This window comes from Anopheles cruzii, chromosome X (genome assembly GCF_943734635.1).
Source record: "Anopheles cruzii chromosome X, idAnoCruzAS_RS32_06, whole genome shotgun sequence".
Taxonomy (NCBI): domain Eukaryota; kingdom Metazoa; phylum Arthropoda; class Insecta; order Diptera; family Culicidae; genus Anopheles; species Anopheles cruzii.
Window position 1 is genome coordinate 4,858,884 of NC_069143.1, and position 71,634 is coordinate 4,930,517.

A 71,634-nucleotide genomic window follows, 5' to 3' on the forward strand; every position below is an offset into this window, starting at 1 on the left:
GGCTTCGCCGACATCTTTCCCGCATTGGAATGCAACAATAGTGGATTTTTTCGTGTCCTAGTTCACTGAACAAGAACACAACACAAACAGCAACAGCAAAATGCAAATTGTCTACTTATTATCTGAGCGAGAGAGAGAAATCAGAATACCAGCCATAACGTATTACGTCCAAGCAGCGTCGAATTCTTATAGTGGCCTGAATAACTGTCGCACCGATCCACCGCCGCACCGATTAATCGGTTGCAAGGGTAAGGCGCATGCTCGAACCAAGACAGTTTATGAACATAATCAATACATACCTCGAGAATCACACTCTGATATTATTCAGAAACATGCCGTCATTATTCACGAGCATACTACTCACAGACTGGCACAACATGGAAATATAACGTTCCACGTTACAGTTATAAACGCAATGTATGGTCACTATTTTCACAACTAATAACCTTGCCTATATCTAGCAATAATTATTCGAGTAATGAAATTGAAAGCTTTATTCAGTAACAATGAATCAATGACAAATTATTATTAAATATGCACCGTTTTGTTCGTTCATTTGTTGACTATGGAAACACTATTTTACCTCTTGTATAGAAACCCTAGCACTTAAGGTTAGCACTAACAGTGGCATCGTCGATAGCAGCCTAAGGAATCTATTTCGCTCACATCTCGAGTCGAGACGGCCGAAGTTGGGGTTATACAGAACATTTATAATCCCAGTGCTACCATACGCATCTGAGACATGGACTGGGTCCAAAACTGTCGAAACTTTCTTAGCCGCGTCCGAGAGGTAGACGCTCAGATTGATATTTGGCCCCGTATTTGGGGAGGGACAATGGAGAGGCCGTTACAACACCGAGCTCTACGCAATGTACGACGACCTCACTATCGTGCAGGGTGTACGCCTGGCCAAGCTCCGCTAGGCTGGTCATGAGGTGAGAATGACGGATGACGGACGACGGACCAGCCTGCAAGGTCTTCTTAGATCGTCAAGAGGGTCAGGGGGGCGGGGGGGCGTGGTAGGCCCCGTTTGAGATGGTGTGACAGCATCGACAGCGATGCTAGAGCGGCCGGGATAACGTAATATTGGACGAAAGCGTTCAATCGCGAGCGATGGAAGGATACCCTACTGCAGGCAAAGACCGCTCGGCGGTTGTGATGTCGAATAAAGAAAAGAAAACAGGAAAGTGTAGAAACTCTCGTTCCTATTACTTAAGATGGATTCGAATTGCCAATCACTAGCGACATACGTGGATTGGGCCTGGCATTGCTCTGTTCCTGAAGCATAGTTCCTCAGCATCATTCTCAACGGTGTCAACATCTAATCTTTCCTGGGCAATAGCTTCCTTGAAACAGACCAATAGCACCAGTCGGAAGTTTGGTTGCAGCCCATCGTGGACGATTTTATACTTCGCCAAATACTCAGTAAACCTGTTTGTTTTGTGGAATTGATTTGGAATTCAGTGATTGAATTTTAAAGTAAAAAAAACAATGTGCAATTTTGAAGACACCTGGCAAGTTCGATTGTGCTCGATGTGAATGATTCGAACCAAGTTATTATTCCAAGTAGACACAACTGTCTGGCAAGTTGTGTGAAGAACAACTTTTTCATAACATGTTTGCCCTGGTTACCATAAAGTTGACGCAGTCCACCTCTCCCAAGAACGAGAAGGAAGGTCTAATATCCTTTTCTAACAGACATCAACCCAAAAAAAAAGGAAACCCATAAAACTAAAACAAACCGTAAACACAGAAGCAAGTAGAAAGAGAAAGAAAGTAGAACGCGACATAGAAATAGAATACTAATATATATATATATATATAGAAATATAGTCCTACTAATATATATATATATATATATATATATATATATGTGTATAGGGCGAGAGAGAGAGAGAGAGAGAGAGAGAGAGAGAGAGAGAGAGAGAGAGAAAGAGAAATAAAGAAATAGAAACAGAGAGAGCGAGAGCTCTCACTCATAAGCGATCATCTTACTACTGGCCAAAGAGAACCTCTGGAGATACTCTACAGGACATTTGCCATCGTGAAGCAGAGAGCAATTGCCGAGTAGGAGAACGTGAAACAAAACCTCACACAGAACAAAGGAGTGAGTGAGTGAGATAGAGAAGGTGGGGTTGGCGCAAACGCCCTGGTCCATGGCGCAGGCGGCTCGACACTAACGGATGATAGACGATATTTCAGTTGGCATAGCCGGTGCGATTCGTGGGGAGACAGGGGGCAGGGGTAGGCAGAGGGCGGTCGCCAAGACGTCGAGGGGTCGGTTGATGTGGCCTACACTAAAAATCTGTTGCCATGTTCGGGGGAGAGGAAACCTTGGACTGAATTTCAAACTATTCCATTATTTTCGCTTTGCTGGTTGATTGGCTTCCTGATAGTTCTAGGTACTGGGGTTTGTTTTGAAACATGGGTTCTGCTACAGTGGGTATCTACTAGCAAACTGTCTAGGGGGTTAGTTTGAGTACCAGGACTCGTTTGAGTAACATGCCATGGGTAAAATGCCCCAGAACAGCATCGGGCGATGCAGAGTGTGTCGAACACGAACAGTGAGAGTTACGGTGGTCGATGATGTAGCGCCTGTTCATTGTGGTGCTTTCGGATCGTTCGTGAATTCTATTACAAACATATACGCACACACACGTCTTCATGATAGATCTGTCCATGGTCCGTGCTCTTCGGTGTGTGATACCGGTTGCTAGAGTGATGTTATAACATGTTTTTTTTCTCAGTAACAACCATGCAGGAATCTCAGACGACTGAAGTGAGAGTTTCGAAAGCAAAGGGTTCAGAGAGTGGAGCAAGCCCAGAAGTAGCTAGGGGTCATTACGATCGGAAGGATATGTGTAGTTTACAACAAGCCGCTAAATAGGTTGAAGCAGAAGGAGAAGTGAACGAAGCGATAGATAGTGACAGTGATAGCCATCATATACGTGCAACCAGCACAGATCGGAATCGGGAACTGCAAGTCAAAGCCATCTCAGTCCTCAGTTCCTTCCGGTCCAACCAGCAAAATGAGCTGGAGTTTGGCGGCTGGCGATCGTGTTCGTTGCCTACAAACACAGCTCTTCCCGGTGTGCGCCACGCTCGCCGCCAAAGGTTAGGCAGCCCATGAACCCTCCATCGCCCAGCAGAGCGATTTTGTACTACCTAAACGTCAATTGTTAGTGGGTTGGAATATTAAAAAAAACCCTGTGTCTAGCTACGCATCAAAACACGTACCAACGCACAGCTACAGCCACGTTGATTGAGATATTTGACCACGATGCATGAAACACGTAGTAGCCTGTACAAATTAACAATCATCGAATGTGTCATGTGAAACTTTAGTACTCGGACGCAAAGATAAAAGAGATGTGCCATGCCTTATACCTATAGTATTGGTCGTACCTGCGTTTCATGAGGTCCAGCAGGTTCTTTTTTTACTTACTAGACATTCAACGGCACAACAATGGTTCTGCACAACTGACTGAATTGTGTCCCCGGTTTGTTTGCTCTGAAAATACTTTTCTCGAGCTTACCGCTTACTTCTTCGTCGACAAGACGTGACGTGGCTAAGTAAAGGGTTCAATCATCGAACTTAACGCCATCGATGCGCGAGTGGCATCATTCCTTGACTAGCCATTGGCATCAATTTGATTGCCGGTACGGCGAGTGCTAATGCATAAACGTTCTGTGTCAGCTATATGTGTAATGTCCCTTGAGAGTCCCTTGAATGTCCTTCACGACGACACGACTTCGAATCACTGCTACTGTCGAAAACGTGATACGCTCTCAGTGTCTCGCAACAAGTCTATTACACTGTATTACGAACGTACAGTATGCTGGTTTAAGGTGTGTTTAATTTCCCTAGAACAATGCCGTCATATTGATGAAGGTACTCAACTACCACTTTCAAATCTATACACGGACCAATGCAATGCCTTCCGGGAAGGGTGGTTTTTGGTTTGCGAGCCCAACTATCGCTTGATTGGGGGATTCCTCGTTGCCAAAACATTTTCAGCAATGTAGACAAAAGACAATCAAAAGTACACAAAGGGAGCATCACGTGAGTCGCTCCCTTTGTCGCTTTGTACTCGCCGCACTTCGCCACCTGCTCTAACGGCGCTCGGTAGCTTTGGCGTCCATGTGCAATCTATAAACAAAACCAGGTACAACGGAGCATATAGAGCACTAATTGACAGAACTTTTATTCGCTGTGCTTTGTCACGACGCATTTCACGTACGACTTTTATTCGTACCCTTTGTTCACCTTTACAGCAAATTAATATAATACTAGGTCTAAGAGTTGAGAACTGAACTGTTAAAAAGATGGCTGTACCTGCCGATTGGGACTTCCCAGTTTAGCGGTTCATTCATCATTACCTTGTTTTGACATCAGGTAAATGAATCCAGGTCGCAAAAAAACGTTTTGCGGGGATTATTATTTTTCTGCTCCTTTTGAAGAAAACTGCTTCAGAATAGCACCAAATGCTTGTCGGGACTTGTGTTTGGAAGATCGCAGTGCTTAAAGTGGTTTAAAAAAATCCAAAATGGCGATTTTGACGTAAGAAAAAAAAACGTCCAAGGACTCCAAAAACCGAACTTTCTGATGGGACAGAAAGGTGCGGCGTTTTACAAGCTCCCAAAACCTGATGAAAACGTTAATTCCGGTCGCTACCGACAACAAATGATCAATTTGAACCATGCATTGATCGAAAAACAACCAAAAGCCGTTTCTGTTTTCTAAAATGGAAGCGCCTGGTACCTCGTGAAGTGAAGCTGACATGTGCCCAAAAAGCAAAACAGTTCCAGGAAACTATCAAATCACTAGGATGGAAGCTGCTATCCCTCCCCGCGTTATTCACCAGACTTGGCACTTTCCGAATATCATTCTTTTTCATCGATGGGACATGTATTGGCTGAGCAGCCCTTCGTTTTTCTACGAGGAACTCGAAATGGGATGACTAATAAGTTTACTTAAAAAGTGGAAGAACTCTTTCGTCTAGGAATCCATGATTTAGCAGAGAGATAGGAGAAATATATAGCTAGCGATGGCACATACTTTGAATAAAAAGAAAATCGCATTAAAATTTTTATAAACCTTTTTTGTGTGTTAAAAACAGTTCAGTTCTCAACTCTTAGACCTAGTATATCTCGATGAAATACTAAAAACCGGATGAGGGAAACACAAAAACACGTCACATTTTGCCGAATTTGAATCTAGAATACACTAGCATCACCTACAAAACCGAGGTACTGTATTAGCTCGAAGATGAAAAACTGACTTACTTTACACATTTATTTTATTTGCTCCTACTTCACTACTGTGAAGCCCATTTCTCCACATTAAAATTAAGTGCATGGTTTAACAACTGCAAAGCGGGATATAGCGGCTTACCTGAAAGTGCAAGAACGCTGACCAGGTCGAGGAGAAAGCGGAACCCTTAACACCTGTGTGAAAGCAATAAACGATACTATGGTGACCACCAAACTGCCGTGCGCCAAATAGTTTGTGTTTGCTAGATTAAATAGGTTTAGAATGGCAATTAATACCCTCAAAGAAGTTGCCCTCGATTCTGTATATGCTTGTACGATCGCTTTTTGACAGTAAACCCGATGAAACGACATATGTGTGCGTGCGTGTGTGCTTTTAAATATATAAGAACATATATACAGGGGCATATATATATATATATGAAAAAAAAAATTGCAGTTGCAAAAACGTTGGAATTGCAGTTTCAGTTTTTGAAAATGTTTGTTATTTGAGGATTGAAGATTGATTGCGTAAAAGGTTTGGACCGATGCATTTTCTAGCGAATACTTTCTGCGACTCTCTCTATCTCTCTCACTTTCTCCACCCCCGCTTTCTCATCCACTTTCGTAACCTCTCCCTCACAAACTCTCTGTCCCTAAATCATTCACTGTTTCTATGTTTAAAACCTGTGTTTCCATCACTCATGTATTTTTCTATAACTTCTATTTGTTACTTATTGTGCTCATTTTCTGTTGTTATCCGAAGCACTCTTTCTAACTATTTGATATTTACTTACAAATTAGTTGATAATTTCATGAACGAGGCAAGCCGGCCGGATAACAAAAAATTAACTCACAGAAAGAAAAGGAGCAGCCGAGAAAGGCAGAGAGGCAGAGAGACAGAGAGAGAAAGTGAGAAAAAAGACAGGCGGCGAAAGAATCTGAACAGGTTCGCTCTCTTTGAGTACACCAGAACCTGCGCGAGTGTCGATGACGCCACCGCAAGTAAAAATCATGCCCGCTGTTCTTCGTATGACAGGGGTCAGGGTGGGTGAGGCGGTATTTGGTTGTGCACTGCCTCAAGAGTAGAAACAACAGGCAAAACCGTGCCAAATCTAGCAAGCGCGTTTAGTCGCTCGGTGTACGCTCTTCAGTGGAAACGTCTAGGCGAGTGCCCGACACGCTGTATTCTATTCCTGCTTCCAGCACTGTAGTAGTGTACACAGCGCGTGTGCTCCAATGTGAGACGGCAGCCGCAGCTGTCTCTGCCTGACTGCTACCAAGCCAGTGCGAAGCAACAAGTTTTGTTTTTGCGTGTGTCGTGCGTCGCGCGCCCTTCAAACAGTAAGGTTCTTCCCGTGCAATACACCCTGTAGCTTCTTACAGCTGCCCAGCCATCAAGCTGTGGCCTCGTCGTTGATTTGACCACCCATCAGCAATATCCATCTACAACGAAGGGTATGAATCAAGTGAAGATAACCTCTACTATTTATCAAAAATAAATACCACGCAAAACTCGTCTGTTCGTTTGCTCACAATCAACGGAAAAGTCTGCAACAGGTATCGATGAGGATACGAACTACAAAAAACATTTTATATTCGATATACGGTGCAAATTGGTGCTGTGTGCTGTTTAGTTAGTGTGTCCGCTGTGTGTCAGGGATATAACGGGGAACAATTCTGCAACCGCATCAACAGCCGTCATTCTAGATGGCAAAGAATATTTGTGCCGTGTATTGCCAACGAAGTTAACTTGTCGTTGAACTAGATCAATGTTCTACAAGACAGCACAGGTGCTACGAAACGGTGGATACCAACAAACGCCTTCTCTGCCTACGGAAAAAATGCAGCCTGTCATTGAAAACTGGCGTCTAAGCCATTTTGTTTACAAAACAAATTCGGCGGCACCTGATGGTAGCATGTAATCAAGCCATACTACTGCCAGAGCAAAACAAAAGGATAAAAATAAACACAAAGAAAGACACGATCAAACACGTTCTCTTTGTCCTAGCGATGAAAATAGTGTCATCCATTCTTCTCACTCAACCGGAATCCTGCTCGGTACAAAACGATTCGACCACCACTGACTATTGATCAGAGGGGGCACAAAGCTCATAGCATGTGCCAATTGCTTGTGGTTGTAAATCCAATATAGGTGGTCTGTTAAAAAATTTCGCGACATTTGAATTTCCGCGGGCTACTTATATTCGATTTTCCATTTTTTGTGGCATTATGTCATGTCACTTATGGTGACACTGGCTACTCATGTCACTTATGGTGACAAGTTTGGGCGTGTTTGGGCTTATCGTCGATTTTGTCTGCTTCAAAAATTGATGGGAGAGAATCTACTGTTTTGGTGATTTGAGTTTTGGAAACAGGAAAATGTCACACGGGGCCATATCTGGGGAATATGATGGCGTTTTCATTATTAGTGTGTTGTTTTGGCCAAAAATTCGCGCAGAAACAACGATGTGTGAGCAGGGGCACGAAAGCCAATTTTGGATTCCCCACAAATCCGGGCGTTTGTGGGGGATTGCTTCGTACAAATTGCGCATAACATGCAAGTAATCGAGAATCGAATATACGTCAAGCCCGCGGACATTACAATGTCGCGATAAGTTTGGAACAGACCACGTATAGCTTAGACCAGTAGTGACCAAAGCATGTTGTACCAAGTGTAACAAACTAACCCAGAATTGCTGAATTTTTGTTCTTCTACGCTACCTTCACCAACAAAACTATACAATTACGGCTAAAGATGCTATCAAAACATGGATCATCCATGTTATGTTTAACGATTAACACACTATAATAAAGATTAGGTCGGGAACAACCAAACAAAATGCGCGTTCAAACCCCTTGTTTTGATCTGCTGGCAATACGAAAATAATTTTTTCTGCCCATTAGCAATGCATTTCCCTCATCAGACCCTTGAACTAGTATGAAATGTAACTTTAAAGTTCCAGTTGTCATATAAGCGTATCAATTTGTGCAAGGCTCCAGGCCCCTTGGGTTGCCTGAAAAGGAACGTGTATCGAGGGACTGGACACACTATTATTTATAAAAATATATATATAACCGTATTCAGGCAGAGTTCAATAACGACCGTGAAACGAATCAACCTTACCCAGCTTAATATTAATGATTTATAACTTAATATAACTCCAGCGTGTCTACAACAGACAGAATGTAAAGTTATCGTTGTACTACAATCTGAATTAGTGTTTACAAATAAATCCTCATTGTCGTTGTTGGTTTATCATAGTATACTACTACTACTACTACATAGTATACTACGAAAAAAAGAACCAATAATGTTCCCGGAAATTATACTTATTTTTTTTTTTAACCCGTATACAGCTGGTTATCTGGGTAGCTTTCTTTCCAACAGCCTGAAGACGCACCAGCTCGAGGTGAACACCGATTCGAAGACGCTACGCTCCATCGCCCGACTCAAAGAACCGAGAGAACTTTTCGCGTTGCCTAAAGAACGAGACTATGACTGCCCCCAGCAGGCCCCCCGATGGCCAATTGAATGTCAGGTAGGTGTACCTAGAATTTCCGTTCTCAAAAACGGTTTGGACGACGTAAACGGAATCGGAAAATCGATTGCCACCTTCCCATGCGCCAGCTACATGGGCATACCAGTCATTTTTTAAACAAATAAATAAAGTAAACATAGTACCACCTATCATAAAAAAAATAAAAAAATTACCACAGAAGATTTTCAATTTTGGATAAGTCCTTGTGTCTATAAATCCTAACTTAATATAAACGGGTAAATTGGGACTAACAAAAAACTGGATTGGGATTAATGCTGCAGCCTATTCATAGCTAGCTCTTGTTGCGGCACTTGTTTTTGCACTAGTATTCAAGGATCAGGCGATGACGTCAAGCAAGCATTCTTAGAGGTTATTAGAGTATGACTAACCATTGTCTTTCCTTTGCGATTTTCATGGACTTTCTGTCCTGGTCTATGCAGGTACATGAAGAGCGTATCTATCATCTTGACGATGCACCAGAAACACCGGAACCATACTACCAACCGACCGGGAAGGAGTTGCAACCGAGACCGGTAGGCGAAGAGAACGGTATCATCGTATATAACTACAATCCAACTAGCGCGGTGCACTACGTGAGTATCTTATCCGCAGAGTACAACAAGGCAATGCTCCAGCGATCGATCTGCAGTGTGAGACAGTAACGACTATGACGACAACCACAAGGGCGAACGGATCGGAGAATCAGTAGCGCGGGCTACGCAATAGCATGCAACTATAGCTACAACTAACCCAGCATACACTTTCTGCCCACAGTTTAGTCGTTCTACGGTTGGCGGTTCGAAGGCGCAAACGGCGGCTCACCCGAGCCCTCTCGACCCGGATGATCTTGTGTTCGAATCGCGCTTCGAGAGCGGCAACCTGGGCCGGGCTATCAAAATCACACCGACGTATTACGAGCTCTACCTACGACCGGACATGTATACCAACCGGCATACGCAATGGTTCTACTTTCAGGTCAAAAACACCAAAGCGAAAGTCATTTACAGGTGAGCAATTTCTCGAATAGCTACTGGGTTTCTAAAATACATATCAGGGGCATTACAAACGCCGCGTGTGTTTTGCGACATGTCACTGTGTCATCAATCATCATCAATTTGCAGATGGTAAACGTTGTTCAATCTAACGCCCACCATTATAGTTGCAACATCTAGCTATATCGACTTTCGTTTTTACTCCTTTTTAAGTTTTGACTAACTAGCCCCTGACACTTATGTGTGCCTGTGTGTTACCGCCCGTGCCCGTGTATTACCCAAAGTAGTACCTTCCCTGTTCCCTTCAAAGTAATCCCCATCAAATATTATACGCTTGGGCCAACGGTTTTCCAAATCTTCGATGTTGTTTTCGTCAAAAATTCGCGCACAAGCAACGAAGTTTGAGCAGGGCCGTTTTCATCGCATATAAAAAAATCGAATATACGTGACCCGTGAAGTTTCAATATTCTCGATAATTTTTTAACAAACCTCATATATAATCGAAATATCTAAAAAGATTTTGTTTTCTTTATCAAAAGTGCCAAACCAATTCCCCTCCCCCAAATATCGCTCAATTGACCATGCTCTGTTGATAAAAAATAAATAATTCCCTTCCACCAACATCTCAATTTTTCAAATACCACCTCCTTACTTCACATTCACAACTTCGTGTTATTTCTTAAGATAACGAAAAGTATTGTTAAACAGCTGGTGGAAACAACTCCAAAACCGTAGAAGTCTGCGCATTCTACTCTACTTAATGCTCACCGTTGATTTTTTTTGTGTTTTTTCTTCTTCAAAACAACTGCATTGAATATAAATACGGCCCGGTCCTTTCTTCTAAGACTAAAAAAAACTGCATGATCATTCAATTCAATCATCACCATTCAATCATTCATTCTGAATATCGTGGAATGAACCATAATTGAACATTTTCACTCTCAATAGTAATAATTTATCATCAAATCGACAAGACTGAAGGATAAATAGATTCTATAAATTTGTTCATTTCGTCATTTCTTTGAATATAGTAGAATGGTTAGAAGACAGATGGTAGCCACGTTCGATTGTAGTCATCACTCAACCGTGTAGGTCCGTAGTCGACAATTCTAAAAATAAATTCCAGCTGCAACAATCCGACATCTATCTTTGAATAAGCACACAGCTGCTGCAGTGTGACGCATGTTTGAGTATCTTTTTACTAGCACATACATACAGGGTGAACCAAAAAAAACTGCAACAAAGTAAAACGCCATATTTTTTTCATTTTTGATTCAATTTTATTGAATGAAAGCAAAAAATGTCGGAAATTTCATAAAATTTTAGAACAAATTAGGTTTGTTCGAATTGGCCACCTTTGGCACGAATTATGGCCTTCAAACGGCCAATGAAACCATCACACGCTGCCCGCAAGTGGCTCTGCGGTATTTTGTCCCATTCTCGGCGAAGGGCTTGCTTGAGGTGATCGACAGTTTGGTATTTTTTAGTTCCAACCTTGCTTTCCAAAATACCCCAGGCACAATAGTCCAATGGATTGGCATCCGGAGATTTTGGTGGCCATTGTGTGGCGGAAATGAAGCGAGGAACCTCATTTTTTAACCATTCTTGGGTGGCGCATGCTGAGTGCGATGGTGCTGAGTCCTGTTGGAATGTCCAAGGTCTGCGATCGAAATGTTTGCGTGTCCTAGGCTCCAATACACTCTTCAGAATATTTTGCGATAATATTCGGCATTTATTTTGACGCCACGGTCGAATAATACGAGCGGATAGCGACCATCGACTGTTATGGCGGCCCACACCCCCACCATGGCCAGCGCTTGAGTTCTGGTGGCCAACCGAAGGTGTAAATTTTCAGCTGACCTCTCTGGCAAGTAAACACGATCATTTTATTTGTTTACAAACTGCTGGATAACGAATGGTTTCTCATCTGAGAAAACCAAATATGCCAGTTCACCACTTGCGGCCAAGCGAAGCAAGTCTTTGGCTCTTTCGAGTGTAACTTTTTTTTGTGCATCGGTAAGATCTTGCACTTTTTGGAACTTCAATGGCTTTAGTTCAAGCTCATTTTGCAATATTTGCCGAATGGCATACTGCGATATGTTCAGCGCACGAGCCATTTTTCGGCCAGTGCGACACGGATTTCGATGAAGTCGCTTCTTCACTTTTCGAACCATTTCTGGTGATGTTGCTGTTTTTTTTCGTCCTCTTCCTTGACGTCAGGCTACGCTACCAGTATCACTGTAACGAGCGATGGTACGAGACACAAAAGATTTATCAACATTTAAATGCTGGAGGGCTCTAAAGATAGCCACTTGTGGTTTTCCAGACAAATATAATGAAATCATACTGTTACGGTTGAGTTCCATCACGAATAACTTTTTTTCTGTAAAATTCCCACCAAAATGCTTTTGCACGCTTATAAACAATAAAATGAACTGTCACTGGTATAAATCTGACAGCTGTCGAACAAGAGGTTTAGAAATGACAGCAGTCTGAAGTTTGTTGCAGTTTTTTTGGTTCACCCTGTATAATACATAATAAATATATAGATGATAAGCAAATGGTGAACAAATTCGGCTAAAAGTTGTTACTGTTAGCCACTAGATTAAAATATTGAATATTTCAATAACTGTTTTAATGTGCCCAACAGCACTTTTTATAAGTGCAGAAAATTTGATCAATTTTTCAGTTACTTATAATGCAGTCATTGTGTGGTTTAATCAGTGTCCGTCTTGCACTACCTTTTCGATCGTACGCAGATTTTCCATCATTAATCTCACGAAACCGGACAGTCTGTACAAGGAGGGAATGCGGCCGCTGATGTACTCAACAACGGATGCAGAGTGCAATCAAGTCGGTTGGCGCCGCTGTGGTGACAACATTGCCTACTTCCGCAACGAGGACAACAGGTAAGTCGATTGTCTGACATGAATCTGACTGGAGTGTTGGATGACATCACCTCCACCTTCCTTTTGTCTGAGTTCACAGTAATGGATACAACTACAGTCATTATCATCACCGACCATGCGACGACGATGACGAGGAATACATCGGCACCAGCTCCTTCACGTTGTCTTTCAACATAGAGTTTCGATACGACGGTGACACAGTGTTCTTTGCACACAGCTACCCGTACACCTACTCTGAGCTGCAAGACTACCTAATGTGCATCCAACGTAACCCGGTCAAGTCGAAGTTCTGCAAGTTGCGACTGTTGTGCCGTTCACTCGCTGGCAATAATGTTTACTATCTCACAGTCACCGCACCGACAACGCACGAAGATGACAATCAGAAGGTGAGCATCGGATGATTGCGTTCGGTTGTGTTTCAAACTCACATTCAAAGTTTCTCTCAAACACAAATTATGACGAACTACGGAGCAGAAGAAGAAAGCAGTCATTATTACCGCACGTGTTCACCCTGGCGAAAGCCCATCTTCGTGGATGATGAAGGGTTTGATGGACTTCATAACTGGCGATTCGTACGTGGTATGTGGTGACAACATTTCGTGCCACGATCGTGAACAACTATGCAATCAAATGATCTTTTTTCACGCAAAAACAGGCGAAGAAACTGCGACACAAGTTCATTTTCAAACTAGTGCCTATGCTTAACCCGGACGGCGTTATTGTGGGAAATACACGCAGCTCGCTCACCGGGCGAGACCTAAATCGTCAGTACCGAACAGTCATCCGCGAAACGTATCCTTCGATCTGGAACACGAAGGCAATGATTAGAAGGTAGGCACCTCGTGACTGGTTTCGCCGTAAGAAGCGAAACTAATCCACATCTGACTAATTTTTTTCTCACAACAGACTGATGGAAGACTGTGGTGTCGCCATGTACTGCGACATGCATGCACACTCACGCAAGCACAACGTGTTCATTTACGGGTGCGAAAACCTGAAGCGCCATCCGGACAGACGCTTGTTGGAACAAGTGTTTCCGCTAATGCTGCACAAAAATGTGGCCGATAAGGTATAGGAATTGGTGTCGTTATCGTCATCTGTGAACCTAGGAATTCATTAACAGCTCTAAAATGCCTTCCTTCCTCCGTTCCGTACGTTGTACACAGTTTTCGTTTGAAAATTGCAAATTCAAGGTGCAGAAAAACAAGGAGGGCACCGGTCGGATAGTGGTGTGGGTGTTAGGCGTGACCAATAGCTACACCTTAGAGGCATCGTTCGGCGGCAGCACGTTAGGAGGTCGCGCTGGAACCCACTTCTCGACCACAGTACGTAAACAAGAAACCTATTCTCCGAACAGCAACAACGCTAAATTAACATTTCTCGTCCACCGACTTCCAGGACTATGAACACATCGGGCGAGCCTACTGCGAAACGCTGATGGACTACTATGACGATAATCCGATTAAAGTAAATTACTATATCAAGCGAATCCGGAAGATTCGTAAGCGGGAAAAAAGGCTACGAAAGTCACTGCGCAAGCAGCAGCAGGAAAGCTTCTGGTGGCTGAACGAAAGCTGATCACGACCCCAAGAAAAATGGCTTCTTAGCTAAAACCACACGCGAGACCAAAAGCCACAAGGCATCTACTTAAAAACAACCTTCTTTCTGCCACGCGCTTTATCGGGACTCTCCGATAGCTCAAGCTTTCCACTTTCTATCATACTGTGCACCCTTTTTTATTTCTACGGGTTGTGTAGTAGACGTAGTTATCGATGTTTGTTAGTTTTCATAAATTAAGTACAAAAAGCTACCCATACACTACTATACATTGAGATTCTAACCAGTTCCAAACACCAGCACATGACAATGGGATCACGGAGGGTATTCTTATGCCACAATCAAACACTAAAAACGCTCTAGCATCGCGGCACGCGTGTGTTTGTGCTACTCTTTACATCTCTCCATAACATATCCGAAATGTAATAACGTATGTTACATGCAATGCAGAGTACTATAATCAAGATCCACCTACAGTTACGAGAGATTAAGTCTGCTGGTGGAATTCACTGTGTTTGATACTAGTAGCACCGTTTCAGAGTATGTTTCAGCAACGATGTCTATAACGTTAACTGTCCGTAAGTAACAGTTACTGAATCATGTCAAGCGCACTGTGTGCTCACCAATTGTCCCACTTCGTTTTGAACGGCAACCATCCATCGTTTTGTAGTCGATGTTGCATACGTTAGTGTAAGGGATGAGTTACAACAGTACCCACACACCCGCACACAATACAACCTGTTCCGTTTTTCTCTCTATGCTCACTTACCAATGTGTAACGTACACCGACACGCAAACACATCACTCGTGAATGGCAGCGTGGTTACCGGCAGCTGGTGCGCAAGTACCTCTGGTACATGTTGAACCTGCACAACCCGGACGGAACCGGACCGTCCCAAAATGCAATCCACGGAAAGTTACGCCAGTTCACGCGCATCCCAGTACCCCGTACAGCCGACGAAATGGAGGCGCAGCGCGAGGAGCGCCGCCAAGAGGAGCAACAGCGGGAGGACAAGCGGATCAAATCTATCGTGTATTTTCCTCGCTACACGTACTACCCTTTGCGCGTGACTCCTGAGAAACCTTTCCTTTTCAACTGGAAGAATTGGTTCTGGCCGTAAAGAACAAACGCACGAGCAGTTTGCATTAGTTTTGTTTGGTAAATTACACCGCAGTAGTATTTTTCGCAGTAGTATATATATATATATATAAATATATGTATACATATGTATGTATATTTTGCAATATATATATACAAGTATATAGATCGAAAAATAGATAGATATGCTTATTATTCTTATATGTATGTATATGACAACTTAACAGGTAATCCAATTTAAACAATTTGTTCTGCATTGCTGCACACTTTTATTGATTTATTGTTATTTATCATGTACACCTTTGTAGCTACCCAGTTCGGAATTGCGAGCGAACTGTGGTGTTTTCAACCTCATGTTGCTAGTTAGAATTTGCTGTTTGCTAGCGTTTGGGTCGATCACTTCGAGCAGCGCCTTGGTTTGAATTGAATTATCGGAATTTATAAATTTGGACAGTATATTTCGAAAAACAAAAGTATATTGTAGAATTGACATGTAACACCACATTTCCGTCACACAAAAACCAGGAAAAGCTACGCATTAAAATCCTCACCCGGTTATCGAAAGAGGGCTCGAGTGCCGAGGAGCCGCTTAATATTCCCCTGTCAGACTACTCCAGCGACGAGGGTGATACAACTAGCAGTAGCTCGGAGGACGAAGGAAAAGACAGCATGGCCGAGCTAGAAGGACCGTGCTGTTCGACATTAAAGGTGCCTCCGTCGTCTCCAGTGCTGCCTCAGAAGCTGAAGGGCAACAAAAAGGTAATCGTCGAGCACGTGTGAATGTTCGAAAATCAATTTTAAAAGAGGAGCTTAACTTCTACATTGTACGAATGCATCTCGATTGGAACGGCATCATGCCGCAAATGATCCAAATCGATTTTCCCTGTTTCAATACAGAACAAAAAGCCTATTTCGCAGCAAGCGGTGCGTCCTTCGTACCGGCGAAAATCGCAAAGCGTACAACGCATCGTACTAGACATTCCAACAACGGAACCAGTGAGCGATTTCTTCGAGTATACATCCGAGGATGAACTGATCGTTCCCGCTGCCGTGTCTGACACGGAGAACACATTACAGCGCACGTTCTGGCGACGCAGCCGACTTCGGGAGACGGACAACATACGCAAGTTGACGCTGCTTGGTTGCGAAACGCAATACCTAATGCCGCCGGAGTTGATCGTGCGCTCGGCCACAAATCACTACCATTCAGAGGACGAGGACGAGCAAAGCAGGATGGTGATGAGCATTATCAAAGAATTTCCTCCGGTCATGAGTAAGGAACGTGTTTGGCAGCGCTCGAGCGAAAGCGAAAGGTAAACCGTGCTTTCACTAAACAACGAACTACTGTGCTGAGAGCTCCGTTTCGTTTCTGTATTTGAAATCGATTTTCGTAGGCCGGTAGAGGCGCACAAGTCGTCCAGTCCGGATCATTGTCATTTAAGATTCTCGCTTAAGCGCTCCATCTGGACCGGTGCGCACTCAGATGGATATCTCAACGATTTCAACAACCCACGGCCGATTTCATGGGGCGCCCCACCAACACTGGTTAAATCGACGTATAACGATAATGAAGCGCTACTAACGTAGGGAATATCGTTAACAAACTTCTGGCTCGTGTGTGTCAACACCATTAATCCCGACTTCTCTTCCGCTCTCGACATCTGCAGCGCTTGCTCACAGAAGCTGGCTGCCTGGAAGGACGAAAAGCGAATCCTGAAAGAGAAACATCACAAGAGCATGCTGAAACACCACACACACACGCTCGCTTTCGGTAAAGATAAGGAGAACCGGAGCGTGCGAATAAAGATGACGGTTGGGGCAGATCCGCTGGCTTTTTCACTCGGGCAAACCAGTACAACGAAGCAGCAGAAGGTTGCCTCTAGTTGCACCAGCGAAAAGAAGCAGCCAATGGACGGATCTGAAGGAAGCGGTGTCTCGCGAGTTAAACGTAAAACTCGGTACGTAGCGAATCGCGGCCATGGTTGACATATCACATAACACGTATGTTTCCGTATTCCATGTCGTATTGCATGCATCTCACGACAGTGTTACGTTGAGCAAGATAGTGGAAAAAGCAGACATCATTACTCACCTTTCGCGAAATTCACGGGCTGGCCAGACGCGTCGCTTGCTGTCCACCAGCACGCTGTCGGCGGTGGGTTCACCACGCAAGGTCCTTTTGACCGTACCTTCCGCAATCGCACTGGCCTCGGGAGCAGGATCGAACGGGGTCAACGGGACGAATGGTACCAACGCCCAGTCACTAACGGTAAAAAATCCGGGAAAGTTTAAAACGAGCGGGATCGTGGTTACTGCCGCACAGCCACTACCAAAAACGCGCAAATCATTCGCTCGCGGGAAGCTTACAGCCTCTCCTATTAAACTGCCCACAACCAGTATCGATATCCACCTGATGACCCTCTGCTCCGAGTCTGAATCTGAAAGAAATGTAAAGGTAGCAACCAGTAAGAAACACCGGAAGAAACGCACGCCTAAGGAGAAATCTACCAAATGAAACCCGTTGCCCCCGCTGCAGATCCTTTAGGGAAGTGTAAATATTTCTTCGGCTCCGTAACCTACGCGGTGAGTTGAAGAAAGATGGGTTCATGTTTTTCTTGGTACTAAACTGGTTTTGATTGATATCTAACTGCTGCAGTAATTGCAGCTTATGAAGTGGATGATGGGGTAGCAGGCACCGGTAGCTCCGCAAACTTTATGTAGAGACAACAAATAACGAGCGTATTGAACTGAGCAAATAATAAAGCACATCACTGTAGCGGCTAACGGAAAAGAACATAGCAGTCAGTAGAAATGATTCAAATTTCTGAAAAATATTCGTTCGACGAATGTCACGAAGAGAAATAGGCAAATTGGATTTCCATGGACTGACCCGCTCTCCCAATATCTACATCGAGCTTGTACATCACCGATTGGTGGGTAAGAGAGCTCGATAAGGAATAAAAAAAGTAACAAATTTTCGATCAACGGCCTCTATTGATGCATTTTTATCGCTTAACTACGCCTGCTGCTGCGACTTTGATGAAAACTAGGCTCCCGTATTTATATGATTTTAGGGTTCTCTATATATTTTCGCATGCTTATTGACACAATTTCCATAACACGGTTACAAAGGTTTCATGACTGTATGGTGACGCTACTAGACATTGCGATTGTCACCAGAATATCATAGTTACACTGTTGTCTTGAAGTACAACACAGCTATCACAGCGATAGTTGTACTGTTCTTCTGACCAATATTTGCATCGACGTTCGTCACATTATTTTCGTCGATGGTGAACGGATGGTGAAAGTTAGCACTTGGTTCGTCACTTAGGGCAAAATTATCAAAACCCGGATAGATTTCGGCGGTAACAGTCGTAGAGCGTGGATCGAGTTGGGAAAGAATATGATTGCGCATTATCGATTTACTATTTTAGCACTACCTCCTTTGTATACACCACCGGTGATGTTCTGCCACTTCTGTAGGTATGCTGTAATGTGCAGCTGTGACTTAAGTGGAGATGGCTCTCAGCCGATAGTGTTTCTCGCTTCTCACTATGAGATGAACTGCGCCGTGAGAAGAATCGAATGTCAAAACTTCCCGACCCGAGTGAGCATTTTATTTGACAGTTGCGGTCTTGTCGTTGTTTTTGTACAGCGCGATCGCTTGCGCCTGGTCTGTCATAGCTAGCACCAATGCCAAAACTCTGTTTTGCCTCCGTTTTCGTTAGTGATAGGTCGCTCTGAACCCTCGCTTGAGCGTTTTGCTCGTACACTGCACACGCACACTGAAACGCTTTGTTTACGTACAGATCCAGATACAGATACGGCTTACAATCGGATGCAGAAGGTAGATAAATTTTTTAGCGATTGTCAGGGTTTGGCAAGGTTTGTTTTACTATTGATTCTGTTCTATTGTAGATTGGTACGGCCATTACAGCCCTCCTGCATCGGTACCCAGATGGATTCCAATCGGCACCCAAATTCGACTCGAACATAAGTTCCTGCAAGCACTCAACAACACCATTTGGAACTTTCGTTGCTTCTTATCCATGAAGGGTTAGACAATGCAACGATCTTTCTTCGTACGGTTGCTGCCGGCATCATTTGCAATGTGCCAATGCGAGGTGGACGGGAGTGTTCCGGGAATGAAACACAAAGTTCCGGTCAAAATGTGTGCAATAGAGTCTGAGGGGGTCACGTAGAAAAACTAGACTCGTTGCGTATATCGGCAACGCTATGTCTGCTAATCGGCACAATCTGTGCGACAATGTCAGGACCGACTCGGTCGTTGTTTACAGTGTATGGATTGATTTTGACCAGAAAGTGTTTCAGGGACAGCACAATCTAAAACTGTTGGAAGCGTCCACTTCCCTGATGCGTGGTACGCTGGGACACCTTCGTCTGAACCCGGAAGTTTTCCACTAGATGACTGAAACGGATCTACAGCTGATGCAAAATAGCTGGTTGGTTGCAAGGATGCAAAAATAAGCGCGAACTGCCTACGAAAGCTGGAAATTCGGGGTTCTGGGTTCTAGGTAAGGCTGCGGAGGATGGTCTCAGTTTAGTTTGCAAAATCGGCATTGTTGATGCAATGCTATGCAAATACGATTACATTGTAGAACGAACTGATATGTAAAGTAAACGGAAAACATATTAAACGAAACACTTGTGTATGGAGCGACCCTATTATTATAAATACAATCCGGGAGCTCTGACCGCCGAGAGGTCCTGGTGTGCAGTAGGGACTTGTCCTTTGTTGCTTTCTGTTACCGACGTTAGAATGACGTTGCTGAGACCCCCGACCCCTCTAAACTTTGCATATAATCATTCCATTTAAGGGTTTAAGTAGAGCGGGAAGGTTGGGAAATTCCACAAATCAAAATATTGTATGATTATTTTAGTTGTTTAAAATTAAGTCAGAAGCATCGATTAAACAGTTTAAGTATTATTTATTCTTTTTGGTTCCATGTAGGGATCATGGAAATTTTAGCCATACGTATTTAGTACAGCCTAAGTTCCATTGCACAGACAATATTGTTAGACAGCGTGGTTTTGTATGCTGTCCTTTCTACAGTCCTTAGATATTATTATCGTTCAGATTGTCTAAAACAAACGAGCTAATTTTGTAAAATTTGTTGCGTCTTCTTAGCTACTTCAAGGTTCACTAATGGCATTATGATTTCAATGGTTGGATGAGCTGGGTATTGTTGTGGATTGGGCAAAACTTGAATATCATCATCCTTGAAGTTCTGCATGAGTAGTTGAGTATTGTGGATTGGTGAATTAGTCTGTTATAGGGTGAATAGATTAATGACCGATGACCAACGTCCCTACTGGCTGCACAACCTGCTTAATCGCAAATGAAGATTTGCCAAAGGCTACGTGCACCTACGAAATGATCTTCCACTTATCGGGTTACTATGAAAATGGCAAATGCCCATCTGATGGTTAACAGAATGATGCGCCAAACGCTTCTCAAAAATACTCTTGTGAATTACGGGAGCGGAAATTTAAATCGACCGCCAGTTTCGAAGGCAACTGTACATCCTAATATCAGGTTGGCTAAAAAGAAATCGACGTTTTTAACGATACATGCCTTTAGTGATCGATATCTCGTGAAGCATCGATTGTACAGTTTCAAGTTTAGGCTCGTTTAAAAGCTGATACTTTACACTTAAAAACATGATTTCACTGTTTATTGTTTGTTCCATTCGTTTGTTAGTTACAGGGTGTAAACAATGGAAGTAACCAAAAAGAAAATTGGGTATATTTTACAGTTTTTCTTTGAAAAAGGCGACAATTCAAGTTAGGGCGCTGAAATTTTGCATGCTGTTCATGGTTCTGATACTCTTACAGCTAGTTGCGATAAATTTTGGTTCCGTTGACCCGTTTCAGTTTTTTTCGATGTTAAAGATGCACTTCGCCCAGGCAGACCCGTTATCGAAAATGTCAACAAAACCACAGAAATAATCAATGTTGACCGGCATGTTAGTAATCAGAGCATCGGTTAGGAGCTAAAGATAAACCATCAGACAGTCTTAGACCCATTTGCGCAAAGCTGGATTCAAAAAGAAGCTCGATGTTTGGGCGCCACCCTATTTACATCAAAAAGCATGATGGCTCGAATTTCCATCTGCGCTATTTTGGCTAAACGGAATGAAATCGAACCATTTGTTAAACGGATTGGTATTGGGGATGAAGGACGGCATACATACGACAATACTGTGAGAAAATAATTGTCGTCTAAGCGTGGTGAAGCATCTTACGCGGTTGTCAAACCAGGAATTACGGTCAGTAAGGTTCTACTGGGTATATGGTGAGTCTTGAAAGGAATCGTTTACTATGAGTTGCTTCCGTGTAGTCAAACACTAAATTCAGAGCTCTACTGTCAATTACTTCACCGTTCGAAGCTACCAATTGACTAGAAACGACCAGAATAGGCCAACGGAAGAGGTTTTGTGTTCCACTAGGACAACGAAATGTTACACAGTGCTTTAGTGACTCGCCAGAAAGTTCGGGAGTTTGGTTGGGAAGTTTTAATGCATCCACCGTATAGTCCGAACCTTGCACCAAGCGATTGATACCTTTTTCACGCATTACAAATTTCCTGAGTCATGAAAAATTGAGATCAAGAAAGGATTGTGAAAAAAGATTGCTCGAGTTTTTCACCAATAACGACCAAGCCTTGTACAAGAGAGGCAGTATGAAGGTGCTTTTAAAAAGGCAACAAGTTTTCCAAGAAAATGGTGCATATTTGACGCAAATGACCATTGGAGACTTGTTAAATATAGTTTTAAAATTGACCCAAAAAACGTCGATTTCTTTTTAGCCGACCTAATATAATTACAGATCTTTTGCTTTTTAGAACCTTTACGGATCTGATGTTGACTGCGGAAAATCGAAAAATATATGAACAATAATTTAGAAATTTTATGCCCTTCGGAAATGGATTTTTATAGTATCTACGCTTATGGATATGACGGAGAACTATGGTTATAAATGTTTAGTTGCACACTATGCCATACCATAGCTCCTACTCACACCTACAAAGTTAAACTGGGTAGTTGGAGAGTCTGCATCCATATATTTATTCAAACATATTTTTTTACAAATAATGTGTTTCTGATCAAAATCCATATACCCAATTTCTTTCATATGCTATGAAATTATTTGTTTGAACCAATAATTACCATCTTTTATTGATATGCTTATTACTACCGATTGAATTGAGTTGGTCACATCGTTATTGAATAGAACGGCCAAAAGACAGAAACGATAGGATACACAATACTAAAAAAATATCATCGGAAAACAAGGTTGACCTTCAGCGAATTTCACCACAGTCTAGTATCTAATTTCTAGTGGAATTGATCTAAACATATGCCCAAAAATAATTGGTACCAATCGTACTTTGCTTTCACTGTGTGATAGAGTTCACTTCAAAAAATCATTATATTCTATCGAAAATGTGTATCCTGCCAAAGCAATGCCATGAATATGAAAGGCAAGGATAACAAGTTGTCCTCCAGTTTGTTCTTAACTATGGAAATTTAATAGTAGTACTCAATTTGAAATGTGTTGCTTAATATAAAGTTTTCCGAAGTACAAACAGCTCCAAATATTATCGTTGTTTCAAATAATTTCTTTACGATGAAACGAAACCATACATATGAAAGGCAAGGACAGAAAGATATCTCACGGTTTTCTCAAAACAATTTGAAATGAGTAGCTAAAGTTTTCGTTTTTCGTACAACCTTGAAACTTCCGCGCAGTGAAACACAAGCAACAATGGTTCTATTTTTTCCATATCAACGGGCAAACTGCAGGCGTCATGGATTTATCTACTGAGAAAAGAAAACTGCGAGATCTACTCTGGTTCCCAGGTTAGATCTGTATGTAATCGTATTGAGCCGTTTGCTTAACCTTTTTCATCATATCTGTATTATGCTTGCTGTAAATTAATTGTGTCTTAAAAACTAGATAAAAAGGTACTCCATCGTGTAACAAAACGTTTCGAGTTACACTTGTTTGCTTTCATTTTCGTGTTTCACATTATTATCATTTTTTCGTTCACAAGTTTCCTTCTCTCTGTCGTTGTTGCTTCAAGCGTCCTCACAGAGATTTTGTCGAAACTTCTGCGTTCGCGATCTCAAATGCGTTCGTTATGGAAATGTTTTATGTTAAGAATCATGCGCCAAATTTGGTCCCACTTCAATTCGTACTGGTTATTTCAAGGGAATATTGTAACGTTCTAGTGTTCATTTGAACGAAGTATCAATTGATGTTAGTTTGATTCGTACACCATCTCTCGTACTTGAACGGATTTTCGCATTTAAGTAGCTGTTTAGTCTCTCGCTCTCTCTCTCTCTCTCTTTCTCTCTTTTTTTCTCTCTATCTTTCACTCACTCTCTCTCTCTCTTTCTCTCTCGCTCTCCCTTTCCCTCTTTTGCTTTCTCTAAAGCTTCGTTTCGTCTTCTTTAAGACGATCAGCCGAACGAAGTAAATGATTGCAGTTGTTTACTGTTTCCTTCTTCTGATTGCGCTTTTATTGATATAGTTTCGATGAAGCATTCGTCTCGCTCGATTATTACACACTAAATTAATCCAACACCGACAAAAATATATGTTGATTGATTGCACAGAAAATCCCCGATTATACTTTTCTTTCTTTCATTCTTTGTTTCTTTCTTTTTTCTTTGTTTCTTTGTTTCTTTCTTTTTTTTCTCTTTGTTTCATTCTTTCGTTCTTTCGTTCTTTCTTTCTTTCTTTCGTTCGAGCTTTTTTTCTTTCTTTTTTTCTTTCTTTTTTTCTTTCTTCTTTCTTCCGTTCTTTCTTTTCCTATAATTTGTCTTTTTCGTTCCTCTTTTTAAAACCTAGTGACATAATGGTAGACATGGATGCCTGTTTCGGTTTTGATGTTTTAGGTTTTTAAAATTTTTATAAATTATGATATTTCCATTACTTTCTACCTTCATACCTACAGTTACTAGTGGATTTCATGATCATACAATCTCTTTACCTTTCAGTATCTTCTTGATTTTGATGTCTACTGTATGTAGGCTATAGAAACTGAACTCTGGGAAGTGCACGTAGGAATGTATGAAGCGTGTTGAAATGTGATAGGTACCTAATTTGATGGAGTTTGTTCTGTGCATCATATGCATTGGCATCGAGGCTCCTATCGGAGTAGTTCAGTGTTGAAAAATTCCAATAGCACTTTCACAATACAATATGCTTGCAATGCTTTAGCTCTCATTTTCTAAACAACATGTTTGTCAACAGTGAAAAAAGGTTGGATATACAAAAATGTCTTCGCGAAAAATAAGGAGCCCGCATCGAACCATCGTCCTTCGCATTCAATATCGGTCGCGGTTAAAATAGGTACGCATTCGTTCCACGTTCAGATTCGTTCCACATTGAGCATCTTCTTTTTTTCTTTTTTGTTTCCTTACAATCTAAATCATATGAAAGATCATCACTCTAAATGCGGTTCTCATGTGTTATCAATTCGTGAGACTTACTACGCTCGAAGGGTATAATACCTTCTTCGAACGGTATAATACCCTGTTTCTGTCAACTCGGTCAAGACTTTTTCTCTCCTCTTGTGATTGTGGGTTATGTTGTTTTGTTCTCGAGGCTTGGCACCTTCAAGTCTGTCAATCGCTTCTGCGCAATTAGCACCACATTGCGCCAGTATTGCTATTAGTTAATTTTCCACACAGAAGAAAAACATTTGACTATATTTCAGTGGTATGAGTTTAGTTGCCTATCTCCAGTAGCAATATAGTATTACTGTTCGTGATTTCTTGAGAGAAAAATTTTACCACGCCCCTTCGAGGGTATGAAATGTATGTGTATTGGTTTCGGATGAGCCCTTTCTATGTATCTCCATTCCGTCGTGTCACATGCGTTGTCACAGTGGAAACAGTAGCCTAAACTCTTCCGCTTTCTACGATCGTTTTTGAATACAAAAAATACATATAGACTTAATGAGCACTATTAGTTAACCACTATGAAGGTGTACTGAGAGAAAATGCAGTTTAAGCAAACCCTTCCCCGCCCCCTCGTACTGTTTAGGTAAGAGTTAAATAAAAAAAAGTAGCGTGTGCAATAACGCTTCACTATAAACGAAAACTTAACAACAAAAAATGCAGTTTTGAATTCCTTTCTTGAGTCACCGCCACTACCGACGGCCGGATGCCGTTCGATAGAGTATCTATTCGACGAGTCTATCGTTTCTCTGGTTCTAGTGCATTGGGAGGCGATGATCATGTCAACGGCCAGCAGTTATGATCACCAACAAGCCAACAAGCTCACACTTCCCACTGTATTCTTTCTTCATCCCACACAGTTTAACTCTATCTTTGTCGATCCGAACCGAGTCTCATTTTGCTTCTTCGGCGCCCCCACTTTTCCCTCTCACTCTCTCCTTGTCACGTTTTTCAACGTTTGGAGCTGGCGCACGCTTATCTACAGCTAGTGTAGCTAACATACCATCGAATCTAGGGATATATTGTTCGCTAATTACGTTTTCCTAACGAATAAGATGCCTAACATAATATTGCAGCAAATAAATAGGTTGGTGCGTGTGTGTGTGTGTGTTTGTGTTTTGTGTCGGTGTTTCGTGTTTCTTAAGCACTAGGTATCAGCAGTCGTCCCTGTAGCGTTTCGCGGGCCGGTCAGAAAATCGTCATACTTAATGTCCGTGCGCGTCTGCGCGTGTATGTGTGGGTTTTTGGGATGATGATGTTGGGTGGGGCGGACGGATGGGCGGACGGATGGGTGGACGGATGGGTGGACGGTTGGAGGCTTGGTTGTTGGTTGTTGGTGCGTGAGCGGTTGACAGGATTGGATATGAGCGGTTATGGCGCTGTGTGGGGAAGAGGAAATGATGTTGGAGAATGGTTGGATGGTTGCTCCTGTAAGGCGGAGAGGAATGGGGTGGCTCGGTGTGTTTGAAATTTAACTTATGTCCATCTCTAGACCATCCTGGGTTTCCCATCAATTGTGCACCGGCATCGGTAGCGAGCCAAGCAGATTGTTGGCGAACGCTGCGTTACTGAACTTGAAGTGCCGTTTGTCGTAAAACTTAAGCAGTGCAGGCGAGTACGGATGCTTCTCCTTCAAGTGCATGTAGTGCACTTCCGGTTCGTTCGTCGTGTGGCCACACTCTTCGCACACGTACATCTACAAAAAGAAAAGCGAGACCAAGAGAGAAATGAAGAGTTAGCGCAGGGCGCAGGGCGTTACGTGCGACGCAGTGTAACGCTGTGCTATATCCCATACCTTCGTGCGGCGCTCTTTGTAGGCGTACTGGTGCTGGACGCCGTGCACCTTGAGGCAGTGCGATTCGAGCGAGCAGCGCTGCGTGAAGGACTTCTCGCACAAGTTACACTTGTACGGTCGGACGCCGGTGTGGGTGCGCGTGTGCCGTTTCAGGTCGAACGTGTCGTTGAAGCCCTTCGCGCAGAACGTACACAGGTACCGTTTCACATCCGAATGGCACTTCATGTGCCGGTTCAACAGCCGCTGCAGGCTGAATGTCTTCGAACAGATGCGACAGACGAAACGGTTCTGGTCCTCGTCGGTGGCTGCCGCCGTCGGAGCACACACAACCGTAACGCCAGCCATGCCGCTGTGCCCGGGTGATCTACACCCGTTCGGTGAAGCGGCGGACGACGAGGTAGACGATGCGGAAGAGGAGGAGGGTGAGTTAGAGGAAGTGGAGGAGCCCGAGGAAAGGGAAGCCGTTGAGGACGCAGATGACGAGCTAGCTATGGTCGCCGAACCAACGACGACCGCATTACTGTCCAGCTGCTTCTGTGGTAACAGCTGATGCTGCGAATGGTGTTGCTGCTGGCTGTGGTGTTGGTGGCTGCGTGCTTTGGATGTACCGCCGCCGCCACCGCCGCCCCCACCGCCGCCACCGCCGCCGCTGGCGCCTAGCGATTTACTGTGGCGCTCATCGATACGCATCCGTAGCGGCACATTCTCGATTGCCAGCGGGTTCTTGATGCCATGGCCGCCGTTAACGAACTGCAGCTCCGAATCGGCAGGAAGTCCGAGCTAAAAAAAAAAATGGAACGTTAGTGAAGGCATGTGTTCTAGGCAAACCGCAGAACATTCCGCCACTACATACGTTCTGAATGGTGCAAGCAATGACGGCTGGGGGTGGCCCGACTACCGCTACGTGGCCCACGCTCGAGGAGGTGGCTCCGGGCGATCGGACTCCGAGCGATCGGTGCTGCTGCTGCTGGTGTTGCTGGTGCAGCGAGTTGGGCTGGAGGTGCAGTGAGGTGCCGTTCGATCCGGCGCCTTGTAGCATCGGCGGCTGCAGGCTCTGCTGTAGCGCTACGTCCAACGATGACGAGCCGCCGTTTGGCGACGGCAGCGACAAGTTGCTGTGGCCGTCGAGCGGATCGTAACGGAGTAGCGCCTGGTACGACTGGTAGGAGGCCGCTCCGACGCCCGCCTGGAGGTAGCCCAGCCCCGGCTGGTTGTTGTTGTCGTGCGCCGCGCCGTACTTCTGCAGGCTCTGTTGCGCCACCACCTGGTGGTGAGCATTCAGATGATGCTGGTGGTGGTGCTGCTGCGAATGCTGTAGCTGATGCTGCTGCTGCTGCTGCTGCTGCTGCTGTTGCTGCTGCTGCTGCTGCTGGTGCTGATGCTGCTGGTGGCCGCCGTGATGCGGTTGGATGGTGTTGGGCGTCAGCGAGTGGTGCTGACTGCTGAAGGCTGCAGCAGCGACCATCGTCGCGTACTCCCGCGGCAGTGTCAGATGTCCGTTCGGGTGGTGGTGGTGCGGTTCGCCGGAAGGGTAAACGTCGCCGAAGGCTTCGTGCGCGGAGTCAATGTGTTGCAGCGGGGTGCCCACGGAGTCGGGCGTCAGCGAGGGCGTGGAGGTGAGCTCCAGGTCGTTGCCGTTGCTCGACTGTTCGTCGTGCATGGCGCGCGAGTAGAGCGAGAAATCCGCATCGCTCAAACCTTCCAGCAGCACCGTGGGGCTGCCGCCGCCGGACGAAGCGTAGCTCGTCAGCTGCAACGAGTCGCCGATGTCAATCATGGCGTCCGTCACCCCGTAGCCGCCACTGCCGCCGTTACTCCCGGATGCTCCACCACCCACAGGTACAATGTCACCAGCCGCTCCCGTGCTGTCTCCGCCATCGCCGTGCCCGGCCCTGCCACTCACGTACAGGCCCTGCAGGGTCGAGTCCACCTTCGCATCGTAGTCCAGATCGATCTCGTCCTTCAGCGGCAACCCGAAGTGACTGTGCAGCATCAGGTGGCAGTGTTTGCCCATAGCGGCGGCAGCAGCCGCCGCCGCTACCGCCACCACCGCCGCCGATTCCGGACTGCCAATGTCGCTGCCATCGCTGGTGCCGTTAGCGCCGCCGCCGCCGCCACCGTCATTGCCGCCGTCTCTCTCACCATCACCGCCACCGTCGCCACCCGCGCCCGTCGCACTCCCGTAACTGGCAAAGGCGGGTCCCAATCCCAGCAAACTGCTCTCACCTCCGCCGCCCGACCCACCACCGCTCAGTTCCTGCACGGTGGCCTCACAGTCGAGCGTGCTGAGCAGTTGCTGGTAGCTGGACGTGCCGTTCGTCAGGTAGCCGCCGTTCGCGTTGTAGCTGTTCAGGGCTCCGCCCGCACCGCCCCCCTTGAGGCTTTCGTAGAACGGTGGCAGGGAGCCGGTGGGAGGGCTGTTCGGACCGTAGTTGGAGCGACCGTCACGACCTCCCATACCACCGCCGCTCCCCGTACCACCACCGAAGGCACCACCGCTGGCTCCACCTCCGCTGCCACCACCGGACGCATATCCGCCACCGCCACCACCGTTCGATGTCCCGCCGCCCCCACCTCCACCACCGGATTGGTTTTGGGCAGCGCCGTTACCGCCACCTCCACCGCTCGAGGACCGTCCGTGGCCGGCGGCACCCTGTACGATACCGCTCAGGACGGCGGCGGCCGCAGCTGCCGCGGCCGCCGACCGAAACGGCTGCAGGTTCCGCTGCAAGATGGCGGCCGGGTGGGGGCTCGTTGTCACTTCGGCGCCCTTGTCGGCGCCCCTGTTCTCTTCCTCCTCCGCTTCGTTTCGCGGCCCTTCAGCGGCCGCGGTCGGCGGCGGGCGCTTCGGTATGTGGTAGTCGATCGGTTGCTCCTGCTCCGGTTCCGCGATCAGCGCCACCGGTACGCGCACCTTCAAGTCGACGGCCCGCGGGTTGGGATCGACACCCGCCGGCGGTTGCTGGAGTGGTTCCACGGGCGACGATAGTTTGACGACGACGGGCGTCCGCTGGATGACGGAGCACCGCACCACCGTTCCCTCGGGCACCACCTGGGGTAGCGGAGCGGGGCGACCCTTCGCCGATGGTAGCTGCCGATAGTGGTCACCACTGGGCACCCCGGGCTCCTCGCGTATCACACCCTTCCGCGCCACCCTCTGCTCATTGTACAGGGCTCCGCTCCGTGGGGAACGTACTGAGGATGTAGACGACGACGGCGGTGGTGGTGGTGGAGGCGGCGGCGGTGGCGGCGGAGGCGGTGGTTGCCGCGGTGATAAAGCAGTTGCCGGGTGGAGTATGTACGGAGGTGACGTCGTCGATGAAGATAACGACGACGACGAACTGGCAATGTTGTTGTCGTGGTCCTGTGGTGCTAGTGGTGGTGGTGGTGGTGGTGGTGGTTTCGTAGGCCTGCTCTCCTTGGGCGCTGGTTCCGACCGCCGCCAATCCACCTTCTCCAGGGCTGGAGGCGGCGTGGGAGGGTACGCTTTGCGCTCGGCGTTCGTCGGAACATGACCGCGCAGCCCAACGTATGGCGACGGTCCGTCACAGCTACGGAATGTACTGTTGTTGTTGTTGTTGAGGTTGACCGTGGATGGGACGGTGCACCGCTTGTCATGCTTTGCCGCCATCGTTGGCCGCTCACCAATACTGGCGGCGGTGGCGGTGGCGGCGGGGGAGTTCTTCTTGCTGACAGCCGCCGCCTCGGCCCTTGGCGGTGACTCTGACTGCGCTATTCGATTGGTCCCGAAGCTGATGAAGGAAGATCGCACCACCGCACCAGGCACCACCACTGCCGTCTCCCCCTCTCGCTCCTGCACCTCTTCCGCTGGCTCCCGCTCCCGCTCTTTCTCCTCGGCGATGGGTAACGATGGGGCCGAAGGATACGAAGGTCTACCGTTTCGGAACGGTTTTTCTTCTTCCAAGTTGCGTTTGTCCCCGCCGGAAGTGATCGAAAGCGGCGCTGAAGCTGAAGAAGTAGTAGCGGTAGTAGCAGTAGCGGTGCTGGTGGTAGTAGTAGTTGTCGTGGCCGTAGCCGTAATAGTAGCAGTAGTAGTAGAGGAAGAGTAAGAAAAACAAGGTTCTTTGGTGGATGTATTGCTGCGGAGAAACCGGCCTGTCTGCATGTTCTGATAGTGGGTTTGGTACGGGTTGTGGAGATGGTGGTGGTGACGGTAGGCTTGCGTTATGCTGCCGAGCGGATGTTGGTGGTGGTGGTGGTGTTGGTGGTGATAGTGGTGATTAGCGGCGACAATGCTGCCTGTCGTGGAGTGGCTGTTGGAGGAGGGACTACCGGATGTGGCTGCTACTCTTTTTCCCGCTTCTCCACTTCCTCGTACTCCGTTCCGTCCTCCTCTTTCTTCCTGCACTACTGCTACTCCTGCACCACTGGTTCTCACTTCCCCCGCTCCCGCTTCATCTTCAGCTCCTCTTTCTACTCCCGCCTCCGCACCGCCTCCTTCTCCGTCTTCTTCTTCTGCTCCACCACCACCTCCTTCCCCTCTTCCTTTTTTTCCTCCATCGCCTTGCTTCTCGCCTTTTTTCCTCCTTGCTTCTCGTGCTCCTCGTCCACTGGTGCTTCCTCCTCGTCCGCCTCCCTCTCTATCTCCGTCGCGTTCTCCTTGTCCGTGTTCGCCTTCGCCATCTTCTTCTCCGTCGCCTTCTTCGCCTGCCGCAAATGTGAATGCCTCCACTTTGGGTGCAGCCGTTGCCAACCGCTCCTGGGCAAAGAGCGACAGGGACGGCGATGGAGCTCGCTTCCGGCAGGGGGGACTGAAGCGATTCTCCTCCCCGAAGATGTCGCGATCTGAAACGAACAATACAAATAAGATATCAAGCGAAGGTCAAACATAAGGTGGTGGTGATGATGATGGTGCTAGGCGGTTGTTGGTATCCTTTCGATCGGACGAGGACCAGACGGGTAGAAATACTATGCATATACAGTGCACAGACGGGGTTGCACATTCCCAGTGCAAAAGCCGCCAGCAGTAGGGGCTCTTCAAACTCCCAATCGCTCCATACCCGAACCTTCAGGTTGAGGAGGAAGCTTATTACGCCGGTAGCGAGTTCAGCGCCTGTTGTGCGTCGTAGTCGAGAATGGGGTTTGCCTGGCAACAGGCGGGCAACGACAGGCTGGGTATCAACTACTAGGGTGTTCAATAAGTTCGTAGCCTCGATAAGAACGACACATTTTTATGGTTTGAAGTACACTTAATTATTCAGTATGGCTTTCCTGAACAGCAATACACTTGTTCCGAGGAGACTCGAAATTTATCAATTCCATTCCATTCCTTTTATTGTTTAATCTGTTTGTAAGTAATCCGCTGACAAAATTCCATTCGCATCCAAAAAACTGATGCTAACACCTTTTGTGCGATTTCTGGACTCGAACTCGTTCCGGAGCCGGAGAACCGGGTTCACATCAACTCTTTAGTCTCTTGTTATGATTCAAGATCATGATGATAGACCTAAGTCTCATCCCTAGTGCACAAAATTCACTTTATCCTTTCGAACAAAATAAAAATGTTGCCGAGAAACTGGCATTCGATTGCATTTTTGTTCCATTTTCAGCGAATGCGGCACCCATTTTGCACAGAGCTTTCTGAAACCCAATACTGCAGTCAAAATATTGGTTATACTGCTCAATGAGATGGCTAGGCCTTATACTAAATCTCTTTCAGTGATTCGCCAATTTTCCAATACGATATCCTGTATTTTTTCTACGATTTCAGATGTTGTGTCGGTTTTTTAATGTTTTTAACATGGATCATCTTGAAGGTTAGTACGACCACGTTTAAGCTTGGAAACCCCCCGTTCAATCCTCTAATTGAAGGCGAAGAGTCCTTATACACGTTCGACAGTCGCCCATAATTTTCCTTTGCTTTTAAGCTTTTCAAAACTTTTAATTAAATCATTGCACGATACTTGATTTTTTCCATTGTAAAAAATACTGCGACATGTCGATACTAAATGGCTTGTAAAAAAACAATTAAGTGACCGATTGAAATGAAACTTCACATACGTTCATGTGAAGAGTGTACCAATGTAGTAAAAAAACATTAGGCTCGTTGCAGCGGCCTTTGTTACCGACCATGCGAACTTATTGAACAGCCTAATGCCACCGATAATGTGTCATGTGGATCGAAATCGCACCGCTCGGAAATGATTTAGCAAACTGTTGGTAAGCCGGTACCGGAGTGATTAGCCAGAGACCGCCAAACTTGAGGGCCAAGTGCAAACGAGTCGACGCCGTTGGTCCGAAACCCGACCCGGAGGCTTTCGGCAGTGTCCGTCGTCCCTCGGAGTCCATCGGAACCACCCGGCGGTGGGGCAACCATGGTCGAACGCAACGGATCTACGGCGGCGCAGTACGCCACGGGCGGTGGATCCGACGATGACGACGGCGGCGGCATCAGGTTCGATTGTCGGAGCGCTAGCGAGGTGATGCCGGCGGGGCTGGCCAGCCCGCGCTTTCAGGCGCTAGTGTACGGAGCATACATTAGCACGCTGCTGGCGTCGGTCGTCGGCAACACGTCGGTGATCGTGATCGTCGCCTGCCCCCGGATGGGGCTGCGCACCGTTACCAACCTGTACCTGGCGAACCTGGCACTCGGCGACCTGCTGATGACACTGTTCTGCGTGCCGTTCTCCTTCGTCGCCCTGTTCGTGCTGCAGTACTGGCCGTTCGAGGGCGCGATCTGCGGCGTCGTGAACTACTGCCAGGCGGTCTCGGTGCTGGTCAGCGCGTACACCCTCGTCGCGGTCAGCGCCGATCGCTACCGGGCGATCATCTGGCCGCTGCGCTCCGCCCCGTTCCGGTCCCGGTCCGGCATCGGTGCGCCCGACGCCGCCGCCGCTGCCGGTCGCTTCCGGGCCATGCTGCGGCTGGGCGTGGTATGGGTGGTGGCGGCCGCCACCGCGTTCCCGATTGCCCTCCACTCGACGCTGGTGCAGCCGAGTGCCTGGCACGTGCACTGCGCCCAGTCGATCTGCACCGAGGTCTGGACGGACCCGGCCGCCGACCAGGCCTACTCTCTGGCCCTGCTGCTGCTGCAGTTCCTCGTGCCCCTCGTCGTCCTCGTCTACACGTACGGACAAATCGGGTGGCACTTAAGGGTGGGCGCCAGCCCACCGCTCGGCGAGTCCGGGCGGGTCCGCCAGCGGCACCTGAGGCGGGCCTGGCGCCGCACCCTTCGCACGATGGTGGCCGTCGTTAGCGCGTTCATTGTGTGCTGGCTCCCGTTCAACATCTTCATGCTGGTGCCCCTCGACGACCCGGGCTGGGAGCCACTGCCCTACCTCTGGTTCGTCTTCCACTGGCTGGCAATGTCGCATTCCTGCTACAATCCGCTCATCTACTGCTACGTCAACCCGCGCTTCCGGCAGGCGTTCTACGCGCTCCTCGTGCGCCCCGTCATCGTCCTTTGTCCCCGTCAGCCTTTCGGTCGCTGGTGGACCGCACGGCCGCCGCCGTCAGTCAACGGCAGGGACCAGACGGCGGCAGTCGGTGATGGCAGCAACGACAGTGACTAAAGTGAACGCCACCGCCGAAGACGTCGAAAAAAATGGAAACTCCTGGAACTGCGATCGTCAAGGCGGCTAGCCGAAGAGGCATGAGGAGGCTCAGCACATTTCTTCTCGTACCTTTTTCATACAAATTTCTTTTCAACTTCCGTCTAAGTATTTTGAATGTATGACTCCACCGGGCGGGCGTGGTTGGTTCGTCGTCCGCCATGCTCCTGACATGACCAGCCCACCGGAGCCGCGCGAGGCGTATACACTGCACGGTAGCGAGGTATTGTAGTCATCAGGCAAATGCAACCATTGGTGTGATCAATCGAAACAAGCGAACCTTTTTTCAATTATTATTAATTGAACTAGCTGTTCCCGGCGTGCGTTGCCACGCCTCATTTCATCCTCATTTCTCGATTATCCGGCGTTTCAAAGGACTTCCTGGTGACGTATTCGATCAGCTTCCCTTCTCATTTCCCGTTACTCCTCCGTTTCAGACGATCGGGCTTCCCGCTGACGTAGCCGATCATCTTCCCTTCTCGCTTCTCGTTGCTCCTGCGTTTCTGCCGCGCGAGATAATTTTACTTTTTTCGCTTTGGCAAAACCTTTTCCGAACGGCATGATAAATGATGAAAACGGTTGAAACTTGCTAAGATACACCACTTGCTTATTCCGATCTCTCAGCGAAGAATTAAGCATTGGCGCGCGCGCCCCAACTGATAAACAAACAGCGCCCCATGTGTCAAACGTCAGTTGTCGCGTCGACGTTTATTCACCACGCCTTGTGGTGGATACATATATCAATAGTGGAAAACTGAATGTTTAACTGAAATTTACTCAGATTTTGTATGGGAGCCCTCCTTTGTAAAAAAGGAGGGGTTTCAAACATTCACCAGAACATTTCCCCACCCCCAAAACTCCCACCTGCCGAATTTGGTTCGATTTGCTCGAAGACGTTTGGACGTTACGTATGGGCGTTACGTATGGGACGTTACGTATGGGACGTTACAGTACGTTACGTTTGTATGGCAGCCCCCCCTTCCCGGTGGTGTGGGAGGGTCAAACTTTCCTATTCACAATCCGGGGTCACAAAACTCCGCTGTGCAAAATTTCACGCGGATTGGTTCAGTAGTTTTGGAGAAAATGCGGTAAAGACGGGTGACAAACAACCATTTTTATATATAAAGAATAAGAATAATAAAGAAGATAGAAGAAGAAGAAGAAGATAGAAGATTAAAGTAGTTTCTTTTATTGATTCGCTGATAACGCATCATTTGCGCAACTGTTCCCGTGCACATTGTGTGACGACGGGAAGGTGTGGTTCGATCGTGTGGTGAACTCTCGAGAGAGCTAACGGCAATCGTAACAATACGCGTACGCGACGGCGCTGCGCGTTGTGACTCCTTTGTTGCTCTCTCTGATTTCTTACGAGCTTTTTCGTTCGTACGTGTGTTTTGCAATTCCCCCGTTACACCGACGATGGCGCTGTTTCAATCTATGAGCACTCAGAACACCTCCCCCCCCCACCTCCCAAAGCCTATGGTGTCCCGTTCCTCACGCGCTGGAGCGCTGGAGCATTCAAGGTACATCGCTTCGTTTCGCTCCAGACTCTTGTATTTTTGCTTTCGCATTCTGCTTTTCCTACCTCTTTCTTCATCCCTTTTTTTACCGATTTTCGACGCCCGGTTCTGGTCGTTTTGCAGCTCTGTTCTCTGCACCCGTCTCCGGCGGCAACATGTGCGCCGCAGGACGGGTAAGGTGGAGGGGAGGAGGAGGTCGAGCAGCCCCACTGCAGTCACCCACCCCATGAACGGGTGATCGGTGGAGGAACGAGGAGGAGAGGAGGAATGATCATTTCCTTTATCTTGTAGCTTACCAACCTCTCTCCACCACCACACCACACTGACCATCCTTCTCTCTCTCTCTCTCTCTCTCTCTCTCTCTCTCTTTCTCTCTCTCTCTCTCTTTCTCTCTTTCTCTCTTTCTCTCTCTCTTTCTCTCTGTCTCTCGTGGCGATCGTTCTCTTTTACCATTTTCTCGACCGTATATACCCCCGTACATATCCCCCCGACTATAGTTCGTTCTCTACACCCTTTTCTCGACCCAGGAAACCGTGCGATCGCGATTACTTGTTAAAACTCACGTAAAGTAAAATGAAGGAAAACAGCGAGAGCGAAAGAGCGAGCGAGAACGAAACACACACACACACACACACACACACGCAACGGAAATGCCATTCTGTTACTCTGACCGTGAACAAAGAAGCAGAAGGCAGCAGCAACATATGTGAGCATTATTACGGTAACTAAAATACAGAGCGAAACAGAGAAATGAAGAGCGGGGAAAACGCGGAAAAGAAGAATCGACGGCTCATCGACACGGGTGTGTAAGTCGTGTTCACACAGTACAAGTATGTGTTCCCGGTACTCATCCGCCTCTCCTGCCACCTGACCATATTTCTTTCCAGTTGGCGAAAAAAAAAAACCCCAATCGGGTTTTCTTTCTTTCAGCTCTTCTCATGTTGGAGATGCGCCAAGAACCGTTCCAACGACTGCTGCGGCATAGAACTACGCACGCGTATGTGTGTGTGTTGACGTGTGCATGTGTGTGTGTGTGGGGTCAGAATACCAGCACCTTTAGCGCACCGGACGCCGCGCAAAGAGTTAGTAAAACTGTGTTATGCAAGCCAGAGCAGCGCCACCGACTCGCGGGGTGGGGGTTCGAGCAAACATTAATCATCATCATCATCATCATCAGCAGCATCATCGGCATCCGCGGTAGCAAGTAGGAGCGCACACACACACACCGGCAGAGAAGCTAGAGAACGGAACAGCAGCAGCAGCCCCATCATCATGGATCGCCTAATAGTTTCCCCTTTTCCTTACACACCACTTTCCACAAGCACTACTCTGCCGCCGTCCGGTCCGGTAGCGACTGATGGAATGCGAGGAAACAATACCCTCTCCTATTGCCTGCTCTTTCCCCTGCCCCCCTTTTTTCTTGGTTTTCTTCTCTGCTTTTCTTTGTTATGTTTTGTAGAAAGCTTCTAATTTGCATGCTGTATACACGATATATGCTGAGAGAGCGATAAAGCCAGAAGGGGAACACAGAGTGATAGAAAGAGCGGGCGGGGGGGGGGGGGGGCTAGAGAGAGAAAGACAGTAAGAAAGCGAGAATGGTGTACGCAATTACTGACCGGTACCGGCCCAGAACGGAAGTTTTTTTTAGCATCATTTCCGAGCGTGCGACTTACACTGGCAACACTTACAGTACATAACCACGCTCTTGCGAGAGGTGGAGCCACCGCACCCACGCCAGAACTTCCTTCCCTCGCACGCAAGCAACCCGTACGAACACCTGCCGAGGTTCCTTGTTGCTGCTGGCGTTCGCCGCGTTAAGAGAAAATCTTCGCACTGCTAAGGTAGCGGTTTTCAGCACTAAGCTACCAAATTCAATTACCTCTGGGGGAAGTCAGAACGTCACAACATTTGTAAGCCCACGTCCGTGTTGTAACGATATTCCAACTCTCCTCAAGTGGCCTAAAATTCCGCATTTACATTGACTGGAATTGAATTTTGGTTTTTTTTCGCATAAACCGGTAAAACGACGTATAAAATTGTTCGTACATATGTGATTCTTACGATTAGAACGAACCAATGCGAGTGGTAAATTTCAAATTCATCATCTTCATTTCCCACATTGCACACGTCAGGAATCCACCTCCAGTTTGGCGCTACATCGTACATTTGACAACTTAATGAGCAACAGCCAATCTGCCGCCGTGGAGCCATCACACAGTGTTTATTACATTTGTCCCCATTACAGGGTTTCAACCCCTTCACTACAGGTTTCGCTTGCGTTGACCGAAGGCTTGGGTTCGTGCGGACGGAAATGGATGTGCGGAAACGGATAGAGCAGAGTACAAGTGAGGCAGATGCTCGCAGAACGAGCAAGCAACAAGTGTGGGTGTGTAGAATGCAATAGAAAGAGAATAAAAAACTCTCACACACACACACAAACACACGAGAACAATATATACAAGGCTGTTCAATAGTTGTTCGTAGCCTCGATAAGAATAACACAATTTTATGGTTTATGGAAACACACAATGTTATTCAGTACACTTTACTATTCAGTCTTGTACTAAATGTCTTTCAGTCATTTGACGATTACGTGTATCGAATACGATATCGTGTATTTTTTCTTCTACGATTTCAGGTGTTGTGTTTTGTTTTTGGACGTCTTTTTAGCGTGGTTAAAGACGATCCACTCCGCTTGTACGACCACGTTTCAGTTCAGGAACCCCCTTTTCAATGTACTAATTGAAGGCGAAGAGTCCTCATACACATTCAACATTCGTTCACAAAATTTCCTTTACTTTTAAACGTTAAAAAAATCAATCCCTGCACGATACTTGGTTTGTGACACGTCGATACTAAATGGCTTGTAAAAACCGAATCCAGAGACCGATTGAAATGAAACTTCACCTACGTTCATATGAAGAGTGTACCAACATCTTCCTCGGGGATAACCGCTGAGCGGTCTTATCCTGCACGAGAGACAATTTCATGACATGTGCTGTCGCAATCTGATGGCAGTCGCCGCAAAAGGAAAATCTGTCGCAAACAAGAATCGTCCGAAACAGTTCTTGGAAGTCTTTAATAGTATTTTAGCTAAACTGGCTCACGCCAAAAATCAATCGGCGTCATCATTACCCTCATGCATTACCACCTTCCCATCCATCCATTCTGATCGAAATGGCAGTTCTAGAGCTAGCCGAGGCATTTTTTTCGATACACGGGAAGTAACGTTACCGAGACTACTTTAAATTCCGGGTTCGTGCTGTCCGCTGTATTGAGCTCTAAAAACGCGGAAACATAAGCGCATAGGAACACGGGCTAAATGGAGTGTACTGCTGCATTGCCGTTCAACATTGTACGCTGTGGTCCAATGAGTGTGTTGATGCGTGATAGCGTAGTCGTGTTCGTTGATTTTGGTGGAAGAGAAATGCGCTGCATCGATTCACGCAAGTTGTTGTTTCTGTTGATGTTTCTGTATGAGACGTGCACTATGTTTTGGTGTTTTTCTTTTTTCTTTAGCACGCACAGCGGAAAAGGATAAGCACTGCAAAATGAGCGATCGCTGCACGCTGAGATGCTGAGTATATGGTGTACAGCAAGGCTCAGGGTTACAACGCGAGCTTAGTCGAGAATGCAGCATCCTTACAATTCGGTCGTGGCAAACCTGGACTGGACTACCCTGGTTCCCTGGTGACAAAACATTGCTGCCATTTTCTTCACGCAGCAAGATTGTTGACCGCATACGCCCAAAGGCGGGTTGCAATTTGGCCCCCAAAATGGAGGCAATTTAGTCGGCAGTTTTCAGCGACAAAAAACTGCAAAATTTCCAGCCAACATCCAGCAGACAGATCATAGAGATCACAACAACTGTGCAAGTGTGCGTAGAACTTATTTATTTACAAATTAACAAGCAAAACATTATACAAGACCCATTTTTACTGTGAGCAAGAATCGTGGGCCAGCCGTCAATTGCTGGGAGCCCGATAGCGGAGTGAACGGTTCACCCCGCAAGCCGCTGCTCCATATTCATCGGGCGAAAAGAACATTCACCCCCGGGCGCCTCTGCATGGGGGATGAGGAAGATGGCATCAAATCAAGTGTCAGCGTTCTCCGCGCAATAAACATAGCGATGGGACAAGGCGATGGGATGATGCGCTACGTCGAACATCCGGCGATCCGACTTTGACGCGATTCGATCAAATGACGAAGAAAACATCGACGAAACATTGATTGTTTGTTGTTGTGTTGTTGCGAGTGTGTGTGATATAACTTCACATAGTTCCGCTCACGTACGCAGAGCGGCGCTGCAATCGCATGGAGGGGATAGTTTCAAGTTTGACTGTTAAACTGCTCCACTAACTCTCTATAATGGTTTACTTTATTGGTAAACCCTTGTAGTGGTTCGGTATTCAACGGGATTTACTTCCACCACTACGGCTTAAATTTCGGCATGTTCGGTTCGGTCGGGCTGGCGTGGACGGGAAGTGGGTGCCCGGTACACAGTGAAAAAGAAGCAGATACGCAAAGGTGAACAAACCCGGGGTTCGTTAGCTACCACCCTTACGGGAGCTACCCTGTGGGAGCGCAAACGCGGAGAGCGCAGACGCAACTCCACTCAACTTGGCCCCATCGTACCCCCAAATTGCCTCCGAGGTTTGGTTTTCTATGGGATTTAAGTTTGGTAGTACTATGTACATTTGGTTTTGTTACATTTGTTTCATTTTCATTAATTTTTTGTTCGGTAGGAACAAAAAATGATACGATGATCGCTAATTTCGCCGATCACTAAATAACCGTGTCTGCAGCAAGCCTAAGCTGAGGAAAGTTGAGCGACACAAGTGAACGTGATCAACGGCATCCTTAACGCCGGTGGTATGCTGTGTGAAGCGAGGGCACAAGTAACTCGCACGCTGCGATCTTGCATTTGTTCGATTTTGGGACCATGCACACCGGCAACAGTACCCCCACTCAGGACGTGCGTTTTATGAAGACCCTGTTATTACGATAGTTCTGGAACACATTGCGAACGTGGAACACATGCGTCGGTACGTAATTTGTTCAACAACAAGCACACCACTGCATGAAGCAGGTGTTCCCGGCACCGGGAGATGGACGGGTTTTGGTAGTTATCTGGGGATATCGACCGACCCAGCCTTCGGATCTCAACCCGATGAAAAAAACAATGGGAGATCTCTATTTGCATAATTGATCCTGCCGGTGGTTGCAGTGAGAAATAACCAAGAACCGCAATAAAAACCACCTCAAAGAAACGAAGGCTAAGGCATATGGATGCCAATAACCTTTACTGTTTGGCAACCTGTTGTAATCTTTTCCCCCATGAAACATTGTTGCTATGAACGTAGCCGGACAAGTAAGTACGTGAGAAGTCCAAAACAAAATGTCAGCTAAGTTCTCAGCTACAATTTCGCAGCAGAACCAATCACATTACTCGGTAGCGTACCTTCGACCTTTGACGGTTCCGGTGGCTCCTTCAGACCAAAATCCGCACCAAGAGGTCGTTTTGGGTGCATTGGCTTCTCTTGCACGACGTGTGGGTTTTCTGAACCCCCCCATAAAACGTCAATTCTGCTTATTAACATAGCCACCGAGGTAGAAATGAGCTTTTCAAACATCGTACCGTTTGAGTTGAAGACCTACCACTTTAGAAATTTACCTACCAGAGTTTTTCATATTTCCCAATTATCTGCAACCAAAACAGCGTTTTATACATAAATGTCATGAATGAACCTTTCAGATAAATGTTCAACCATCGAAAAATATTAAACCATTTTCGTGCGCTTCTGTTTCGTATAACCAAATGGAAAAAAACAGATCGTATACGAACCACCCTTTATAAGAATTGGTTGTGCTTTCTTCGCTACGCTCGGTCGTTTCTATACTTGTTCATCACCTTTACACGAGAAATTTATCTCTTTCTCTCTCTTTCTGTTTTTCTAATTCTTCTCTACCTACTGCTTCCTCGTAGCGGCTTCGTTACCTGTGTGTTACGCTCGGCTACATGGTGGTGTGGCTGCGAAGCACGACGGCATGTTATTTATACATAAAGCGCGTCAATTGGAGGAAAGAAAAGACTCCATCAGCAACGGCGCCAGAAAAGAACGATGAAAAAACAAGGTACGTGCCGTCTTTTATTCTCTATCCCTCTCCTTTCTTCTTTGTCTTAAACCCTCTTTCTCATGCTCTCGCTCTCGGACGTTCTTTCCACTTTTAGTTATCTCTGCTTCGTCTCTTTCTCCTTCATTCTCTCTACCTCTTTTCCGTTTTCTTCGATACTTCTCCTTCTCTTTTTCCCCTTTTTCGATCTCTTTGTCGCTCTCTACACTCTTCTCTCTGTTTTTTCGATTCGACGCAAGGATTTTTCAAACGAATCCGAATTCCACCAGCTCACGTCCATAAATGCGCGCCAGCCATCGCCATAGTACCGTTCGACGCAATTCCAACCAAGAACAGCATCGAGCGGCCAAGCGAGAAACCTTTCTGTGATGATTTGGCGTGTTTCTGAAGCGGAAAGCTCTGTTGTGCAACCAAACCAAGCCGTAGTTCGCCGTGTGAGCGTGGACGAGTAGCCTGGTACAACGTTGTTCTACCGCCGCGATTGGCTAATATGAGAATGATTTACTTTTCATTTTCATTTATTTTTTGTTCGGTAAGAACAAACGATTATACGATGAACTAAAGAGACTTTGCTTGAACTTTACGGCAAAATTTGTCACATTATTTTTGGCCCGAATGTACCGGCACCATACAGTTGTATTGGTGAACGGGAAGAAAATAGTACAAGACAAAGAACGCCAGCAAAAGCCATTGGACAATATCGATAGATTCCAACATTCCAATATGGATCAATCAATTCACGAAGAGTGATTATTCTTCTTATCCGACTTATCTTATCCGTCTTTATATAAATGCATAGGTTGAGTTTTGCTCTTGGGATTCACAATTCACCTTAGGGTTATTGATGGGAAATGATAGTGGCATTTACGGCGTACCATAAGGTAAGTAGTTGGGAGAAGTTTACGATAAATTTGGTTTTGATATAAGGTTATTTATTATCCATCGAGTATGCTTTATAAATTTTCACCGCCGACATAGATGTGTGTGTGTGTTGACTTTTTTACGCCATTCACGGCAGAACGCCATCGCCCACCAACGCCACGGCTTTCTAATCGTGGCTCATCAGAATACGGGCGGGATTCTGTGCGAATGTGGCCGCCACATCGTACCTCGACGTGGAGCTGCATAAAACATGAGCGAACCACCCCGTCGCTGCCCGTAAGTAGGTGTTGCGCAAAAGTGGGAAGGGAACGATGCTGTACGCGAGCGCGACTCCAGTCAGGGTTTGTTTCTTCTCCTCACTCACGAGTGGAGGTTGAGTCGCGTCGTCGTTCATCAGTATAGGTATAGGCTCCTCCACATACCACCACGACCACCACCGCACACGCTGCGCACATACACACGCCAGGATTCGAGGAGGTGCGTCCGGCGCCTCGAAGAGGTAAATCAGGTTTTATCAAGGTTAGACCTTCGAGAAGATATTGACCTTGCTGCTCCAAAGCGTGGGCTGCGGCAGCGGCGGTTTGTGTGAGTAATTCACGTTATTTGCAGCGGAGCACAGAGCACGCCGACCTCGGTTTCGCGCGGCACGTCTGGCCGTGCGGCATCAGAGCAGAGCGGGTGGGGGGGGGGGGGGCAAGAAAGACAGCGCGACTGTTACACATTATTTCCGTTATGGGAAGTAGTCTATGTAGCTAGAAATTGCGAGCGGGCATGTATGCGTGAGAATGTAAACAATATGATAGCTTTGTTACAACCATTTTGGGGCAAACGAATGTTGCGGTTCTGCCCGTCCTTTAAGAGTAAAAAAAAAGAATGTTGTAGCGCAAGGAGAGCCATCGAAACGTTCCCCACACGTTCGTCTCGAAATTTGGCTTTATCGGAAATAGTGATGGCTAATAAAACACAGAAAACACCGTTTTGTGTTCTTTTGGGTTGTTCAATATGTTTTGCGGTTCGATAAGAAAAATACCATTTTATGGTTTGAAATACATTGCATTATTCAGTACGGTCTCCCTGAACAATCCGTACACATCCGTTGCAACGCAACCGATGAACTCCATCCCAGCAGTGAGAATCTGGAAGGGCTGCAAATCATTGTTAAACTGCTCTTGTGCGACGATTGTTCCAATAAGATATCCTGTATTTTGCCTACGACGTTTTCAGATGTTGCTACTGGTTTTGGACGCCGTTGCCGAGCAGCGTCTTCAAGGAGCAGCTCCCTTGAACACTTTCAACGTTCATCAAATTCCTTTGCTTTCAAGTTTTCCAAACATAAAAATTCAATCACTGGACGATACTTGATTTTGTCCATTGTAAAAAATACTGCGACACCAGATAGCTTGTAAACGAAGAATAAAGTGACAGACTAAAATGAAACACATACGCATTCACATGAACGTTCATATGAAGAGTGTACCAACATAACACACAAAAAACAGATTAGGTTAGCAGCAGCGCCCTCTGTTATCGAAGCTCACAACGTATTGAACACCGGGGTATGCATGTTTTTAAACAAACCCCCCCCCCCCCGGGTTGGAATGCTTTCCTGCTGCTGTTGCTCCTTACTAGAGAAACCGAACCCAGAATCCTATCCACCGCGCACACACACAGCAGGATTCAGAGGCCGTCGCTGTGGCTTAGGTTGGCCCGACCCTCCTCCCTCTACCCTGATGCTACTCAGCAGGCAACCTCCTACGTAGAGCACGCCACTGTCACCCCACCGCACGCCGCCACCCGAAGGCATTGAACAGCGCTGGCAGCGCTTTGACGTGGCGCGCCGTGGCGGCCGCGGGTGCCGTTAACCCTGACCTACAACACACCAGAGAGAGAGAGAGAGAGGGGCTAGTGGCTGAGGCTAGTTTAACTTGGTGCTGCACAATTACGGAGCAGGTCTGTCACACAAAGGGGCAGCTTCCTTGTTGCCCTTGGCGGAAGGTTTCTCGAGCGTCGCGCGAAATTCAATGTCTGCGTGCGTTTTTCTATACGTATGTGGGCAGATGACGAAGTCACCGCACAGCATTGGGGTGGGTTCTCCGTTCGCTCACGCCGAAACACGTGGTCGACCATGCATCGGTGGCGGGGAAGGGAGGGATGTGCGGTGACTGTCTCATGAAGGTAAGTGTGTCTAGGCTAAGACGCGCGCGTCGTCATTCGCGAGTTGATAGCCTCCGCCAACTGTCCCCCCCTCCCCCCGCCGAGGCCCCCACGTCGCCCCACAACCGTAAGAAAGTAACGGGGCACAGGGCAGCGAGCGGCTCGCCGAGCAGGTGAAGGGAGATTCAGTCGCTTGAAGGTGAAAAGACTGCTGTGCTTAGGCGCGCGACGAGCGACGAACCCCGAGCTCGAGCGACGTTTGGTACGACGTTACGCGCGTACCTTGAGCGCCGTAACGTGGCACAGCGAGGATGGCACACAACCAAAAGGACGCGGTGCCAATGGCGGGGCCAATCAACAACCACTCCGACTCCGACTGGCGCACGCACCGTAAATCTGCATGAACCTTCTTCACAACCGCTGACTGTGGTGTGCGTGTGTGTGCGTGTGTGTTTAGCTTTTCGCATTTCAGCAAAGAAACGCAAAAACCACGCGTACGGATTTGGCCGCGTGTGCACATATCCATGATTTCGTCGATAAAAAGTAAAATAAAAAACAAACCAACGATGAAATTGGAGCACAGCCCGACGCCCTTCTCCAGAGGCGGAGGAGGGGGGGGGGGGGGCCCAGTGGTGGCAGGGTGGAGGTCGTTGCAAATATATGTATGACTGACAAATCAAGAAAAAACGTAAAACGACACTATATCAATCCACTAAACCGCCGCGAAACGACCGCGTCGCGCGAAGGGTAAAAGTTGTCCCCCGCGAATCCAGCACTGCGCCACCCTCCCCCCCCCAACATTGCGATTGGAGACAGGATGTCGCATTGTCGTATGCACAACAACGATGCGCGCGAGTTGAATAAGGTATTGGGCAACGAAAACTCGGCGTGGGGCGTCGGCTTTCCGCGCTGACGTCGGCCAAAAACGCGACTCGGTCTGTGGCCGAGTCGAGCTGGACTGTAGCTCGACCGGAAGGGCGGATAACAACGGTGGGTCGGGGGAGGGGCGGCCGAAGTTCGGATCACAATTAGCCGCGGGCCCGCACACCGGCAGGAAATTGACCCCTATGGCCCATCGGATGGGCCACCGAACAAATCGTACGCGTGCGTGTGGGTGGGGGGGGGGGGGGGGGGGGGGGGGGCGCACGGTCGAGAAGACGTGTAATCGTGTTACATAGTAGTTCTTGAAACAGGCAGTCACATATAAATTGGAGAAGGCGCGGCAGACATTGGTGGTAATGTGTCCGTTCGGCCATAGGTCCGGAGCAGCTGGCAACAGGGACATCGCGCCCCCCCCCCCGCAACCCCGGAACACTTCCGTGGGTCCGTGTCGGTGATGTGGCGCGTGTGGCCATTGCGCCGTTTCTCATGTTTCCGCTTCTGTTCTCAATCATACGTTCTTTCACCGGAGCTGGTGGCGGAGGGCGCGACGCCCGCCGCCCGCCGCCAGTCGCCAGTCGCGTAATCAATTCGTTCCCATGCTAATACTCCCATGCTCCCTATACATCCCCCGGCCCGGCCAGGAATCGCAAACAAATAGAATTCTGTAGCATAGCAGCACGGTTGCTGCTCAAAGAAGAAGGATACTTACGCAAGCAGCGTGTTACGTAACGGTTGGCGCCAGGCACACACACTAGCGGCTACACTGGCCGAGGCTGCTAAGCATAGGCTAGGCTACAGATCTTCTCTGCCTAGAGAGTTCTCGGCTCGTGCCGCCATTATCAGAGTTCGGATGTTAGGCATAGTCCGCGTCAACGCGTTGCCCACGCATTCCAGCACTTATGTTGCCTACCGAAAAGTCGGATTATTCGGGACGTGGTGTGCATCTGCGGTTTTTTTTTTTCTACATGCCAACATTCCGTGCCAACGGCCGCACAACAAACCCACGTTGGCAAACGCCATCAACTCATGCATTTTGTAAACAAAACAAGCTGCGTTCGTGCCTTGGAAGATACGGCGTGCGTAAAATTGTATGCAGCGCGGAAAGATACAGAAAACACATTTTGCTTGCGCTTTTAGGTGATTGTGATTATGATCCCGCTATCCCGTCCCGCTAAGGAATTCCAGCGCTGCTGCTGGGGAGAGCGGTACTCTAAATTCAGTTCGGGCCGGACCGGGCCGGGACCCACCGCTAGCGGGGTAGCGTGACTTGCGCATCATCATATCACCTTATCTGCCGCCTCTAGAAGCGGATCGATCGATCGCAGCAACGGTACGGGGCGATCGAATGTAGCACCATTTGCATATGCACTCCAACACGGGCGAGGTGTGGCGCAATGATCTGGCCCCCACCGGGCTACCGGTCACCGAGGGTACTGCGCGGTACGGAAACAGGCGGTGGTAGTTTGCAAATGAGAGCACGGTCACGTTTTGCTTCCTTCTTTCGACAAGCGCAGAGCCGGAGCCGAGAAGAATTTCGATAAAGCCTTTCGGTCCGGCTGGGACCGCGGTGTCGTAACCAAAGGATGGCCAGCAACGGCAACGCTGAAGAGATGAAGACGAAAACAAAAGCAGGGCAGTGCTCGGTGGTGGCATGATTCTACCACTACCAAATGTCTGCGTGCTGGCGAAGGTAAGATGCTGTATTGCCACTGGAAAAAAAAATCGCGGTTTAGCATGCGGTCGTTTGCCGAGGACCACGGTCGAGGACACTGAACCACATGCACCGCGCTCGCTCTCTCTTTTTATGTTTTTGCTTAAATTGTTATATCCTTTCTCGCTAAGAACGCCAGTGGTCCAACCGAGCCAACGGAAGCATAGCTCACACCTAGACCCAGTCTGTCTACTCGCACTGCCGCATCTTACCCACATAAAATTCGTTAAAAACACACGCAAAATGTAAGCAACACAAGCAACGACCTCGCATGCGGTTGCGCGCTGTCTATTTGCGGAGCTTCATAGTGATACTGGGTATCTAGCGCCATGCTGTTATGTTGATGGCGATGGCGAAGGCAGTTGTTTACGTTTTTTTATGTAGTTTCAGCACAGCAGAGCCCCGCAACTAGAGGTATCGCCCGCATTTTTTTATGCATAGCTGACTGCCCCACACCAAGCAGTTCCTCGCCAAAAATGTAAAACAATAAATAAACAACAAACAAAATTGGCAACCAAAATCTACCCCAAATCACCCCCAATCGAGATCCGGCCAAATCTCGGAGGAGGGCAGCAAAACCAGTTGGGTCCTTGGGGATCGGTCCTTGGGTAATATCGGAGGAGAACAACTGTTTGTCAGCGAAGCGAACAAAGGCGGCTCTCCTCAGTGCCGTAAGCCGTGGGGTGTTGGAGGGGCTGTTGCTGCTGCTACTCACCTGTAGAGTACTTGTGCTCGCGTTTGCGCGATACCAGCGAGAGTGGTTCGTTGCTGCCGCCGATCACGTTATCGACGACCCGGTCCCCGCCCTCGTCGCCACCGCCGACGACGTCAACGCTGGCTTCACCGCCGACGCCAACGCCGTTGCCGCCGACGCTGTTGTCGGAGCTGTCGTGGCTGTTCTTCTGCGCTTCCAGTAGCCGCAGCTGTTGCTGGTGCAAGCGATTCTTGATAAGGAATATCTTCGGCATTCTGCAACCTCCTTTACCGCCCTCTTCGTCTGTTAGTGTTTGTGGTCGTAGTAGTAGCGGTAGTAGAAGTGGTAGTAATCTCTTTCCCTACCACCTCTGTCAGGAGAAGCACGTGGCGTCTCTAGTGCTTTTGTGTCCGCCGTTTTTTTTTTATTCACACTCGATTTTGGTGCTGTTCTGAATCTGCTGCTTCATCTCGGTGCCGCTGGCGAAGGTGGCGCGCACACAAATGCTTCTCTAGACAGTATTACACTTCCTCCAGTGTCATGACTGGATCCGTTGACGATCCGCCTGCACACTCATGCATTGCCCGCACGCACGCCCGCACAGCACCAACGCTTGGTCACTAGTCTGCCCCGTACACCCATTCACACCGCGTCAGTCCCCCGGCCAGGGGGGGGAAAGAAAGCCGGGACAGACACTTATATGCCAGCACTACACAGCGCCCGCCACTTATTTACCGGGACCCTTTCGACATTACCGGGAAGAGCGGGGACTGATACTGGGTGGAAGGAGAAAAGAACGAACGAACGAATCAGTGAAACTTCTGGAGTGGATACACTCGATACTAGGGAACGGAGGGGGGTTGATAGTAGCAGGGACACGGCTATCTAAACACTTCCTTGAGTCCTTGTGGTTGTGGTCTGCCAGTGGACATTTCCTAGAGAGTTCCGGACTTGCTTCGTTTTTTATTTTTTTGCAGCAGCAGCAATAATTTTGTTGTTGATTGTGTATTTCCCGGGAAAAGGCACCCATACTACTACGTCATACTAGAAACAAACAGTCGTAGTCGTAGTACTAGTCGTAGTAGTAATAGGTGGTGATAATAATAATAATAATGGTGTAGTACAGGTTGGTTATCCTTGAACGGAACGAAATGCACCACAATTGAGCCTAGCCTAGCTGCAACGGAACACTTCACATATCGAGAGCGGGCGCGCACTGGGTTAGATCGGCAGGGGGTTGATCGAGGTTGATCGGGCACAGCCTGGAGATGCCTGGATGGCTGGATGGCTGCGTGGTGGTGTACCGCCTTGCACATAGGTGCGTTCTCTACATGCTCGGGGCTTAATCTCGGCGTAATGTACGGCAGGTGGGAGGGGTTGGGGGTGGTGCCACCCTAAGGAGATCACCCCTTGAACAAGACTACGGCAGGGTCCAGATTCCTGGCCTGGGAGCACTACAAATATCCGGTTCCGAATGTCCTCATCCCGCTACTCAGCAGTCGATTGTCCTAAACTTCTACTTCACCCCGTCAACGCGTCACTGAACCATCTTCCGGTGCTTCCTGGAAGCTGACTACTGTCGGTTCCACGTGGCTGCATCAGAGCCACTGCACTTTACACAAAACCAACGGGAAGTGTGGCCACCAACCTCTCTGACACTGGCACGGTACTGCGTGCGTGTACTGTTGCTGCTGCTGCGCAGCAAAAACGGGAGAGAATATGAATTCGATCAAGGCACGCCCTGGGCACTCCTCCACCGGCCTCTGTGTTTACTTCGTACGTTCGTTCTTTCCGACGTTCTACCTCTGACTGACTGACCGAAACCCGTTGCTAGAGCCCACGATTGGACGATCACGACGATCGTCGGTTGCGGTGTGTGCGCGCGCGCGCTTCCGACCTACCTGCTACCTGCCTACCTACCTACCTACGTGCTCACCCACGGCCCCGGGACTATCGCGCTCTATTGTTCTTCGCTCTCTGTTGCTCCCGCACGCCGCCAGGGCCTTGCACCGCATGCAAGGTGTATAGAACGCGCTCCGGCTCTACAACTCGCGAGTGCTCCATGAACGCGTGAGCAACGCATGATCGAATGATCGACGACGACGGCTCACCCCTTTAGTGGCTTGTGTGCCCAGGTGCCCGAAGGCTGCTGCTACGTACGTACCCCTGTATGGCCGGTGAGTGCCAACCTTCTATGTGCCATCTCGCTTCGACCTGTTCGAAACGTTCTACATCAAGCCAGGAGCCCCATCTCAGATAACTCAAGCAACCTCAACATTTTTCCATAATCTCTCTCACTCTTTCCCTCTATCTCTCTTTCTCTCCTTCACACACACACACACATTTATATATTGTCCTTCTCTCTCTTCTTTCTCTTCTGTAGAAGGGTGCACTTACTTTGAACGGGCTCTGAACACACTTCAGAAGGTTGAACCGTATGAAACCGTCGAAAAATCTGATGCATACCGAACGACCGGTTCGGGAACTGTGCGCCGCTGCTCGCAGGTCAGCTCACACGGAAAAGCTTAATGACGAAGCTGAACGAAGCGAGATCCATGACATCCAAGCGATCCATGACGCGCCGGCCTAGAAATGACGCATCTAATGACAGCGCCACACCAATGGTATGCGAGATGCATCGCAGCAGCAGCCTCCCGCAGCAGTACGCTGAAAGAGCCTCTGTTCTGTCGACAATAAGCACCCGCAGATCGTTCGAAGATGCATTCGTCGCCCGTTCCGGTGTGGGACGCCATGATACGCCGAGTGTATGCTTTTGGAGCAAAGAACCCGGCGCCAGCCACCGGTGTGTGTGTGTGTGTGTGTGTGTTCAGCGGTGCACGAAAGGTCTTTCTACTACTACAGGGCAGGTTTTTCCAAGGCTTCGTGGTGCCGCTTCGACGCACCTTCTCGCCTGGAGAGCAGCAGCGATAGGGACCAGCGATTACTGCCTTGCCTGCGAAGAGCCCACCTGTGCTTCACAGGCACACGCGTTTATAAGCAAAAACAGTAACACGAACGACACTTACACCTACAGCCTTTACCTTTATACCAAAAAAAAAAAAAAATGGAGCTTTGCATAATGACGGCGCGTGCATGAGGTTGACATTGGGTTGTTTATGTCTTGTGATTGCAATTTACCAATTCCGCTATCGGCGGCTGGGAATCGATCGGTCTTCTTACAAGGTTACAGTCTTAACCCCTTCTCCACCGTCTTCAGCGTAACACGTAACGAGTTGATCGAGTGCCGCCGCCGCGGCCGCCAGTGCGCATGTAGTAGTGATCGTCCCTGATTCGGTTGCGCGCGCGCGCGCGCACACACAGCCGGCGACGGGACCGTTGCCAAACAGGTTCGCCGAGGCGGCCAAGCCTGAGTGTCTTCACGCACCACGCGCAGTGCCTCTTCCACGGTCGGTCGTCATGGTGGAAGCGCCGCCAGCTGGAAAGAAAGATAAAGAAAGAGAAACAACTCCAGTGTGATGCGGCGCGCAGCGGGATACTTCCCTCGAAGGTCCCAAAACATTTTCGGTTCGCGCTCGCACGGGCGGGCACGGGCGAGCTCTCGCATGCTCTTGTGCGAATTCTAACTACAGGTGTTAGTAGTGTCGACTAAACGACACAATGGGTTTTTGCCGACCTTGCATCAACAGACACCACCGCCATCCGAGCCGAGCCGAGCCGAGTTGGCACGGGATAGTTGACACTCACCTTCTTCTTCCTCTTCTTCTTCTTACCTCACCACCCATCTTCTTAATCAACATAATACTTCGTCTTCCAAACCCTTCTCCCCCGGAAAGCATGAAGATACCATGGCCTTAGCGGCACGGACGGCACCACATGTCTTTTTGATCGAGCCCCGGCGGCGGCTGGTGTTTTGCCCACTGTGGAGTGTTTTAACGATGCTGTAACTGTAAACGGCTGTTCGCGCGTGTGCGTGTGATATCCCCATACTGAGGATATCAGGGAAAAGGTGAAGACGCGAAACACAAATCAGCACTACTGTACACAATGTGTCTTTTAAATAAAATGTTTCTCTTTTACAAGACAGCCATATCTATTAGTAACATTTATTTGAACGATACGTTCTGCCTCTTTCAAACGAATCCAATTTCATGCCAATCGAATGACAGATTAAATGGGTTATGGGCGATTGTGTGTCAGTAGATTTAGTACATCCCGGCTGTACAGCCACTTGAATCACTGGAATATCGTCATAAAACCGAGCTTTTCATGACCAATCTGAGCTAAGGGAATAGTCATCTGGTGTCACAGATCAGTTGAATACGAAGGGAAGCGCAATGACACAAATTGGCACGGCTAAAACCACCTGATCAAGAAGGCTAAGAGTAATGTTCCCTGTAGTCCTTGTAGTCTTACGTAGCCAAAAAAACATCTCACGCTTGATTCTTAGCCTCACTTTGCCAGGTTGACTAACTGCCAGGGTTGTATGTGATCCCGTACAAGTAGGAAGGCGTTACGGAAAGGTGCCTTTTGTCCCACTAGAAGGCGAACAGGATGAGAAAAGGGTCAAATCGATCGAGATTGAAAGCCGGTAATCTTGTGTAGGGGAGCAGCAGCCGATTCCTCGCAGTTGTGTGAGAATGGCTTACGTTGGTTTAATCGCAACTCCTTCGTGCCTGTCGCAGTTTCCCGCACTCCTCACACATACACAAAGCCCCGTACGCGGCCCCGTGTGGGAAGCCCGATGCGCGAGTGTTAAGTTCGCAGCCTGCGCTCCCATCCTTTATAGCTTTGTTAGAAGTAACAATAAGAACTTGAAGGAACGCACTGTCTGTCTACTGTAGTTTTACACTGCCCTGAACAGAATCTTCTCGCTTCTTTCCGGGACCGTTGCATCCCAATTCGAGCCCCTCTCCCTGTATCCTGAGTAGCTTAGGACGTTATGGGTGATGTATTAAACGGTCTGACCCTGCAAACTTCGTTGCACCCAAAATAGATTTACGGAAAAGACAACAATCAGCCATTAGACCGAACAGTAATTATTTAATTAAACGTGGTAGAATTATTGTAAACTGCGAGCGCGGTAGAATTATTGTAAAGCGCGAGTGTGTGTGTGCGCGGAGCTTCTTTCTCACTCCTTTCCTCCTTTCCAACCTCCCAGCATCTCGCCACCCCGGTGACTTGCACCTGCAACAGGTTGTAAGACGAACGAGCAAATACTGGATAGGGGTTGGGTTGAGCGGTTGTGGTCCATAGGAAGCAGGTTGCCAGAAAGAAAAAGAAAAAAGGAAAAGAGAGAGAGAGAGAGAGAAAGTGAGAAAAACTGTACGAGACGATGACCATAGTACTCCAGATGATGACTAGTGTAGGCGAAAATAATACTTTTTGAGCGTTGCGAAATGTAGCTGTTACCCGTTCGGACCTTTATTTGCGAGTGACCTTTAATTTCTCTTCGTCATACGTTCCCTCCTACCCATACAGTCTTAATTCAACTCGCTACCAGTCTACTAATCCTAATTCAATACTTAACAACTAGCGTTCATAATAGTGTCCTAAAGGGCCTCGAAACGGTGGGCTAGTAGGGTTTTGCGGCCTGTGTGGGCTTAACTAGAATTCGACCGCAATTTTTGTAGTGAACAAGATTGGTTCTATAACGCCTAGCGGTCTTTTCTTTTCTTTCTGTTTATCATTTCCAACTTTCTCACTGTCATTCTCTTTCTTTCTTTGCCACGGTATCGCGTTCTCTTTTCTACCTCTTCTCCTGCTCGATTTCAATGTGGTTGCTACAGTAGAGTGGAATCATGAGTTGAGAATACCTGGTAGATGGATAAGGAAGCTGGTATGCTCAATTTACGCTGCCTCCAAAAGAATAAGAGGAACCTACAGAGCCAATGGTGAACCGTTAGCGGCGGGTTTGGTGCCGACTTGTTTTACTAACCTCTATTTTCGAATCTCTTCTGATTCTCACATCCCATACCACACCACCACGTAGCGTCGTCCTTACATGGGCCCCTTCAGTGGCGAGAACAAGAAAAAGTCAAGCGGGCCAGATCTAGGGAATTGCGTATACGTAAGCGTATGCGTATGCGTATATATTGCTACGCAAATTGCGTATAACTTGCAGGTAATTATCCTCATTGAGCGTTCTACGCTGTGGCAAGTACTCATGATGCACGTCGCCCCTGCAATCGAGGAAAACTATAATACTTGTGTCGCGTACTAGAACTCCTTGGAAGAATGTCTTCGTCGTGTACGGGTCTTCGTAGCGGAATGTGAGAGAAAGAGAAAGAGAAAGAGAAAGAGAAAGAGAAAGAGAAAGAGAAAGAGAAAGAGAAAGAGAAAGAGAAAGAGAAAGAGAAAGAGAAAGAGAAAGAGAAAGAGAAAGAGAAAGAGAAAGAGAAAGAGAAAGAGAAAGAGAAAGAGAAGGATAGTGAGCAATAGGTATAGCGGTATTTAGATAAAGAGCAGAGCGCAAAAAAGAGAGCTATAAATAGAATGTGATTTTAAGAGAGAGAAAGAGAGAAGGGGAAAGGAATAAAAACGTTTCGCGATCGACCATAGATCGACCTTTATTTACTGTCTATTTCACGTTCGTTCTGTGACTTATGCATTATCTGCCTTGTTTGTTTTGTTGTTTAGTAGGGTTTACTTCGCTCGAGAATCTTCGTACCTCACGACGAAAAAGCTGGAGTATTAGGAGTTCAATGAGCAACAGCATGAGCAACAGGCAGGCTAGTGTTTTGTTAGCCTTTTTGCTTAACTCGCGAAAGCAGGTGTATCGGAACGCTGGCTCACAGTCGCATAAGCTGAGCGAGAAGGCGTAAGGGTGCATTAAACGACGAACCCGTCGGGTGGAACGTCGTTGTGAACACACGTAAACACACAAAAACGAACAGAGATGCACACGCTCACACAACACCAACCCAACGTCATCAAACGGCAACTGAAGAACCAGGAAAACAAACAGAAACTCATTCAAGCATACACACACACACACGAAAGAACTCCAAATCACCCTCCAAACTCCCGGCACGGCAAACTCGTGGCACTGTTCGGGTTGCCCAAATTGTGTATGGAGTGGAAATTTGCTCTACCATAGTCTACCATTCTACTACTAATGCCATTTAGCAACATTTTCCTCCACGTAAGGGTCTCGTAAATTGGGAACTTACCCAAATCTGAGCCCTGATCTTCAATCTTGTTTAGTCGCTTCTCTTGATGTTGTTGCCGCTGCTGCTCAGGGATCACATCGTGTCAATGCCCCTGTTTTTTTATAGTTGTCTAATGCAATAAAAATCTTAGCTTCTCTGGCCCCACTATTCTCTTCCCAACGCTCCGCTGTCCGTCTAATACCCCTTCTTCGTCACAGGACCCAAGAAACTTCTAGCGAAGAATCGGGACCACCAATGCATTTAACTATCAGCCATATGTTACTTGGCTCCATATATTGCTTCTTCACGTTTTCTCCACATCAATCACCTCAAGATGTTCTTTCTAGTTATCGCTGTCTCCTTCATTCTTCCATCGGTTCTGCACGACTCCCTGAAGAAGCTAGAATTCGCAACTAGTGGCCGAACGGATAATTTAGATAATGGATTTTACGGTACCTTCTTTTGTTTTACGGTACCAACCAGTATTAGCTTTCTTTGTAAGTTATGTGTATATACACATACCATCTACATGTGTGTGTAAAGAATTTGAATTGTTTGAATATGTTGCAGTTGATTGGATACACTGCGCTGATGCTGGGCTCGATGCAGCTCATGGCAACATGCAACCATTGTAGCACGGTAGATGATTTTGGTATGCGGTTTAACGCAATACTTTAATTCTTTCGTTTTCGGTCATTTGGTTTGCATCATTTGGTTCATACTGCTAAGCAACATAATGCTTCGACCATTGTGAACCAGGAAAAAAATGCGTTGATGCTAACGCTAGAGGCCTTTCTCAGCTCATGGTAAGATATCGAGCGGAACGTATTCCCGCGCTTCTTCAGACACAAGGTAGCGCGGAGTGGAATCGCGCTGTTGCATGCAACTCACTTTTGAATGAATGTTGCACTTATGAATTTAGACAAAATTGGTTGATTTTCAGATTGTCCGGGCATTACCCGTATATGGCAATCGAAAACACATGGCATTTGAGCTGAATGCATATGGATCTGGAGTGTGTACTTTCCTTAGTTTTTCGCGAACGAACGTCTATAAGATCAATGAATGTCTAGTGCATCGTAGTTGTTGCAAGACTTCACAGTAAATTGCACCGTTCACTTGAAACCGGGGCAGTATGTTTTTATTTGTCACACACTCCGCCCAACCATGCCAAACCAATTGATACAGATGAAACGGTTTTCCCACGGAATGATCTGAAATGTTTCTTTTGCGTGGTATAGTCCTAACGCTAACTTTTGTTTAATCGTATCGCGGACGTCATCAAGGAAACTTCACTTGAACCTTGAAGCAAAAATTATTGAACTGAAAGAGAGAAAGAGAGAGAGAAAGAGAGGGGTGGGGGGAAACATGTGCGGACTGTGAGTTGAACCCCGACTGGTAGGTGCTCTTACGGGTCAACCGCTGAGCGGGTGTTCTGATGTTTGGGTCAGGTTCTTGCTCCTACCGGTGTCACGGTTTGCGCTTCTGAGGATCCTTAGACCTTTCGGATGCAAAAGGATATGGCCTTTATTGATTTTTTCTTCGGTTTTCATTCGATTCGTTTGTCTTCGTTTTCCACTACCTTTACTCAGGACAGACAATGCTGCAGGATGAGCCTGTGAACACCCGCACATGCAGCCTCCAGAATGCTGGAACCGTGAGAACATTGCACAGGTGTGCTGCGTCCGGTCTGCTACACGTTGTATTTCTCGATGCTTTTTCCTTTCTCTTTTTATTTGTTCCATCCGCAGGCTGCCAAATGGTGCCGTGCGATGTTGGTGCTGCTTCACAGCCTGGTACCATGTCCCCGACTCAGGTAATTTGAGATCAGAATCATCCGATGGCTCAGATTAGAAATGATCCTTTTCAGTTTTGTTTCTCCTTCATCTGCGGTGGTTACAGCAATTAGGTCGATTCGCTTCTAGTTACAGTCACCTTTCCGTCTGCCAGCGTGTCACTGTCTATAAGCATCTCGGATTACAACGGCAACTAGACAACCGCCTTCTATTGCCCTTTCCCACGCGATCCTTAGGTAGCTCGGCCGATCGCAATCATGCCGGAAGCCGGAAGTGGAAAAATACTGTGGCGTGCAACGAACATCCTACAGGCGAACAAAAATACTTGCAGCGCAACCACCAACTTCTTCGCTAAAGCAAACCAACACCCTCCGCAATGTGTGTGTGTGTGCATTCTGTGGATACAATGGAGTCCCGTTAGTACTCACCGAGGTTAACTACCATTGCGAAGGATTCGAAACATTTGCAGGCGCCGGAGATTTACTTTGCTACAACAATAACATTGGTCTGTTCAAAAGCTTTCGCGACATTTGAATTTCCACGGGCTACGTACGAGGTGTATTTAAAAATGTTTGCAACTTTTGAATTTCCGCGGGCTATGCATACCAGTGACTTCGGCCATTTTGAGTAATCAGTCAATTTTTGACAGTTGGTTTGCTTGGACAAGACCTGGTCCATCGTCGATTTTTGTCTACTATAAAAGTAATTGACCGCGAAGCATAAATTTCAGTTTTGAAAACAGGAAAAAGTCACAGGGAGCCAGATCTGGGGAATACGGTGGCTGTGGCATCATTAGTGGGCCAAAAGTTCGCGCAGTGCATTGTTTTTGCCAGAAATTCGCGCAGAAACCACGATCTTTAACAAAGGTGTTGTTTACACTTTGATCAAACAACCTATACTGCGTTAGACGCGTAACGACAGTAGCTCTCAAACACATATTTCATTAACAAGAAAAAAGCGTAACATTCAGTAACAAGTAATGGCATCCATTGTAAAACCGAACTAATTAATTCAAACACCTAATATAACAGTTGTGTAACATTTTCAACGACGCAATCCGAAAACATATCAGATACCGATAACACTTTCGACTCCCGCTAAGGGTATTTGGGCTGCATAGAACGTACAGAAAGGGGTGAAGAGAATTATCCGTGGGCTTGTTCTAAGGCGTAGAATATTTAAAAGTTCCAACTTATTGGCACTTATTCTTCGCTGATAATAGCTTCAAAGCTCACCTAGCAAACCTCTTTCATGCTTTCGGTTTCCTCGTTCACTCCCAATTACTTCCGTTGGCTTCACACTTCACCCCATCGCCCACTCCACTTCTGATTGTCAGTTCACTTCTAGTGCTACCGGTGTGAGCCACCCCAGTTCCGAGAATGTAGATTGTAATAAACTTATCTGCTGTACCGTGGAAGCCCCCAAAACATGAAATACAAGAAACGTTCGCGCTTCATACCCACTTCTAGCCTGAGTCGTTCTAGCCGTACGTTCGTTAATTCGCGCAGGAGCTCTAGCACCCCCAGATGGTAAGAGGCGCCCATGTTCTGCTGGTTTCACGCGCTTCACAAACGCACAACACATTAGTAATTGCTATGGGAAAGATTCTTCCAACGCACCTATACACTGTAACTGTGCTAGTATGCATATGCACTCGATGTAAAACATACTTGCGTTCCCGATACTTTACTGAAAGCGACAGCCTCCGAGGTTTTACACCACATGCCGTGCTGGGCCAATTTTATGGTTTGGGTGAAATTATAGGTACCAAAAATGGCAATGATAACGGGGCTCGGTCGTGCCCCTTACCCTTTTTTTCTGTTGTTTTCTATGTTGACAATACGTACAATATTCTATACCACCCCTTTACAGCACAAAAAACAGCAGGCGAACCTTCCCGTCCAGCTGAGAGGTCGTTATAATTGTTTTACGGCCATCGCCATATGGCATTGGCTAGGAAAAAATAAATACCCACAAATTTAGTTTGACCATAAACAAAAGGAGGCAGAAAAATTTCTGCAAAATTGCCTGCAAATTGCAAGCTACAAGCAAGGATTAAATAATGGTGTTCCAAAGCAAAGATAAATCACACACGGACCGAACCATAAAACTCCAAAACGTTAAAATACACTATTCCACGGTCTTTCGGTCGGGCACTGGGTCCAGCAATTTTGTGTCGAAACAAACCATTGTTTGCAATAAAATAACAGAATCATTAACCATACCAATCGAATAGTCGGGGTAAAGTCTGGTTTGAATTTTTTGTAGGGTGCATTCCCCCAATATCAATTGGTTAGCTTTCCAATGAACACAGAACGTTCAAAAATGCAGAAATCAGTGTGCGGTATCAACACATATATTCTGTAAATGTGCACCCGAAATATCCATATTAAAATCCATTTTCAATTGTTCATAGAAATTTCTATTACGTGTACATACGGCTGATCATTACGGTGGACTTCCAAATGTCCCAGGTGCTCTCGGGACACGAATTCTTCCGAGACTACCAACACGGGAAGTGGTCCACGCGATCCGCTGATTGCACCTGGTGCCGTGGGGCTGCGGAGTCAGCGGAATACGCCATGTTCTACTGCCCGCGGTTCCACTTCCCGCTCACGTCAGACAATCTGCTGAGCTGAGCTGAGATACTGCTGAGTCCGGAGGGCTGGGAGCCAATACCCTAGCCGGGACGCTACAGCTCCAGCAAGCGTGGAGAGAGAGAAGCAGCGCTGAAACCGTGGCTGGCGAAGCAGCATCCGAAGAGCAAACGGTACGACGGAAGCCGCCGCGCACAGAATAAGGACAGCCGCCGCCGTAGCGCCGAGCAACTTGCCTTTCAGCTCTGCTAGCTAGCAGCAAGCTAGCAAACACTACCAACAAAAGGTAAACCAGTGAGCGAGCAAATCAGCAAATGCAACTTATCGAGCAACTTAGTGCAACCTAGTGCAACAAACATAGCTATAACAAGACCGGGTGAAAAGTAATCGATAGCACAGCACAATACTCACAACCAAACAAACCCCGAAGACACCAATAATGTATATCTAGTGAATGCAGTCGTTGTTGCCGCTACTTGATCTTATTTCGATTTCATTGCCTCCTTTACTGGCTTTAGATGAATGTTTATGTTCTCTGCGCTTTAGATGAATGTTTATGACTCAATTTACTTGTTTCCATTTTATTCTTCGACGCTGTTTCCTGTTCGTCCATTTTCCGCCTTATCCTTGTCGGAATTGCTGTGGTTGCGTTGCGAATCCACCCGTTGTGGTTGATCTCAAGTAGTTTTGCTATGATTTGCTAGTGGTTTGCCATGTGTTGCTTTCGGTTAATAAGAATTTTTGCCTTAAGAACCTTACCTGACGAAGAGCAAGCGTATCACAAGGCACAGGCAAGAAGTGTTCTTTAGATTCTCCACAACCCGCTCTTCTTTTTAGCTTTCTACCCTAACTAACAGCCTTCAACTTCAGCGTCCCGGCTCGGAAGGCGAAAAGAAAAGCTAAGAAAATACACACCACACGGGTGCAAATTTTCTCAGCCCTTCCGTGTCGTATTCTCCCCCTTTCTTTTTCTCTTTCCGGGAGTGATTCATCGAACACCATTGTGGGAACGAGTTTGTTGAACCTTCGCTCCTCCTCCTCCTCCTCCTTCTCCTCCTCCTCCTATTACACCACCACCTCCTCCTTCTCTTCAGCAGCAGACGCAGCCGCCAGCACTTGCGCCTCCTCGTCCTTCTGTGTCTTCTTCATCTATCGCGAGTCATCGAACCCCTTGGGGCCACCATCTATCCCGTAACTCTTCTAAGCGAGTAAGAAAAAGAGCGGACATCGAGAGGGGCAGAGTGACAGAGAGAAGAACAAGAATTAGAACGTTCTAGGGTGCTGCTGTTCCTCTTACTCCGTACCGTAGCATCAAAAGGTGCTTTTTGTTTTCTGGGTGCTGCTGTTGGAGCTCTTCTCATGTAATGAGAACTCGCAGAACTCAAACCGTGAAAGAACCTCCTCGGACTGCTGGCTACGACGGGCTGCTGTTGACAGCAGCGGTTTGGCAAGAGATCGAACGATTTTATTACCACAGGTCCCGATAGAAATAGGTAAACAATGGAGGTCGAAGTCGCTGTAGGGAGGCCAGACGAAGAGTGTAAGGTAGCTATTCTCAACCATGGCAGCACGGTGTACACATCTCGACAGAGAGTGTTGAAGGAGAAGGAGAAAGTCCGTCCGCGCTTCGCGGTAAGCCACTAACCGTGAGCAGATTTCTGAGAAGGTAGTTATTGTTTTACAGCTTTCCCTATAAACGTCTAAGAACTTTTCAAAACAAACCGCCCACGGAAGTGGGACAAACCGCGTCGGTGGAAGTACTTTAGTTTCAGTCTTCACCGTGTGTGGGTTGGTCTCGATGTTAATGTTTCCCGGTATTGTATGGTGTCTTGGGTACACCGAATGGATAGAATAGCAAATATGCTAATGCCTATTCCTACAGGCAGCGATGAAGTTCATCCATCCATTAATAATTACGCTTTCGACTGGGAGTGCAAAGCATTGCAAAAACTCATATCAACGGTATCGCGAGGCCGTAAATCGATTGTTTAACGCTGCGTTTTGGATGATACATCACCATGCTACCCGTGCCGGCAAGCTAAATAGCACTGTTTGGGTAATGGTAAGCATTGGAAACACAAGACATAAGACACCACACGCTAAATCTGTTCAAGATGAACATTTTTCCGGGTTTCCCGGAAAAGGAACGGATCACACCTTGGTCCTGTGGTATCGGAGATGGTTATGTCGTTTATTACCCCTAAGTTCTTTATGCCCTTACCCAAACATCCTTGTGAAAAAAGGGGGAATCGAAAATACGCATTAACGCAGAGGCAACATAATACATGATCGGTCCAGTGGCAAGCGCTGTCCGTTTCAATGACTATCGCAGCATAACGTGGCTCGGTATGGAGTGGCCACAGCACGCAGTGCTTTCAGTGCGCTCCTCTGGCTCTCTCGTAGTTAGGAATCCCACATTACGACAAGGACTGTGTGATCCTCAGAGATGTCCTTGGTGGTTATCTACTCTATGCGTGCCAATAATTTGACAATATAATAGTATAATCTCTAAGCCTGTTGAGTGAGCAAGCTGCTCGCAGCTTCACCAGTTGTATGAGTTGAAATATACCCAACTTCAATCATTTGACTTTAAACTTTAATATATTAGGTTGGGGCTATAGAAATCCATTGTTTTCTCGGTCGATGGATAGATTAGATTTCGTTCAGGTATTTTTGATCTTTGAACGATGCACCTCGCAAACAGATGGATGCCGCTAGCGGTTAAATTAGGTGAATACGGTCGATGAATTCATGGATTTTTGCCAAAGCCATTGTCTGATGACAGGGTGCACTGTCCTGAAGAAAAAGGACTCTTTTTCTTCTGCAAACCGGGCCTTTTTCACCAATTTTCAGCTGGTCCAAAAGGTTACAATAATAATCGGAATTTAACACGGTAAAGTGGTATTACAGGCAGCGGTGCACATCGCTAAGGCCGTAAAAGACGGCGACGAAACAAAACAAGTTTTATTGGAAAGGGAAGCTCCACAATTTGTCTGAGAGGTTTAGCACCAGACAATGATTGCTTGGAATAAAAATATTTTGAAGTTCTCCTTAGAATTACATATGTACAGTGGATGGCGAAAAGAAGTTTAGCTCCTGAACATTTGAAAAATATGTGAAAATATGAGTACATCTTCTATTTAAATAAATCTTTTGAGACGTTGAATGTTAGTTTGGGGTTCTAAGACTAAAATGTGCACGATAAAATGACATTTAGATGTAATCTACAGGGTGGCAACGTGAAAGTGATACACTTAAATTATGTCATGAAAATCACAAAAAAATTCTTTCTCCCTTCTTGCAGTTTTAATAACATGTTACAGTAGTAAACTCACAATGTATTTAATTCAATTCAAATCTTGCGCCTTTGTGTTTGATTACGGCTCAAAGTCGCTTTTCGAAAACATCACACGCCGCACGCACGACTTCGTTCGGCATTTCATCCCAGATTTTGACTAAACGATTTTTAAAGTGTCCAAACTCATATGCTTTACGTCGTCTAACTTTCCTAGCATGTATCCTCAAATACTGAAGTCGAGTCGGTTCAAATCTGGAAACGATGGGGGCCATTCAGAGGAACTGATAAAACATGGCAAATTTTGTTTTCACCATTTCTGAACAACCAATGCTTTATGCGCAGGTGCTGAATACTGTTGAAAGCAAAAGCAAAAATCTTCATCTCCTAAAAGTTCCTTGGCACAAGGAAGCAAATGGCTTCTGATAACGTTTTGCAAGTGGTATTCCTTGTTGATTTTCACGCCCCGATCGATGATTAACAGTGGTAGTTTCCCTTTTGCTGATATTGCTCCCCAAACCATCACAGCTGATGCATTTTGGTAACTCTCGACCCCTTTTTTTCGGCTGATACATCACGAAGACTTCCGCCATAGACATGATCATTTTGCTTGTTCAAAAATGCCTCTGAAGTAAAAAATGTTCGTTCGAAAAAATTATGTTGTGAGCAGCGTGCGTCTTCAGGAGCATCCGAGATCTGGCAACCCTGTCGGCAATATTTTTGAGAAATAATCCATGAATCCTCTGTTTCTTAAAAGGGCTATATCCAAGATCCTTTTTGATTATGTTTTGCTCATGACATGACAGGTGTGACTCATTTTCATCTCCCGTGCCATTATTCTTCCCGAGCGGGCGGGATTTGGTCGAATACGCTAATTCACCGCTTTGATTTCCCCCTAAAGTCCGTACAGCCCGTTTTTTCCCCGATTTCTTTTTGGGGACAACAGTACATGGTTCCTTGAACCGTTTGATGGTCCTGTACACGAATAATCTGGTCAAGTTCAGATGTGACAGCTTCCTCCTTATCTGAATGTTTGTGATGTTTTGAAGATGCAAGATTTTGATTTGTTCTCTTTAACAATCCATTACAATTTTCTGCTGAACGAAACACAAGCACTGACTTTATCACCTATGAATAGACTGTAAACATAGTACTTCTTCAAATAGTAAACAAAGATCGGACCTATAGCTGTAAAAATTAAAACGTTGAGCACTCGAATGAGTGTATCACTTTCACGTTGCCACCCTGTAAGTTGTGTCGGAATAACTTGTGCTCCGAGAGCATCTGAGACGGGCGTCCAAGACTATTGTTGATGCATGCTACTGTTGCTATCCTTAGGCAATTCAGTCCTGCTGCCAGAGGTCGATGGTGCACTGGCGTTCCCTTCGTCGCAGGGTCATCGGCGTCGTTTCCGGAATGCGAGCCGCTGCCATGTTGCTGCCTCTGCTGTCTGATACAGTGATTGTTCTCCTGCAGGAGCACCGTTGACCTGGCATAGGCCAGGATCTGGCAGGACACGAAGTAGATCTCCACTCCAGGGTCCCAGATGGCTCGCTCCAGCGCGATGTTAAAGAGGACGTCCCCTTGGCGCAACCTCTTGGTGGTAGTAAAGCGATTAGAGCGCTCTCCATCCATTTTCACCTGTAGACTTTCACCAGTGGTAGACTTTCCACTTCTGAATGCTCCCTGACAGTTCCCAACTATCTCTTCAACGTATGGGACTAGTCGTTCGTGCAGAACGAGGGAGAAAATGTTATAGGCGGTAGTGTGCACCGTTATACTCCGGTAGTTGCTACATAATAGACTGTCCCCTTTTTTGTGTATGGGATAGATGATGTCAAGATTCCAGTCACAAGGCATCCTTTCGCTATCCCATACCCCAGCTATGATTTGATGAATCTCGTGCTCGACTCTCTCCCCTCTTGGCTACAATCCCGTCGGTGCCTGGTGCTTTGTTGTTCTTCAGTCGACGAATGGCCCTTCGAGTCCTTTCCATGCTCGGTGGCCGAAGCAGATTTGTATAAGCCGGTGGAGCTTCTGACTGTTCAGTAAATCGGACGTTGAGTAGTTTATCAAAGTTCTGGATCCACCGCGAGAAAACTTATGGCTGGTTACTTGTCAGGTTTCCAACTTGATGCGTGGTGCGTTACGTGATAGTGTGTTCAGCATTCGAAATTCTTCCAGCAGTACCATTCTTTAATACAAACATACAATGTTCCCTAACGATGGATACGTTTATACCTCTACGATGAACGGATGCATCATTATAAGCTATGCAGCCGCATACGGCAGACCGCGCACGGTCTTCGAAGACAAAAAAAAAGAACTCGATATGAAGATTTGAGCGAGTACTTAAGCGGCGAACCTGATGCAAGGGCCCCGATATTTGTGTTTTCGATTTTCGATGTACGTTGGCTTCTGGAGAAGATGGACCAAGGAAGGAAGTTAATTCTCTTGTTGCTCGTTGAAGACGGTTTACTTTCGGTAATTTGATAGCTCCTAGAACAGATGTTTGTTCCTACAACCGAGATTCGCAACAGTGATCAATCAACAATTATCAGGTGTTTGAGTTGAAACTGTTGAATTGATGTTTAAGATTTGGCCAGCAGGGATCTATGCACTCCTCCGATTTGATAAGTACGTTTTTTTATTTGATTGATAAAGTATTAGGGTGTTCAGTAGGTGTTGAGGATCAATATCAGAGGGCACTGCTACTAGCCGCTAGGAACAGCAGGTCCTGGGCAGGCCGGCGACCAGGCATGTTCAGCGCCATTACCCTGAACATGGCTGTTTGTGGAAGCTTATGGTGAACATTATCTAGCAGTGGATACATGTGAGAGATGGTTGCGGCAAATTGAAAGGAGTTGCTTCCGACCTGAACTAACACATCGTTCAATAAGTCGCGGGACTAACTATGAAAACAGAATTTAATCGGCATTTTTTTTTATTATTCATCAACATAATCTCCTTCAAGTGTAATACAATCATTCCAACGCTTCTCTAACTTTTCAATGTCATGTTTGTGGAACGATTTGTCTTTTGACTCAAAATGAGCCTCAGTAGCAGCGATCATCTGCTTATTCGAGCCAAATCTTTTTCCCATCTTTTTGAGATCCGCAGAGAGTCAGTAATCGCTGAGGGCGAGATCCGGCGAGTACCGGCGATGAGGAAGCAGTTGGAAGCCTAATTCGTTGAATTTGGTCATCTTTTTGATTGACTTGTGGCATGGAGACTATTATTCCATTGTGAGCAAACGCGGCACCCATTTGGAAAACACCTTATTCATAGCCAATTTTTGGTGCAAAATAGTAAATGCACTACCAGTTGATATATTTACCATCTCAGCTATCTCGTGCACTTTCATTTTGCGGTCATCCATCACGATTTTCAATACTTGCTTGGTGTTTTCAGAAGTTACTGCATCATTTGGCCGATCCGAACGTTTCGCATCATTTGTATCAGCACGACCGCGTTTAAAGTCAGCATACCACCGACAAATGGTTGTTTTCGATGGAGCCCGGACAATGTTTCTCAAGCCATTGCTGAACTTGAACAGTGTTTTTCCCATTAGAAAACAATGTTTTATCAACACACGAAACTCGTTTTGGTCCATTTTTTTACGATTGCAAAGGTAGCGTCGATTGCAAAGGTAGCACCACTATAGCTTTCTTGGTTATGTTTTGAATTACATCAAATTTTGACACATCTTATCTGAAGGTTGGTACTTCTGAACCTTGGTATATAAATAGCATTATTAGCTACATCTCTACGCTAGTCCCGGAACTTATTGAACGATGTGTTACAATGATCATGAAGACGAGAAATTGCAAAAGTTCTTGAGTGCAGACTCACCCCAAACACTACAACAATTGGCAGAAACACTGAACATGTCCCAAGCAGCAAATATTCAACGTTTAAACGCCAGAAGGTTCGAAAATGGGTGCCACACAAATTAGGCGAATGGCCAATGAATAGCCAATTTGTTTCTTCAACGGCACCAAAGGAAGTCGGTTTTGTGTCGATGCTCTGTGTGTGGTGGAACCGGGAGGGTATGGTGTACCACGAGCTACTAAAACCGGGTTAAACCGTGAGTGCAGGTTGCTACCGACAACAAATGATAGATTTAAACTCTGCACTGTTTTGCATGCCTTGTAGAAAAGGCCGGAATGGGTCCGTGGACACGGTAAGGTGATATTAAAGCATTACCACTGTTAAAGCAGTGACTGAGACTACCGCACCCGCCTATTATAGCGATAGTGATGTAAGAACCATTGTTTCAATGAGTTAGTGAATAAAGCAGTGCAGGGAATCTCTTGGACAGTGGAGAAGAGGTCGGCGGTTGCAGCGCCGGATAAGTTCCAATCTTATAGCGCCAATCCTACACCGCCGTTGACTGATGTTCAATTGACTCCAAAAGCCCAAAATGAGTGTGTATCCTAACGAGGTTATTTCCCTTCTTTCTGTTTCCTTTCATTTCTCACCCATAATAATAAATCGGCGGCAAAAACACCCGCCAAGATGAGGTGGAACATCTAAGTTATATCGCTTTTACTTTGTCCTTCCTGGTATGTTGTGCATCTCTTGGGCGGAACATCTTAGTATACGTTGTTCGCCGCTAAAAAAACGGTAAAAAATGAAGTTAAACGGTAATGCAGATAATTGAAGAAGTAAAATAAAAATCACTGGTTCTCGCTGGTTAGAGCGTTCCATCGAAGGTGCAAAGAAGTGTGACTGTCTTTAACATCATACCTTCTTCTTAACTTTCTTCATTCACTTCGTTTGTTCTCGCCTTGGTTCTCGCACGCATTTTCTTCACCACAAACTGTGGCACTATCTCCCTGTAACCATCCCGTTGATGAAACCCTCACCGCCACCCCGCTCCCGTAACCCTACATCACTCATCAGTAGTATATAGCCCAAAACCGTTCGCTACATCATCACTAAAAGGAAATGAAATAAAAGCGAACCGACCAACACACTCTCGGAAACAAAGCAACGAAGATGTGCGCAAAGGACAAACATCGTTCGCAGATCGTTAGTCGTGTGTGGAAGGAGCACTGCAAATCGTTTACTTTTTCACCATAAATGGACTGGCAAACCGGTAAGAATAAAATGGCTTGCGCGTTTTCTCCTTCGTGTCTGTTCTTGTTCTTATAGAGGAGCTATGGTGGATGATTGTGAGTAGTTTGTAAAGTGGTTGGTGTGGAGTGGGGAAAGGGTTGCAAAGGGGTGTATAAAGGTTGAACAAGGCATAACCAGCAGCAGCAGCACCGCTTTACCGTAAAACCGTCCGAAGTGCGACCGGGTTGGTTGGGCAGTGATGGCGTTTTGTCCAATGCTGGAGGGGGTTGGAAACCAGGAATGAAAATAGAAATACAGTGAAATACGGCCAGAGAAGGCTGGACAGCTAGTATAAGAAGAAACGCTCAAGAAGCTAACACGTTGAGTGTTTTTTGGAAGGAACAGGAACAGGAAGATGACGAGGAGAAGGAAGAGACGGAGGATGAGGAAGAGAGAGATTTAGATGGCAGCGTTGTATTCAGACTACAGTTATATGAGCAAACGGGGCTGTCTGGCAGAGAATCCAAAATAGCGCCATTGACTAAGGCGGCCGCGACGGTTCGGGGTTAGTCTGTCACGTCAAAGAGATCGTCGACGACAAGAAATGAATATACGGCTTCCATCGTATGTGTGTGGATTTCTTTGAATTCTAGAGGCACTTTCACAGCAAAGTGGGAATTTGGTGTACAGATTGCTTACCATTAAGGCTCGTCCACACGTAACGATTCATCGTTTCCGATCAAAAAAATCTAAAGGCTCGTCCACACGTAACGATTCATCGTTTCAGATCAAAAAAAATCTAATGCGCCGAGCATCAATTTCGGACCAATTTCCATACATGTGTGCGTGTGGATAGACATGTGTGCATTGTAGCAATAGCGGATCTGAAACGATGAATCGTTACGTGTGGACGAGCGGACGAGCACACGGGGTTCAGGGAACCAGAACTTGATTCGTGGACCTTCCTGATTGTGTGTTTGGGAAGCCAGTTGCCTACTAGACCGTCGCACCTTGGCTAAATCAACTTCGTGCAAAACCTAGTCGTGGTTCCTTAGTTCATTAAAACCAAATTAGCAAGCACTATGACAACCTCACTCGGTATCTGATTATATAGGTGCTGTCATTTTGCTGCAGGTTTTTATATACCAGGGGTGTTCGTTGAGAATGAGACTGTTAAAAAGATGGCTGTACCTGTCGATTGGGACTTCCCAGTTTAGCGGTTCATTCATCATTACCTTATGTTGACATCAGGTAAATGATTTCAGGTCGGAAAAAAAATTATTTCGGTTTGCAACCCATCATTTAAAGGGTTAAAGTATGTCAACTTTTGTGCCTGAAAATGACGTTTTGCGGGGATTATTATTTTTCTGCTTCTCTTGAAGAAATCTGCTTCGGAATCGCACCAAATGCTTGTCGGGACTTGTGTTTGGAAGATCGCAGTGCTTTGAGTGGTTTGAAAAATTCCAAAATGGCGATTTTGACTTTACAAAAAAAAGCGTCCAAGGACTTCAAAAAACGGCCTTTTTGATGGGACAGAAAGGTGTGGTGTTTCACAAGCTCCTAAAACCTGATGGAAACGTTAATTCCGATCGCTTCTGTTAACAAATGATCAAATTGAACCATGCATTGATCGAAAAACGACCAAAAAGCCGTTCCTGTTTTCTGAAATGGAGCCGCCTGGTGGCCCGTGGCAACAACCACCAGGCGCCCCAAAAAACAAAACTGTTTCAGGATACTATCAAATCACTTGAATGGGAGCTGCTATCCCTCCCCGCGTTATTCACCAGACTTGGCTCTTTCCGAATATCATTCATTTTCATCGATGGGACACGTATTGGCTGAGCAGCCCTTCGTTTTTCTACGAGGAAGTGGAAATTGGATGACTAATTAGTTTACTTAAAAAGTCGAAGAATTCTTTCGTCTGGGAATCCATGATTTAGCAGAGAGATAGGAGAAATGTATAGCTAGTGATGGCACATACTTTGAATAAAATAGAAAATCGCATTAAAATTTTATAAACATTTTTTGTGTGTTAAAAACAGTCTCATTCTCAACGAACACCCCTGGTAGGATTGATACTGACAGTGATCGTTATGCAGTTAAGTTGGTGATGGCGAACGCAGTTGTGTACATTTGGAAGGAGATTTTGACGAACTAGGGACTAGGTTTCGTCTGTACTTTACGTAGCCAAGACACGGTGGTGATTTATTAGACTTTATTTATTATTGTTTCCGATACGGTAAAACGTCCTAATGACCCCTCCGTCACGAGGTGCCTAGTGAGGTTATTGATCGCTCTGTAATGGTACCAATAGTATACCAATGGTAAAGTAATGATAATGATGCTTGTTATAATCGTTATGCTTGTTCGATTGTTCATCGCTCTTTATTGGTAGCAATGGTGTAATAATATATTAATATAATCACTAAGCTTATAATAGAAAATTCACTATGTGTATACACAAGTTTTTGATTGCTTACTAGTTATTTTTACTGGCTAGTTGCCAGCTAATATAGCTGGAGAGTAAGGTGCTAGGCGCTTAAAACTGCGCCTGCCCATTGTCTAGTTGCCCTATAGGCCATTCTGCCATATCGCTTGCCTTCTATTGCGGCGCACACAGTGCTAATAGACTTATACTCTATCAGTATAAATCGGGAAAGTTGGCGTAGGGCGATGAAAAAGTTTTCATAGTTGCTGGTATGTCAGATGGCTAGGTAAGTGAAACAGTTGAGGAGATTGCTCGAATCAACCTAGAGACCGACATATCCGGCGATGAGATAAACTATCACCATCATCATCATCGCTATCATCATCACCATGAAGTGTTTCTAGAGCTCACGAGAGTAGAGACCGCAATGGAAATTCAAGATTTCCCGTGTGATGAAAACCTGTGCGTAAAAGAGGACTGCTGGTCACTCACCTTTGCTAAGAGTTCCTCTGCATTATTTTACTTCAGCATCTTACCTTCCACCCTTTCGGTACCTGTACGCTCATTCTTTCTTTCTCTATGCCGATGTTTCTCTATGCTCGTTACGGTTTAGAAAGAGAAGCTAAATATTAACCATCGAACAGTTTTAAGCCACTTGCGCAAAGCTGGATTTAAAAAGAAACTCGATGTTTGGGTGCCACGCCAATCAACACATAAAACGTTATGCATCGAATTTCCATCTGCGGATTCATTTATTATGAGTTGCTTCCGTGTGGCCAAACACTGAATTCAAATCTCTATTGTCAACAACCGCGCCGTTTGAAGATAGCGAATGTCCAGAAACGGCCAGAATTGACTAACAGAAGAGATGTTGTGTTCCACCTGGACAACGTAAGGCCATACGAGGGATGATCAAAAAGTTTTGCGAAATGGGAATTTCCGCGGCTTACGTATATCCGATTTTCGCATTAGCAGTTCGCATTTCTTTGTGGCATTAGCTAGCTACACATGTCAGTGACTTATGGTGAATATTTCGGCCATTTTGAGTAATCGGTCAATTTTTGACAGCTGTGTAGCTTGGACAGGATTTGGCTCATAGGCGATTTTTGTTAAAGAATATATGTAGCCCGCAGAAATTCCAATTTCGCAAATCTTTTGGAT

General features: G+C 46.6%; 4 protein-coding genes and 1 long non-coding RNA gene across 5 annotated transcripts; 2 read left to right on the forward strand and 3 right to left on the reverse strand.

The window, feature by feature from the left end:
- Positions 1–546: 546 nt before the first annotated feature.
- LOC128274522 (uncharacterized) lies at positions 547–3,495 on the reverse strand. The gene is made up of 3 exons (XR_008269308.1): positions 3,406–3,495; positions 1,251–1,431; positions 547–1,129 (listed from the first exon to the last, which is right to left on the reverse strand). It is a non-coding gene; the product is annotated as an uncharacterized LOC128274522 (long non-coding RNA).
- A 2,745-nt stretch (positions 3,496–6,240) lies between these two features.
- On the forward strand, positions 6,241–17,991 carry LOC128277883 (cytosolic carboxypeptidase 2). The gene is made up of 17 exons (XM_053016488.1): positions 6,241–6,255; positions 6,468–6,594; positions 8,611–8,792; positions 9,233–9,385; positions 9,567–9,799; positions 12,544–12,693; positions 12,773–13,079; positions 13,168–13,272; positions 13,349–13,524; positions 13,600–13,762; positions 13,860–14,018; positions 14,092–14,160; positions 15,875–16,108; positions 16,247–16,662; positions 16,744–16,932; positions 17,017–17,307; positions 17,396–17,991. The coding sequence occupies exons 1-17, from the start codon at positions 6,241–6,243 to the stop codon at positions 17,862–17,864; spliced, it is 3,438 nt and encodes a 1,145-aa protein (XP_052872448.1). The 3' UTR covers positions 17,865–17,991.
- An 8,362-nt stretch (positions 17,992–26,353) lies between these two features.
- On the reverse strand, positions 26,354–29,570 carry LOC128268647 (transcriptional regulator ovo-like). Its single transcript, XM_053005844.1, is given in 4 exon segments — positions 26,354–26,539; positions 26,639–27,455; positions 27,457–27,885; positions 27,970–29,570. Coding segments are annotated over 4 exon segments (2,559 nt in total). The 5' UTR covers positions 29,097–29,570.
- Positions 29,306–31,282, reverse strand: LOC128277893 (caskin-1-like). The gene is made up of 4 exons (XM_053016499.1): positions 31,168–31,282; positions 29,981–30,898; positions 29,400–29,833; positions 29,306–29,326 (listed from the first exon to the last, which is right to left on the reverse strand). Exons 1-4 carry the CDS (start codon positions 31,280–31,282, stop codon positions 29,306–29,308), a joined length of 1,488 nt encoding a protein of 495 aa, XP_052872459.1.
- Positions 31,283–33,060: 1,778 nt separating this feature from the next.
- Positions 33,061–34,170, forward strand: LOC128277904 (RYamide receptor-like). The gene has a single exon (XM_053016510.1). The coding sequence runs from the start codon at positions 33,082–33,084 to the stop codon at positions 34,168–34,170; it is 1,089 nt and encodes a 362-aa protein (XP_052872470.1). The 5' UTR covers positions 33,061–33,081.
- The last annotated feature ends 37,464 nt before the right edge of the window (positions 34,171–71,634 follow it).

Coding starts and splice junctions, on each gene's coding strand:
- LOC128277883 (XM_053016488.1), top strand. Junction 12,694..12,772: donor TTCCGCAACGAGGACAACAG/GTAAGTCGATTG, acceptor CTGAGTTCACAG/TAATGGATACAACTACAGTC. Junction 14,161..15,874: donor ATGACGATAATCCGATTAAA/GTAAATTACTAT, acceptor CACAAAAACCAG/GAAAAGCTACGCATTAAAAT.
- LOC128277893 (XM_053016499.1), bottom strand. CDS start 31,282: ATGGCGAAGGCGAACACGGACAAGGAGAACGCGACGGAGATAGAGAGG. Junction 29,834..29,980: donor CCACGACAACAACATTGCCA/GTTCGTCGTCGT, acceptor CTACATCCTCAG/TACGTTCCCCACGGAGCGGA. Junction 29,327..29,399: donor GCGCCGACAAGGGCGCCGAA/GTGACAACGAGC, acceptor CGGCCGCGGCAG/CTGCGGCCGCCGCCGTCCTG.
- LOC128277904 (XM_053016510.1), top strand. CDS start 33,082: ATGCCGGCGGGGCTGGCCAGCCCGCGCTTTCAGGCGCTAGTGTACGGA.